We start from the raw sequence: 72,089 nt of genomic DNA, 5'->3' as shown, positions 1-72,089 counted from the left end.
GAAAATTAGAAAGCCCAAGGAAAAAAGATCAAAATTTGATCTTTTGTTTACAGTAAGAATTCCAACTTAAAAATATCCTACATGTCATTTCAGAACACCAGTGCAACTAAAGTTATTCATAAATACATATATATGTATTTAATGTGTTCATATTTATGTGCATATTATCATGTACATATATTAATGAAACATAGCAGAGAGCAAACAACTACAATTTGATTCATTTTCAGATATTGCCACTAAACCATTGTTTTTTATATAAAATTGGTAAGATCTCATTTTTAAACTTTATCATTATGAAATTTAACAATATCTAATAATTAATATTTGGAAAGTTGTCTTGCAGATGAGATGAGTATAAAAGATCGAATTGTTTATGACAAATGATGTTCACATTTGTCCTGGGTATCAGGAGGTTGGGTGACTGGGACCACCCAACCATTACTCACATGCAGTTTGTGAGACAGGAACAGGTGCCAGCAGACCTGATAAAGTTTCAGTGTACCCAAAACATTTTTTAAATGAAAACTGACATTCTTTTAATAGCACCATTTTCAAAAGCATACATTCCTTTTATGAGGATTAAAGTTTGGACATTAACCCATGCCATGGGTCATTCCAGTAAAATTAATTCTAAATCTGTATTTTAAACAGCACAGTATAGTGGAAAGTATAATAACTGATGTGAGAGCCCTAGATTTCTGTACTCTATGATTACGAGACATTAGTAATCTTAACTCCCAAATAAAACAGTGATTAGAGTCTTTCAGATCTCCTGAAAAATCACATATCCTATTAATTTGAAAGAATGGGAGGGCAGATAACAGGTGTCATCTGGCCTTGGTTTTCTATACAGGTCCAAGGAAGATAGTCCCTTCAGTATTTGTATTGTTTCCTTTGACTTTAACGGAATTAAAAAATAATGGCTCTTAGAAAAAACTGAATATATTACTTAATATGACATGAATTTCAAACATTATTTCAAATTATAAATTATATGACATCAAATTTTTAAGTGAAATAAGCCAGCGAGAGAAAGACAATTATCATATGATTTCACTCATATGTGGAATCTAATGAACAAACTGAACTAACAAGCAAAATAGAGGCAGACTCATGGATAGAGAGAGCAGGCTAACAGGCCTGGGTCGGGGGTAGGGTGGTGAAGGGGGAAAAGAGAGAAAGAACTCATGGACACAGACAACAGTCTGGAGATTGCGGGGGGATGACAGTAGAAGTGGGTATGGGGGAAATGGTAATGGAAAAAATACAATTGAAAATTACACAGAAAAAAGAAATTATTCTGTAAGATACAGATTTAACATATCTACTTTGTTTTCTAACATTCGATTATAAATTTAGCTTTTCATTTTTATGGGCAGTTTTGACTTTAACATTGGCTTGATTATGAATATTTTTGTCATTCATTTAGGAAGCTAACTTTTGAACAAGATAAAGTCAAATAGAGAATTGCTAAAAATCAGAGAACTTTTTATAGAGAAAGTCCTCCATTTTTGCACTTTACAAAATCGAATCTCAAAAGATGATATGATTTTCAGAGTCACACAGTATGTAACTAGAATTAACATTTTCTTCTGATCCCTACCTTAGTACATGTAATATTTGAGCACACATTTAATTTCCATGATTCCAACAGGAAATGTTTTCAGAAACCATTCAGTAATCTATATTGAAAAAAAAAACTAATTCTGAATAAAGCTCACATTTTAAAGCCCCAATGCAACTGAATTTTTTGTTGAAATTTTTTATTTATAAATATTTTATTTTACAGAAATTGATTATTGAAACAGAAATAGATTTAAAGCAAAAAGAAAGTCTACTGGGTTTTTTTACAATAGTTTTATTAAGATAAAATTCACGCCCCATAAAATTTAGTGTTTTAAGGTACACATTTTAGTAGTCCTATTGTATTTTGTTAATTACTAGTAAACTGTAATTTTTCATTCTGATTTAATAATGCTACAAATATAAATAGAAATAAGAAAAAATAGAATTCTCTATGATGAATATATCATGTAAGGAGTTTCTCATGTTTGAAAGAAAGTGAAGGGCTTAGCCAAAGAACATATACAAATAACCCTGATGCAATAGTAAAGAAAAATAACTTTGTACAAAGAAATACCCCAATATTATAAATTATTTAAAAAGAGTAATTGAAGCATATGTTTATTAACAAAATGTATCTCTAAGACATGAAAGAATAAATATAAATATAGATATTTTCTTTCTACTTTTCTATATTTTCTACATAGGTCTCATTTTTTTAAAGATTTTATTTACTTTTAGAGAGGGAAGGGAGGGAGAAAGAGACAGAGAGAGAAACATCAGTATGCAGTTGCTGGGGGCCATGGCCTGCAACCCAGGCATGTGCCCTGACTGGGAATCGAACCTGCGATGCTTTGGTTCGCAGCCCATGCTCAATCCACTGAGCTATGCCAGCCAGGGTAGATCTAATTTTTTAATAATAAAATACAGTGATCCCTCACCTATTGTGGGAGTTACATTCCAGAAACCCCCGTGATAGGTAAAAATCCATGAATTAGCAGCATTATATTTATTTTATTTTATATATATATATATCTTTTAAGGCTTTACAAACCCTTCCCACACTCCTATAAACCTTTCCCACTCTCTTATTAACCTTGCCCACACTCTTATAAACACTTCATATGCTCTTAAACACTTTATACCCTCTTAAAACTATGTAATTTTAACAACATATAAAATTCTATATGGGTACTCACCAGTGATGTATACTACAACTTGAATGATGAAGATCATGAATTATGTACCTGTGCAGTGCTGATGGTGATTATCACCTTCTGGTGATAATGGATGAGATGCCAAACTTTTTTTAAAAAAGACAGTACATTAGAATTTTGCCTTGCTCAGAAAACTACCAATACTATACTGCTTATTAAAAAAATAAATAACAGAACAGAGCCTTTAAAATCTGATGCCACTTTCTCTTTGCAAATTTATCTTCCTCCTATTCCTCCGATATTTTAGTTCTTGGCTTCAGCCAATTTTGTAATTGTCCTCTGAACAAAAGAGATAAACACTTTAGTGGAAACATTTATTCAGGAAGCCCTCCCACTTATTATCTGTGAACCATTTATCCATGTACTATCCTCACTTTTGCTTCAAGAACCATTCTCATTTTTCCTCCCTCTCTGATTATGTTCATCTAACATCTCTGAACCTCTAGTATTTGTTTCTGGAACCTCTAGTATTTGTTTTTAGACACTAAATCATGTGTAACTTTGTACTGTTTTTATAGACTCCATGTCCACTGTGCTTGTTATTTTTAGTTACCAAAAGTAACTGAAAAGCTTGAATTCATTCTTTTCATTACTAAAAGGTGCATGTCCGTGTAGAGATGCCTACTTTTAAATGTATCATAGTTGGTACTTAAGGAGAAAAGAGAAAGTCACACCAGGGAAGAAAAGAACCATGTGTCCAGGAAGACTTCAAGAAACAAGTAAATCTTGGGCCTTAGGCCACTAAATAATTACATTTACAAAAATACATACATGACAGTAAGAACTAAATGTAGAAAATCAAAATAAAATTAAAAAGGTAAAATCAGCCACAAGAGTCCAAGCAATGGATTTAAAGTTTGATTGTTTTCCTTGGACTACGTAGGCGTTAAGGAGACAAGGCAGTAACCAAAGTCAAAGCAGAGCTCAACTCCATGCTTTCCTACAAACAGCAGTAAGATAATCAGTTACTAAGGATCAATGAGACCATTAATACAGGTGCTACAAGCATGCTGTGAGAGCTAGGGAGGTTCAGTAATAATTGGTCAGATTCTGGCCCTGACCAGTGTGATTCAGTTGTTTGGGCACTGTCCTGCAAAGCAAACGATCACAGGTTCAATTCCCAGTCAGGGCACATGCCAGTTGGGGCACATACAAGAGGCAACTGATCAATGTTTCTCTCTCACATCAATGTTTCTGTCCCTCTCTTTCTCCCTCCCTTCCCCTCTCTCTAAAAATGAATAAATAATATATATCTTATTACATTATCAGATTCTGAATCACTAAGGGACTTGGGCTGGAGCAAAAGGCTCTCTTACTGAGAACTTGCATGTGATGCAGAAATCCAGTTATGTGGGCCATGGCAGCAAAGTCAGGATACTGAGTAAGAAATTCAATATCTTCAAACTAGAGACAACATTTATTGAAAGGCTGTGCTGGAGCTCAGCCTGCAGTGGGAGACAAATAGAGTTTGTTACCATGATCAGAGTAGACAAATAAACCTACTAGGTGAAGCTTCCTTTTGCCAAATTATATGCAGACAAATCCATCTTTTTGCTATATTCTGTAAAAAAAATGTTTGTTTTTTTTTCTTTGCCTTTACTGCCCCATAGCTGAATCTTCCATACATGGATGCAGTGATAGAAACAAATTAAATGGATTCTTTCTAAGAAAAGTATCCTGAGAGATTTTCCTATAATCTTTCCCCACATCTTGAATATTTCCCAGTTTCTTGTTCTCCTTTAGATTTTTAACTTTTACTGATTCTGTAAGCTAGCTACATCCTTTTAATACATTTGTTTTACATGAAGGTAACTAGAATTGGACAGATATGAACAAATATCACAAACTCACATGTAATCTTTTTTTATCTTTAATACTCATCCAAGAATACGTTTATTGATTTTTATAGAGAGAGGAAGAGAAAAAGAGAGACAGACACTGATCAGTTGCCTCCTATATCCACCCTGATGGGGTATCAAACCCTCATCCCAGGTATATGCCCTGTCTGGAATTGAACCTGCAACTTTTTTGGTGTGTGGGATGATGCTCCAAACAACTGAGCCCCCCAGCCAAGGCTCACGTGTAATCATAATACCCAATGTCAAATAATGTTCATTAATATCCTTGCTTAGAATTGTATGGACTAAAGCATGTATGATCAGAATACACAACTAATTTCATCAAACACCATTTCTAGTTTTGTATGCAAGAAATCAGCAAGTGACTTTATGCTCCAGTTATTCTTCAACAGTTATATATTTCTTTTCATAAAAGCTTCTTTTATATCTGGGAGAAGAAGTCCTTGGCACATAGTGAGACTGTGATAAATGTTTATTGAACTAGTGTGTTTCTTTTAGGGACACTTCATCTTTTCATTGAATCCAATAATGATTTATTGTATTTTGCTATGTATAATTGCACTTTTTTGACAAAATTTTTGAGGGAAAAATAAGGATGTGCATTATACATGGATATAATGATTACATACCATGGGTACAATAATGGGACATAATAATCCGGTGTACAATGCACACAGAAACCTGTGTGCACATTATACACAGCAGAATATGGTGTGATTCTAAGAATGTAAGTAATGCCAGGACTTTTACTTTAAAAATTGCCACCCCTCCACTGAGGAGTTAAAGATATATTATCAAAGCAAAATGTCAATATTTTTAAAAAGGAAACATTTAAGTAAAGTCCTGGAAATACAATAATTTAAAAGTGATTATCAATAAGAATAGACTGACAATTACAAACTTTAACCCAAAAATGTGTGTATATATATATATATATATATATATATACTTCCTCACCTGAAAAGTGCCAAGAAGCACCAGTGGCACAGATCTTAAACACCTGTGTGTGTACTTCCTGCACACACGCTCACTCTCCTGCCTTCAGTCCCTCAGTTTAACAACAGGGAACTGTTAGTGGCAACACTCTGACTGATATTAATTGCCATGCCCAAGGAAAGAGGCAATTTATCAGATAACTGGGTCCCATGCCACACAGGGCCTTAGAGATTAAAATGATCACCTTGAATTGCACTCAGAAGTTAAAAGGCAATCAGTGCTGATGGCAGAGCACAGGTGTATCATGCTTTCTGTAGCCTATCTAGTTAAGCAAGCAGGCCACAGCATTTTCAAGGTCTGAAGCTTCTGAGTGGTCTCTTAAGTGTTGTTCCACAAAAGCTTGGGGCTTGAATTGAATACAAATTTTTCACATGTTTGAGGATTTCTCCTGGAGGAAATGATTTTTAAAGAGAAAACAAAGGAAAAACCCCATGAAATAGGCTCCAGAGAGTTTGCTAAAATCAAAGGGCATCTGCAAAATAAAACGTGCTATTGAAATGATGACCGACAGAGTTTTAAAACGTTATGTTCAACACAGTTAAGTTCTTATAACATCCACACTCCATTCCCAAACTGGAAAACCTCTGGAGACACTAAGTGTGCTGACTATGTTCCCGCTGGAGTTCATCCTCACTTTTTAACGTAGGAAATACTATTTACTATCACAATTGAAGTCAGGGCTAAACAAACTCATTTAATAATGGAAGAGTATGGAAAGGCTTCCACAAGGGCATAGGGTCCTTCTAATATCCAGGGGTCAGTGTAAGCAGCACACTGGATAAACACAAGAGAACGACTCACGGTGTAAGTGCCAGGTTCGACATTTTGAGACTTCTTGGACATTTGGTTTAAATCCCCCGGTGGTTAGTACAGTCTATCAGTGGTAGATAAACTCAGTTTCTGCAATGAACTGTGCTTTTCCTTTTATGGCCTGCTGTTCTCTGCCTCCATGTTCTACTTTGGTGCTACACAAAAGTCCCATATTTACCCGTATCTGTGAGTTAATATCAGCAGTGGGAGGAGATGCTGAGATCCTTATTGATCTACCATCAAATTGAAACTCATAGATCAGAGAAAGTGAGCCACAGGAGAGGTTTCTATTTCTAGAAAATAGAAAGTTTTATTTTAAATATTCAAACCCATTAACACAAAGGATCTCACTGAAATATGACTTGTTTGTGCAGTACTACTTAATATTAAAGTGTATATTGATTTTGAGGAGAAGCTCCTGATTATTTCCAGGAAGTTTAAACTGCAGTTTCAGATGTAATTAATGAAAGCAAGAGCAAGCAACAGCAAAGTACCTATTATTAGAGGAGGCTTTTTTTCACACATTCCTTAATCAGAAGTTGCAAAACAAAGGAGAAAGATACAAAACTAGCTGGCTAACACAGAAAGTACTGGTGGCCTAAGCATGTATGTCTTTGCCAAGAAAACGTGCTTAAAGTAATTATTACCACTTCTGAAAGAAACTGTCATTATGAAACATTACACTTGGAGCCACAGATGTCTGCCAAATTATCATCACACATAATAATATCCAACTTATTCAGAAATGACTATGGAAGATTCTTTTTTTGAATCATCTTTCTCAATAACAATTGTTTACATGGTTCTCCACCATATTCAAATTTCACAGCTTGATTAATTTAACCCAATAATTAGAATTCTTCAAGAATAGTTTACACCAAAACAAAGTCACTGAATGCCTGTTCACTTTCTTTTATTGTGGTATTGGGCTGCTCTTTGATTTCTTACCAGCTTTACAGCCAAGTGTTCTCCTTCCTTATATTTGTCTCGATGATTCATCTATTTGTCTAGAAGACTTAAACTATTTTATAATGCTTTATTGACAAATGCTAAAACTTAGAAAAAAATTCACATAGGCTTTTTTTCTCATTAACTAATCAGAGCCAGCAAAAATAAATAAAAATATTAAGGCCTCTGCCTTTTTCAATAATCTTTAGTGAGAAATAAAATTTGTGCATACAAAGAAACTACATTTTTCCTAGAATACATAGTTTTATAGAGTTTTGTAGCTATTTAGTCACTTAATGTCAACTTGCAGAAATACAACGATATGTGGATGAATACACCAAAATTGATAAGAGGGAATATTTTTAATGGACTGATTATCAGTGTGTTGGCACCTGTATTAAGATTATGGTGAAGCCCTAGTGGCAATACATATGTATATGTTATCTTAAAGCTTCTTAGAACTTCTTAGCCATGTGTTTTGCCCTATTTCTCTTGAGAATTTCAGGGAGATTAAGCCCAGCCACCTCTTCCTTACCTACCTATGTGTAGGATGGAATAGTCAGATAACATAAATAAAGTCTAGAGCAGTGTTTTACTGCAATGCCAAAATGTTCTACCATCTCTGTTATCCAATATGGTAGCCATGAGTCACATGTGACTATTGAGTGCTTGGAATACAGCTAGTGAGAGTGAGGAACTAAGCTTTTCTTTTTATTTAATTGTATTTTACTTCAATTTAAATTATAAAAGTCCCATCTTGCTCAAGGCTTGCTTATGTAAATAACATTTTTTATTAAAACATAGTTATTCCCATTTGTTTACATACTGTCTATACCTGCATTTGTGCTAAACAGCAGAGTCGGATAACTTTTATAGGGACTATATGACCCACAGAATCAAGAATATTTTTTATCTGATCCTTTACAGAAAAATTTTTCTTGCAGGAATGTCCAACCCGCAGCCCACAGGCTGCACACGGCCCAGGATGGCTATGAATGTGGCCCAACACACAGTCGTAAATTTACTTAAAACATTATGAGAGTTTTTTGTGATTACGTGTCACAGTTTATTTACTGTGTGGCCCAAGACAACTCTTCTTCTTCCAGTGTGGCCCAGAGATGCCAAAATGTTGGACACCCCTGGTAGAGGATTGTTTTGGGGTTGGAGTGGGCAGGTGTTTCCTGGTACCCCACTAAGATGTGAGCTTTCTGAAATGGTACAGAACCTCTAGCACAATCCTGCCTAATTTCAGAGTTTGATTACAGTGGCTTATATTTCTTGATACTGCTTAGATATTAGATACATATGTTCTAGGCCTATTTTGCCTCTCATTATCTGTGATGCACATCAACCCTGAGGTTTTCCCGGAGAATTGGAAAGGCTTAGATGATTGGAGACCACTGATTTATTAAGAAAAGGAAATATATCTCTTACCCAGCTATACATCCCCACTCAGCACATAGGAGGTGCTCTAGAACTATTTGTTGAATGAATGAATGAATGAATGAACAAATGAATGAATGAATGAATGAGTGAGTGAGTGAAGGAGTGAACTGTATGAATGAATCAAATAAATGACTCCTTACCTTCAAAAATGTTAATAGGTCTATACTTGTGCTTTTTACTGCTGCTGGACTATTTCTGTCACATTCTGAGAGGTCAGAAATCATGAGTTACATGTAACCACCACATTATCAAAAATAGATTCAGATCTTTTTAAATAATAATTTGCAATAATGAAATATAAAACTCTGAAAAAATTATATTGCTCACATCTATAATTGTTCTATACGAAATTATTTTTCTTATTAAATAAATTTGGGTAATAGCTGCTGTTATAATGCCATTTTGAAAAATCTGTCTTCTTTCTCTACTGAATTTTGATTGGACTATCCTCCTACTGCATACAAAACAATTTCACACATTTTATTGTCTTTGTTTCTTCCAGGAAAAGTTAGTATATTATATACTTGAAAATGTGATTTTAATAATATAGAGAAATTTTTTAAAGTAATAAATAGTTAAAAGAAACAGGCCTTGACAGCTTTCTTAAACAAACCAGCTTGCTTCTTATATATGCATGCCTAAATCCCAACAATAATATTAATTGGTAATTAGTGCAAACTAAATGTTCTACTTGAAAAAAGTTCTGTGTCAAGCTTATGATATTATCACCTGATATAAGAAAGAATATTTTGAGAGGACTTTAACTCTTATTCCCTCCACAGTGTGTCCTGCTCTGCACCCTTTTCAGATTTGACTCATTTTCTCCCATGTATTGGGTACACTCTTTCCCTTCCCTTTATCTGACAAACTCCTAACCATGCTTTAAGATTGAATTAGGTATCAGTTTCTTTAAGAAATTTGAGGCTAGACCAAGTGCACATTCTAAGCACTCCCACAGCAACTAGCATGTACATCAATCACCAGATTTACTTTATTATTTCATTAAAATTATCTCTTCATGTGTCTCTCTCTCCAACTAGATTTAAAGCTTCATGAAATTTCCTTGAAAGCAAAGATTCAATTCTAGTGGGTATGTTAATATTTACTTTAAATATTAAACAAAATCTCTTCAACATGGACAGAAATCTGTTAAAAATCACTTAGTACCCATCAGTAAATGAGTGGATCAAAAATCTGTGGTACATTTACACAATGGAATACTATACAATGGAATGGAAAGAAGGAACTTCTACCCTTTGTGACAGCATGGGTGGAACTGGAGAGCATTCTGCTAAGTGAAATAAGCCAGGTGGTGAAAGGCAAATACCATATGATCTCACCTATAAGTGGAACCTAATCAACAAAACAAGCAAGCAAAATACAACCAGAGACATTGAAATAAAGAACAAACCAACAGTAACCAGAGAGAAAGTGGGAGAAGGATAGTAGGAGATAATAAGGGAAGGGCTATCCAGGAACATGTATAAAGGATACATGGACAAAGCCAAAGTGGGTAGGTTCAATGGTGGGAGGCAGGGATGGGTGGGGTAGGGGGTGTGGTGGGGTGAAAATGAGACAACTGTACTAGAATCAATTAATTAATTAATTAATGTTTAAAACATCACTGAATGATTATGTAAATCAGTTTTTAGTAGGCAGGACTCCCAATTTGCCTCCATAACTAAAAATCACGGGAATGATAAAGAAAGGCAGATGTGACATATATCTGGAAATACAGCTTCTCAACTCACTTTCTACTTAGACATCCCTTTTAATTATTTAACTTTTCAATTGCAGTTGACTTACCATATTTTATTAGTTTTAAGTGTACAACAAATTGATTAGACATTTACATAACTTATGAAGTATCAGCTCAATAAGTCTGGTATGCATCTGACACCATACAGTTATATTATTGACTATATCCCCTATGTTGTACTTAACATTCCTGTGATTATTGTTATAAATGAAAATTTGTACTTCTTAATCCTTTCACCTTTTCTTCCCAGCCATCCAAACCCCCACCCATATGGCAACCATCATTTTGTTCTCCGTATCTTTGAGTTTGTTTCTGTTTTGCTTGTTCATTTATTTTGATTTTTAGGTTCTACATGTAAGAGAAATCATATAGTATTTGTCTTTTTCTCTCTGATATATTTCACTTAGTATAACACCCTGTAGGTCCATCCATATTGTCACAAATAGCAAGATTGTATTTTTGTGACTGAATAATGTCCCATTGTATATCTGTATCATATTTTCTTTATCCATGCATCTATTGATAAACACTTAGGTTATTTATATATCTTGACTATTGTAAATAATTATCAATGAATATAGGGATATGTAAACTTTTCAAATTATTGTTTTGGATTTGTACAGATAAATAGCCAGAAGTGAAATTGCTCTATAATAAAGTAGTTCTATTTTTACTTTTTTTGAGAAAACGCAACACTGTTGTCCATAGTGGCTGCACCAATTTACAATACCACCAACAGGGCATAAGACATCCTCACCACATTCTCACCAACATCTTCACATCCTCACCAACACTTGTTCTTTGTTGATTTCTTGATGATAAACATTATGAGAGTTATGAGATCATATCTCACTGGGGTTTTAAATTGCATTTCTGTAATTATTAGTGATGTTGAGCATCTTTTCATAGTCTATTGACCATCTGTATGCCCTCTTTGAGGAAATGTTTATTCAGGTCCTTTCCCATGTTTTAATCAGATTATTTGGTTTTGTTTGTGTTTTAAGTTCTATAAATTTTTTATACACTTTGGACATTAATCCCTTATCAATCTATCATTGGGTAATATCTTTGTCCATTAAGTAGAGGTTTTTTTCCATTTTGTTGAAGTTTCCTTTGCTTGTGTAAAACTTTTTTAGTTTGATGTAGTTGAATTTGTTTATTTATTTATTTTTTGGTTTCCCTTGACTGAGAGACATGAAAAAATAATACTAAGAGCAATATCAAAGAGTTTATTGCCTATCTTTTCTTCTAGGAATATTATGGGTTGGGGTCTTACATTTAAGTCTTTAATCCATCTTTAGTTTATTCTTATATATATTATAAGAAAATAATCCAGTTTAATTTTTTTTGCATTGGCCTGTTCAATTTTCCCGACACCATTTATTGAAGAGACTGCTTTTATCCCAGGTGTAGTTTTTCCTCCATTACTCATAGATTAATTGACCACAGAGGTGTGAGTTTATTTCTGGGGTTTTCAATATGTTCCATTGACCTATGTTTCTGTTTTCATGATAGTGTCATGTCATTGTTATTACTATAGCTTTGTGATGTAGTTTGATATTGGCTAGGGCAATACCCCAATTTTGTCCTTCATTCTCATGATTGCTTTGTCTATTCAGGTCTTTTGTGGTTCCATGTAAATTTATAATTATTTTTTCTAGTTCTGTGAAAATGCCACTGGTGTTTTGATAGGGACAGTATAAAATTTTTAGGTCACTTCGAGTAGTATGGCCATTTTAACGACGTTAATTCTTCTCATCCATGCACATGGGATATGCTTCCACTTACTTATATCTTCTTCAGTTTCCTTCTTCAATATCTTATCGTTTTCTGAGTATAGGTCTTTTACTCCCTTGATTAAACTTATTCCAAGTATTTTATTCTTTTTAATGGAATAATAAGTGAGATTTTTTTTTCCTCACACAAGAACTTTTTTTTCATTGCTACTAGAGACAGAGGAAGAGAGAAAGGAAGAGGGAGAGAGAAGAAACATCAATGTGAGAGAAAAACATTGAATAGTTGCCTCCCATATGCACTCTGACCAAGGATTGGATGCACCCTAGGTATATGCCCCAACAAGGATCAAATCTACAACACTTTGGCTATGGAACAATGCTCCAACCAACTGAGCCCCACCAGTAAGAATGAGATTGATTTTTAATTTTTTAATAATACATTATTGGTGGATAAAATGCAACTGATTGCTGAATATTAATTTTGTATGTATCCTGCTATATTGTTGAATTTATTTTTTAGTTCTAAAAGATTTTTTGGTAGATTCCTTGGGGTTCTCTCTCTACAATATCATGTCATCTGCAAATAATGACAGTTTTACTTCTTCCTTTCAAATTCAGATGCCTTTTTTGGTCTGATTGCTGTGGCTAAGACCAACATAGAAGGCTAAGGCCATAGCCTTCTATGTTGAATAAAAGTGAAGAATGTGGACATCCTTGTCTTGTTTTTCTTCTTTAAAAGAGCTTTCAGTTTTTCACCATTCAATATGATGTTAGCTGTGGGTTTAACAGATATGACTTTTAGTATGTTGAGTTATCCTCTCTATCCCCACTTTGCTAATAATTTTTGTCATATGTGGATGTTAGATTTTTCAAATGTTTTTCTACATCTATTGATATGATCATATGATTTCATCTGTGAATTTGTTTATGTGGTATCATTTTAACTGATTTGTGTACATTGTACAAAACTTGTATCACAGGAATAAATTCCACTTGATCATAGCATATGAACTTTATAATGTATTGCTAAATTTGTTTTGCTAGTACTTTGTTGAGGATTTTTGCATCAATGTTCATCACAGATGTGGGCTTATAAATTTTGCTTGTAGTGTCTTTGTCTGGTTTTGGTATCAGGGTAATGCTGGCCTCATATAATAATTATGGAAGTCTTCTCTACTTTTTAATTTTGGGGAATAGTGTGAGGATAGGTATTAACTCCTTTTTTAATGTTTGGTTAAATTCACCTGTTAAGTGATTTAGTCCAGGGTTTTTGTTTGTTGGGAGTTATTTTATTACTAATTTGATTTCATTGGTAGTTATCAGTCTGTTCAGAATTTTTGTTCTTCCAGATTAAACCTTACAAGATTGTATGTTTCCAGAAATTTATCAGTTTTTTCCAGGTTGCCTAATTTGTTGGCATATAATTGTTTGTAGTATTTCCTGCTCATTCTTTGTATTAGTGTAGTGTTGATTGCCACTTCTTTTTCATTTCTTATTTTATTTATTTGGGACCTCTCTTTTTTATTGATGAGTCTGGCTTAAGATTTTTTATTTTATTTTTTTAAAAGGTAAAGCTCTTGGTTTTATTGATCATTTTTATTGTTATTTTAGATGCACTTGAAAAGAATGTACATTCAGCTGCTTTTGGGTGAATGTCCTAAAAATATCAAGTAAGTCCATCTGGTCTAATGTGCCATTTAAGTCCAGTTTCCTTGTTCATTATTTGTTTGAATGATCTATCCATTGACGTCAAGGAGGTGTTAAAGTCCTTTTCTGTGACTGTATTACTGTCATTCTTTCCCTTTATATCTGTCAATATTTGCATTACATATTTTGTTTCTCTAGTTTGGTTCATAGATGTCTATAGGAATTATGTCTTCTGGCTGAATTGATCCTTTTATCATTATGAAAGTGCCCTTCTCTCTTGTTACAGCTCTTGTTTTCATGTCTGTTTTGTCCGATGAAGTATTGCTACCCCAGCTTTTTTTAAATTAGAAAATTTAATTCATTTAGAAAAAATATTTTTCCATCCTTTTACTTTTAGTCTATGTATGTCTTTCCATTGGAAGTAGGTCTCTTACAGGCATTGTATATACAGGCCTTGTTTTTTTAATCCATTCAACTCCCATGTCTTTGTTTGGAGCATTTAGTCCATTTACATTTAAAACAATTATTGATAGATATGTAGTTATTGACATTTTATTCATTGTTTTCTGACTGAATTTGTAGTTCCTTTCTGATTCTTTCTTGCTCTCTTCTCTTGTACATAAACGACTTTGTATAATGTTTTGTTTAGATTCCTTTCTTTTTTGTGTATATCTTGTAGATTTTTGGTTTGTGGTTACAATGTGCTTCTTATATACCAGGCTATGTTTATAACAGTCTATTTTAAGTTCATGGTCATTAGAGTTCAAATAAAATTATAAAATCACTACAATTTTCACTCACACCCTAGATATTTATGTTTTTATCATTTTTATTTTTTGTATGTGTGTGCATCTGTGTGCATTCCTTAATTTATTATTGCAATTACACATGATCTTCCTAATTTTTGCCTTTTAAGCTTTGTACTAGCTTTATAGTTGTTTGATCCAAGCTTTTACTATTCGCTTTTGTCACTAACAAATTTTTCTTTTCTATATTTTATTATTATATTTTTTATTTTTACTTTTCTACTTGCAGAAGTTCATTTGGAAAAAAGGAAGCTCACTGGATGACCTTATCATAAATTCCTAAATGAGTAAATCATGGTGGATAGTTACAGCCTTAGTGTATAAATTCTTCAGTTAAATGATTTAAGCCAGCCCTATACATTGTTCTTGTGCACCTACGTTAGCAAACCTTTTAAATGCCAAGAGCAATACCCCTTAAACAGGTATTTAACCCTCAAGAGAGAATGTAACTTTGTTAAGTATCCTGTAATCCAATCTCTGCCTTGCTTTCTCCTACCTCCATGTACATTCCCTCCTTAACTTTGAATGCATAAAAGAAGCTGCTAAACAGTTATTCTCCAGAGTATTTGAGATCATTCTCATGGGCTCAAATATGTTAAAAATGTTTTGATAAATTTCCTTTAACATTCTTCATGACTGGGTTTAGCGATAATGAACTTTGTTTACTTTTTTCTTGCCTGGATAATTTTTTATCTCGTTTTTTATTCTAAATGATACTCTACTGGGTTGAGTAATCTTGGTTGTATTCTTTGCTTTCCTCACTTTGAATATTTTGTGCCAATCTCTTCTGTTCTGCAAAGTTTCTGTTGAGAAATCAGCCAGCTAACAGTCTTATGGTAGCCTCCTTGTATTTAACTAACTGCTTTTCTCTTGCTGTTTTTAAGAGTCTCTCTTTGTCTTTCACTTTTCACATTTTAATTATGATGTGCCATTGCATGAGCCTCTTTGGATTCATCTTGTTTGATATTCTCTGTGGTTTTCTTATTGTTTATTCTATTATAGTTGTCCCCATTTTTTCCCTTTTAACCCTCTCCATCCAGCCCACCCCTCTAGCCCACAGTCAATCCCCTCTCTGTTGTTCACATCCACAGTCATTCATACATGTTCTTTTGACTAGTCCTTTCTGCTTCCTTCCACCATTCCCCCCTCATTCTACCCCTCCTTCAGCTATCAGTGTATTCCATACTTTTATGTCCTTGGTTCTATGTTTCTCATGAGTTTATTTTGTTCATTAGATTCCAGTTATATGTGAGGTCATAGGGTATTTGTCTTTCACCAACTGGCTTATTTCACTTAGCATAGTAGTCTCCACTTCCATCTATGCTGTCACAAAAGATAGGACTCTTTCTTTCCTTCTTTCTTCTGCATAATATTCCATTGTGTAAATGAGCCACAATTTTTTAATCCACTTATCTACTGATGGGCACTTGGACTGTTTCCAGCACTCAGCTATTGTAAATAATGTTGTTTTGAACATCGGGGTGCATAAGTTCTTTTGAATTGGTGTTTCAGGATTCTTAGGGTATATTCCCAGCAGTCATAAGACAGTTCCATTTTTAATTTTTTGAGGAAATTAAGTTTCCTACTGTGGTCACACCAGTCTGCATTTCTACCAACACTGCACTAGAGTTCTCTTTTCTCCACGTCCTCACCAGAACTTGTTATTTCTTGATTTATTAATGATAGCCATTCTGACAGGTGTGAGGTGATATCTCATTGAGGTTTTAATTTGCATCTCTCTTATGGCAAGTGGTGTTGAACATTTTTTCATATGTCTCTGGGCCCTCTGTATCTCCTCCTTTGGGAAGTATCTGTTGAAGTCCTTTGCCCATTTTTTAATTGGATTTTTTGTTTTCCTGGTATGGAGTCACATGAGTTCTTTATATATCTTGGAGATTAAATCCTTGTCCAATGTATCATTGGAAAATATGTTAATGGCATACTTCACAGATCTAGAAAACTATTCCAAAAATTTATATAGAAACAAAAAAGAACCCAAAGAGCCTCAGCAATCCTGAGAATGAAAAACAAAGTGGCAGCGATCACAATACCTTATATTAAACTATATTACAAGGCCTCTGTAATCAAGACAGCCTGGTACTGGCATAAGAATAGATACATAGACCAATGGAACAGAATAGAGAGCCCAGAAATAAACCCATGTCTCTATGGTCAATTAGTATTCGACAAAGGGGACACAAGCATACAATGGAGTAGAAACAGTCTCTTCAATAAATGTTGAGAGAACTGGGCTGATACATGCAAAAAAAAATGAAACTAGACCATCAACTTACACCAGAAACCAGAATAAACTCAAAATGGATAAAGGACTTAAATATAAGTTGTGATACCATAAAAGTCCTAATGGAAAACATAGGCAGTAAAATTTCAGATATCCCATATAGCAATATTTTTGTGATATATCTCCTAGGGCAAGGGAAATAAAGGAAAAATGAACAAATGGTTCTACATCTAATTAAAAAGTTTATGCACAACTAAAGAAACCATCATCAAAATGAAAAGAGAACTGACTGCATGGGAGAACATATTTGTCTCTGTGCTGCCTCAACTTGGATGCTAATTTCCTTCAGCATATAGGGAAGTTTTTAGTCATTGTCCAAATGGGTTTTCAATCCCTTACTCTCTCTTTTCATTTCCTAGTACACCTATGATATAAAACATTGGTAGGCTTGCTGTTGTCCCAGAAGACCCTTAAACTATCCTCATTTTTTAATTCTTTTTTTTTTTTTTGCTCTTCATATTGGGTGTTTTTCTCTACCTAGTCTTCTAGATCACTGAATAAATTCTCTGCTATATTTAACCTACCAATTTCCAAAAAAATTCACATTCTCTGTATATTTACTCAAATTCAGTCCCAATCACCTTTATAATTGTTTGCAAGGCATCCCCACTAAGTTTTACTGCCAATAGCTAAAACGCAACAAGACCTAAACCACACCTATCATCTACTCATTAACCTTCCTTTCCCAACCTTACTGCAAAGTTCCTTTCATCTTAAATTTAATGGTTTTGTTAATTTGTACAATAAGTTTGAGCCTTTGTCATTTATAGCAACACACAGAGTAAGTATTTAAATTGACTCCATCTTACATGCAAGAGAACAGAGGCTTGCCGAGGTCACACAGCAGAGTTAATATCCAATATTTTGTACTTCTAACATGTATAGATGACAGCATTCACTATTCAGGGGTGGAGAGAGACATTTGCCCACTTTTCATGGGCTTACAAACTCATGGGAAAGAGAGATGTGATTATATCCATGGGATGTTAGCTTTTCAGTGAGATGGGGGCAGAAGGAGCCTGGAAAAGTCTCAGATCTTGGGCTGCAGTCTGGCTACTTTTCCTTGGTGAGAGCCTTGAAAAGATGCTAAATTAGCCAGGAGGCTGGGGCAGCAGCATTATGCTTGCTTCCTTTATGTGTTAATACCTATCTTGTCCATCCTCATGCAGAGAAAACCAGAGCCACTATTCAGCCCTGTCACCCTGGAGGAGCTCCAAATAAGGGCTGGAGGTATGCGTTGGTGGCCCTCTCTTTATGTCAGTGGAGATACCAGGAGGGCTGCAGCCAAGTCACCCTGTGTTTCACCAGGGCAGAGGACCGCTGAACCACCATCATTCCAATTGCCACTTCTCATGACTGCTCTTCATTCTGCTGACCAGAGTTTTACCTTTTCAGATACAAGGTATATGCTGAATTTTACTTAATTGTCTCCTTACATACATGTATGTGCACACGTTGTTTGGGTACAAGGACACAGGTGACTTGTCCAGCCTGACAATTTGCTCCTGGGGTGTGTTAGCAAAAGGAAGGCTTTGTCAACTTCTTCAGAGGCCACTCTATAAGACATAAATATCACTTTGAACTAATTCTCTTATTCCAGTCTTATCCTAATGTTTGCTAATCACCAAACATGCCCAAGTGTTAATCTATGTTTGTACATCACCTCATTTCATCTCTCATTCCTGAAATATTTTCCATTCCACATATATCTGGATAAATTCCATCTATTCTTTGAGATTTATCTCAAAAATCATTTCCTCTTATGAATCTTATTCAACTTTCATCTATAGCACTTGTGAAGCTATTGCATAACTCAGTATTTTCTGCCTTTATTTGTGGTTATTTGTATCCATGTCTAATCTTCCCTAACAAATCACACATTTCCTGAGGAAATTTCATATGGTGCAAAGATTCTGAGGAAAAATTGCCAGTTAAATTCCATGAAATCACAGCTTTGAAGCAATGTACAACTATTATCTTTCTGAAATACAATGATATAGTGCTGTAGTTTGCATTTGATTAAGATAGCACTTTGGATGTTCTACGGAAGGATTTTTCCCAATCTGGGAAAAACTGAAAAAAAAATTATTGTTTTGGCTCTGCTTTCTTTCTAATCCACTGTCTGCCCCTGTTTCCCATCACCCATCTTCTCTATTTCTTATCCCTTGTGTTCATGGTGTACAATTTAAGATGGAAAGATTAATTGCAATACAGTTTTGGAGACACACTACAGAAACATAGACATAAACTTATTAACCACTTGAATTGCATTACCAAGAAAATAAAATGATTTTGCTTCAACCTAAACATTCATCGACCATGATTATAAAGTGCTACTTTATACGAATAGAACAAGGCAAAGTCTGTAGCATACTTTCAGAGTTCCTATGAATTCCACTTGAAAATGGAATATTCAGAGTGCCTCAAATGCATTTTAGATGAATTTAGTGGTAGAGCTGCCTTTCTCAAGTTTAACAGAAATACCAATTTCTATTGAATTTGAGGATGCCAGAGTTCTCAGGTGGCTTTTCTATGTAATGTAGCAGGATGCATCACAATTGTCAAGTAACTTTGCAATTTGTCTATTAGTGAGGTTCAGCTCTAAGAAAGAGCCTTAAGATTACTTTTTCAAATAATTCTAATAAAACAGTCATAGAAATTTTTGAACAGAAAAATAATAGGCTGGCAAAATACTTTAGATATTTAACACTACCTTTTCAATGTAAATAAACCACAGTGGAAGAGACAAAAAAAAAGAATAGAAATTCATTTTAACTACTATACATATTTGGAATTTGAGTTTTAAGTTTGTATGCTGTTTGTGCACATTAGGTACAAGAATTGAGTTCAGACAGGCCTAAGTTCAAACTCAGACTCAGCCAATTCTTTGGCAGATAACCTTAAACAATTTCCTTAAATTCTTGAATTTCAGTTTCCTTACCTGTAAAATAAAGATAATAACCAATAATAGGATGGAGTATGATAATATATGCACAGTGCTTAAATCAGTATTTGGTACTGATCATTCTTTTATAAATGGAGATATTAATCAAATATCACCTCTTTTTTAAAGAATGCAGGTTATTTATTTCAAGTTATCTTAGAATATCTGTGGTATATGTTACTTCGGTGAAGTAATTTATAATCCTTTAGTATAAAATTTAGCATGTAACCTCAAAGAGTTATTATTCCACTGCTTTGCAAAAGTATTAAACCTGATTCTTATATATTATAATCAGCACTATGACTACCTGCTGAGTACAGTTATTGCTATGATAACATGATAACATAATTTTACTGAAAGCTGAATAACATAAAACTAGCTTAAATTAAGTAACCCAACAGAAAAGACAAGAGCTTATGTTTCTCTGTATAGCACATCATAGCATGGGCCCATGTTTTTATAAAGCAGCTTTTGTGCAGAATATTTTATCAGTAGAAAACAGCCATTGCTGTAAAATCTATCTGGAAAGTTAAAACAGAACACATATGAAAGCCAAAAACAGCAACAGCAACAACACAAAAGTCAACCTGGCTCATGGCTTACATAGTAGGGAAAGTTGAGGAGATATATAGGTGAAGTTTTCACTAGAAATAGTTATATGTGAAATTTTGATAATTAATTGGAACCAACAGAGGAAAAATGGAAATAAGTTAAAAGATCACATGAAAGATCAAGTCAAGATTTTTTCTAAAGAACATCAATATTTGTGGATCAGGAAGATTGCTCAACCTGAGCTGTGAGCAAAATTTTCCCCCTGGTATGTATTTTTCTTTTAGGATCATATTAAATAATGTGGATCAAATCAGAATTTAAGAATTCCAAAGAGAAACTGCTTTTGATATATCAGATTGTCCAGCTTTTCATGGTAGTGCACTCCCTCTACAAAGGTACGGTACAAATAGACAGAAGAGATAAAGGATTTAATTAGATATTCACAAATTTTAGGATGTAACTTAGAGTGAGAAAAACGTAATAAAAGGTGTAATTTGTAGCAGATAAATTCAAGAGAGAGATAGGAGGAAAGAAAGGAAGCCAGTGATAAGGACAGAGAGAGAATAGATAATAAATGGTTATGTGGGAAGTATTTGCTAGTATTCATAAATTACATACCTGGATATTGTACAAGGTATTTTAACTTTTCCTGGGTGAAAAAAGTTTAAACAGGACTGATTTGAAAAACTATTGAATAAAACTCTAACAGAATACTATATCATAACTAAAAACTGTACTGTGAAGTTGAATAAAAAATGTTAAAGATTTTCATATAATGTTAAGACAGATACTATGTATTTAAAACAGGAACTAGTTTTGTTAAATATTGAGTCAGTCCAACATGTAAGCAAACAAAAATGTGTTGGGACTAAATACAGCCAAAAAATATATATTTTTCTTTCCTTTTTTATTATGAGAAAATAAAGAATGCTAAAATAATTTGAATGAAACTAGACAGATACTTCACTTAGTGAAAATCTGGGAATAAAAGCAACATGCATGTAAACTAACCAGATGTTTATGATTAGTTCCTACTTAACATCACCCAGCTGGCAAAGGATGATTTTCACGGAGGAGGAGCATTATAGAATGCCACATGTTTATATAAATCATGAGCACGGCAGTCGTGATCCTGGAGCAAAAGAGCTCCGCATACTATTTTGGGTAACCTTTTCAATCACACCATATAACATAAGAACAGCCACTACTCCCCAACACAGTATCTGTTTCCAGTTTTCTCCAACATTTTGATGGGTGTCATTACGTGTCAGCCTGCATTCTGTTTTCTTATGTTGAGCATATTGTACGGGTTCTGTACCAGGTGAAGTCTATTACAATATTTTGCATTAGTATCACTCAGTTGGAAAAGCATACATGACAGTTACTTTACATTAAATATTTTTTTAGGAATAGGTTGCTGAATTATTATTTAGGTATTTGTAACCAAGGTCTATATTTCAAATTAATTTAAAAAACCAAGCTTAAGTAAATGTAATTTAACTAGAACTTTACTTTTTCATCCCATTCAAAAGATGAAAAGGCATATTCATGCAGCAAATATTTAAAGAGAAAGAATTTAAAAAAGAGAAAGAAAAAGAAAAGAAACAAAAGAGAAGGAAAAAGAAAAGAGGGAAAAAGAAATGAGAAAAGTTGCAAAGGAAGAGGCAAAGAGGCAGAGAAAGGAAGACAGAGAAAAAATACCATTTTTAATTAAAAATATTAAAGGTATATTCAATTATGCTTTAACTAATGATAACCATGTTGAGTTTTCCATTAACATTGCATCACAAGCATTTTAGTCTCTTGTTCAAAACCATTTAAGATCATTTTCATGTCTGTAAATTATTTCATCTTATAAAGTGGCAAAAAACTAAAGAAATCTAAATAAATTATACACTTTAAGTATATTTTTGACACAAATGTATCATAATAATGTAAGATATTAGCAGTAGGGGAAACTGAGTGTAGGTTTTATAGGAACTCTGTACTATCTTCCCAACTTCTCTGTACATTTCGAATGACTTTAAGTGAAAATGTTCAAAAATTATTTAACTATTTGTAAACTAGGCATTTAATTTTATTCTTAAAACATCAATATGAACATGTAATTTTTTATTTTTTATTATTTTATTGGACTATTTCTTGTACAATTGTTATATCAAAGTATGAATATTAAAAATACATCTGCAGTACATTTTTGGAAGTTGTATAAATTTATATTCTAAGCAACAGTATATAACATTTCCTTTACACTCTATTTTCCCCAATAATTTAATATGTAAATTTCAAACATAAAACAAAAACATTTTAGAGTGAACACCATATGTCTGTCCACTACCCAGTTTTTCCCATTTTATTGCACATGTTATGGCCATCCCACTACCATTCTATTAATCCATCTTATTTTAATGCATTTTAAATAAATTGCAAACTTTTGTTTACTTGCTGATAAATAATGCAGCATGTGTATCATTACTCAGAGTTTAATATTTGTCTAAACTATTCTTTTTATAAAATTTACAATGAAATGCACAACTCTTAGTCATGTGCCTTTGACAAATGTGTACACTTGGTTAAACAAAACCCCTCTCAAGTTATAGAGAATTGTCACCACTCAAAAAAATCCCTGTACCCCTTCCTAGTCTATCCCCACTTCAACCCTCACCCTGAGGCAAGTACTGTTCTGATTTTTTCACCACAGTTTTGCTGGCTCTGGATTGTAGTGTTAATAAGTGATTTCATACAATATGTACACTTTGTGTAACACTTCTTTCACTCTGCATAATTATTTTTAGTTCAATTTATTCTGTTACTTATCATTTTGTTCCTTTTTATTGATGAATGATATTCCATTACATAAATTTATCCCAGTGTGTTTATTTATTTTTCCCTTTGATGAACATCTAGGCTATTTCCATTTTGGACTATTATTAAAAAAGCCATTATTTGTATTCTTTATAATTATTTTGTGAATGTAGGATTTTAAAATCATTTTGTGAAAATAGGGTTTATCTTTCTTGGAGTAAAATTTCTGAGTTAAAATTTAGGTGTAAATTTAATTTTATAGCCAGAGCTTTGTCTTATATGGTTGTATCATTTTACATTCACATTAATCATGCATAAGACTTCAACCAGTTGTTCCATATACTCACAAATATTTTTTGTATTATTAGGTTTTGAATTATAGTCACTCTAGTTGAACATGTAAAAGTATCTCAATGTGGTACCAATTTGCATTTTCCTGATGACTAATGATGCTGAACATATTTTCATGTCTTTTTAACCATTAATAAATCTATTTTGTGAATACCCGTTCAAATATTTTATCTATTTTGAGTTTTCAACATTTTAATTTTTGGACACTAGTCCTATGTCAGATATAGTACAAATTTTGATACACTGAATTTTTCTTATTATTCTCTTATAATAGTTTCTTATTTATCTTATAATATCTTTTTGATCCTTGGATGTTTAGAAGTGTATTCTTTAATTTCCAAACATATTGGGTTTTCTACCTATCTTATTGTTATTAATTTGTAATTTTTTTCATTATGATCAGATACTATACTCTGTATAATTTTATTGAAAAACTTACTGAGATTTGTTTTATGGCCTATGTATAGTCTAACTTGCTTGATGTTCAATGTGCAATATAAAAGAATGTACATTTTAAGTGAAGTTATCTATAAATATAAACAGTGATTGATAGCTTTTTTATTTTCTATGTGTTCCCTAAATTATTTTCTACTCTCCTCTCATTTGCTGAGAGAGAGGTGTTAAAAAATCTTCAACTATGATTATGGAACTGTCTATTTTTGCTCTTCTGTCAATTTTTAATTCATATATTTTGAATCTCTATTATTGGGTGCATTAATTTTTGTCTCTTCCTAATTATTTAACAGAGTTGTCATTATGAAATATCCCTATTTATGGCAATACTTTTATTTTGAAGTGTATATTGATATGACCTCTCCAATCTTCTTATGTTTACTCTTTGTGTATCTTTTCCATCAATTTTATTTAGATTATTGTCTTTAGATTTAAAGTTCATATTTGTAGATAGCCTAGAGTTAGATCTTATCTTTTTAATTCATTCTAACAACCTTTGCATTTTATTGGCATATTTATTCTGTTAACAATTTGCATTATTGTTGACATCATTGAATTTAGGGTTACTATTATATTTTACTTCTCTGTTTACTACCTCTACCTCAGTTTTTGTTCTTTTGTTTATCCTTTCAGGCACTTTCTTGAAGATATTTTTATTTATTTATTTTTACAGAGAGAGAGGAAGGGAGAAAGAGAGGGAGAGAAACATCACTGTATGGTTGCCTCTCAGGCACCCCCAACCAGAGACCTGACCTGCAACCTAGGCATGTGCCCTGACTGGGCATCAAACCAGCAACCCTTTGCTTCAATCCAGCACTCAATCCACTGAGCCACACCAGCCAGGGCTCCTTTCAGCCATTTTTTTTGAGTACTTAAATTTATCTTTAGACTTTTCTAATTTATCTTTAGGCTTTTTAGCTACCTGTTTACATTACTTTTCTTGTTTTGTTCATACTCTGAGAAGTTTCTTGCATTTAGTAGGACTGGAGGAGAGAGAAAAACTACAACAAAAACTAACCTTGAATAAATAAAATATTTCAATCCCAAAATATTCAATTTTATCCTTTCAAAAAATAATTATTTTTATTAGATTCCTTACCTTTACTAGTTGCTATAGGATCTCAATGGTGCATGTCATTTTTTTGTTTGTTTTGAGTGTTGACAAATAGTATATTTATAAAAATATGTCAGCAAATATTTCCTTCTAGTTTTTTCAGTTAGAAATATCTAAACTTTTTTTTCCAGGATGCAAACAACAGTTATATTGAAAGATAGAGATTGGGGGCGGGGGGGTATTTAAAAATATGTATTATTTTTTCAATGTTAAGATTATATATCTCTTCTGGGAGAGTACTGCTTAGATATTTTAAACATTAAATTATAAAATGTTATCCTATTCTCTGTGTAACACAAGGAATGAATATGATAATGCTAACAGCAGAACATAGCAAAACCAAGTAAGAGAAAAATTGATTTAGATATTGTCTGAAGAAATAGCCCTAAATTTCTGAGGCAAAGAAAGTGCCTATATTCTCAGTAATTACCTAAAAAAAGATGATCAATTTATTTATGGAGCATCCCTAAAATAAGTCTCAATACTAGTACTAATGAATATACCAATATGTATATGATGGTTCCAAAAACTCCCTCGGAAGAAATGAGTCAATTTGAGTCTTCGGGAGAAGAGGTCAAAAACTCTTAAATACATGTGAGAGTTTGGAGATTTTGAACCAAAGAATGGACAAAATTGTTTCTCAAGAGTAATTATAAAGTGAATAATATATTAAGAGTATTCAGAATAGTATAATGCAATTATAGCATGAAAACAAAAAATGAAAGAGAATGCCATTGGCACTGCAAAAAAGCAGTGAATGGGAAAGGAAGCCTAATTCTTAATCAGAACAATTTCATGTATTTTCCAAAGAAGGAGATCTAACATCTCAAAATGAGGTCACTAGGATTTGAAATGTCTTATACTCCTCTTTAGTGGTGTCTGATGCTTAAATGAAAAAAACTGCAGAATCATGGTGATGTAGTTCTCCCACTAAAAATGAGCTCTTGGTACTTTTACACAATGGAATTCTATGCAGGAGAAAGAAAGGAGCTCCTACCCTTTTGCAACAGCATAGATGGAACTAGAGAGCATTATGCTAAGTGAAATAAACTAGAGGGTAAAAGACAAATACCATATGACCTCACCTATAAGTGGAACCTGATAAACAAAACACACAAGCAAGTAAAATATAACCAGAAACATTGAAATAAAGAACAAATTAACAGTGACCAGAGGGGGAGAAGTGTGGGGGATAATGGAAGAAAGAAGGGGAAGAGGCAAGACAAGGAACATGAACAGAGGATTCATGGGCACAGACAATGTAGGGTGGTTGACTGTGTAAGTGAGGGTGATGGGGCTGGGGTGAGCAAGGGGGAAAAGGCAGGACAACTGTAACCAAACAACAATAATTTTTTAAATAATCAAGTTTAGAAAGTTTCTAAGGCCACAGTATAAATCTCATTAAGCTAAACAAAAAATTAGGATACAAGCCTCCGTGGCTTTATATCTCATTTTCACCAAAAGATGAATTAAAAACAAAACACTGAAAGGAAATATAGGTAGGGAAAAGTGAACTCTTGGAAAATGACCTGTAATTTATGAAACTAGTGCCAGTGCACTAGTTGAAATCAATTTCTTCCAACACTCTTTGCTATTATTGTTATTTAACTTTCTTTTCTATTGCATCAGCACTATTCTCATTCCTCTGTATGACTTCAGACTCTTTCTTAAAGCCTACTATACAGCATGATCTAAACCAGACCCACTGCTCAATAAAGACCACTTGTCACTTTTCCTAAAGAAAGAACCGAAGGGCTAATTTTATGTTAAGTAACTGCTGTTCTTCTTGAATTTCAAATGGGACAATTGTCTTTTATGAGAGAATAGTACAATTACAGGCATAGCATTGATTTAAAATTGAAACTCTTACGCCTAAATAGTATTCCATTACTGCTATTTGTGAGAACATGGATGGATCTTGAGAATATCATGCTAAGCAAAATAAGTGACACAGAAAAACACAAGAACCATATGATTTCACTCATATGTGGGATATAAAACTGAAAGAATCAAATGAACAAACAAGAAAAACTAGCAAACACAAACTCATAGACACAGACACTGGTATGCTTGTTACCAGACGAAACAGGTATGAGGAGGGAGATAAAGAGGAGGTTAAATATATGGTAAGGGAAGAAGATTTGACTTTGGGTGGTCAACACACAATGCAATATACAGATGATGTATCAGAGAATTATACACTTGAAATCTATATAATCTTATTAACCAATGTCATCCCAATAAATTTAATTTTTTAAAAGAAATAAAGGCTAAATTCAGAATAATAAAATTTTTAAAAATGAAACTTCTATCAAACTCTAAATTGCTAAATTTGGGTACATTTTTATACTATGATAAATTAAAAGGGATTAGAACAATCTGTAATATAGTAAAAGAAAACATTGTGTTTTGACTCCTTCAGATTTAGAATGCAGTCAAAATTTATTTACCTGCCAACCCATTTATCATATTAATAAAAATGTTTATCCCTTGAGTCATAAACCTATTTCTGAGTATCATCCAAATAGCAATTAAATGATTTACTGATAAAGGTTTCATCTTTTCATCAAAAAGTGTCAAGGTAACTATGTAGATGATTTAAGTCAATAAAAATCCAGTCCTTGCTTCATATGGTTCCAAATTTCATGAATTTCTCTTACTACAGTGTAGCTAAATAGTATCCATTCCTCTACAATACAGTTCAAATTTCAGTTACCATGGTGTATTAACTGTGTGTAATTGCAAAAAGTATACACTTCACTGCTAGCTCTTCAGTTCACAAATCACTATGTAATAACAGATGTCCATCATAATCAGTGACCAAGCATGTCAGTTTGTTTAATGTCTGTGAGGGATTGGCCACTATGCATCTGTTACCCAGTTCATACTCAAACAGCAAAGTGTGTGGCTGTGTTCCCTCCTTGTCTCCTAGTGACAAACCCATGTGCCATTTTACCAAAAAAAAAAAAAAGAAAAAGAAAAGAAAAAAGTTTAATCAAAAGAAGAAACTGGTTAATGAAGGTGAAACTACAACAAAGAAACAAAAACTTATAATACTGTAAATGAAATTTATATCAAATATAAAATGATTAATAGAATAAATAGCTGGCTGCATGCCTGTTGACATTGCTGCCATTCAGAAAACTCTAGATGTGCAGACAGAGGAACTTGGGGAAAGCAAACATACTAACACAAATAGGAATAGTGGTTGTAATGAAAATAATGACAACATTGCAGAGGAAGTGATGCTGGCAAAAAGTGTCACATCAGTGGAATTCTCAGAGATATTTTATGGCATTAAAAGTGCAAAGGACAAAATATTGGATGCTGATAAACTTAGAAAGTAATGTGACAGTTCACCGAGGCATAGGAAAGTAGCTACTCTGTATCTTAAGCTATATAAGGCACAATGTTCATTGTACTCTTTTTTAAATATTTTGAAAATTAATTTTTATTACAGTTGACCTACAACATGCAATATTATATTGTTTTAGGTGTGCCACATAGTGATTCAATGTTTTCATGCCTTACAAATGGTCCCCACAATGTCTAGTAACCACCTGTCACTGTACATGGTTATGATGTTATTGACTCTATTCCCTGTGCTCTACATTACATCCCCATGACTTATTTTATAACTGGAAGTTTGTACTTCTTAATCCCCTTCGATTTTTCACGCAAACTCCACCCCTCTTCCTTCTGGCAACCACCAGTCTGTTCTCTGTATCTATGATTTTGTTTCTGTTTTATTTTGTTTGTTTGTTTGTTTGTTTTAGAGTCCAAGTCCACATGTAAGTGAAATCATGTGGTATTTGTCTTTCCCTGTCTGACTTATTTCACTTACTGAAATACTCTCTAGGTCCATACATGTCTTAAATGGCAAGATTTCCTTCTTTTTATGGCTGAATAATGCTCCATGTTATTTATGTACCACCTCTTCTTTATTCATTCATCTGTCACTGGATGTAGTTGTTTTCATATCTTAGCTAATGTAAACAATGCTGCAGTGAACATAGGGGTGCATATATCTTTGCAAATTATTATTGTTTTCTTCAGGAAAACATCCAAAAATGGAATTGTGGGATCATAAGACCATTCTATTTTTAGTTTTTTGAGGCACTTCCATACATTTTTCTGCAGTGGCTACACCGATTTGCATTCCCACCAAAGAAAAACAAGTGTTCCCCTTTCTCCACATCCTTGCCAATAATTGTTGTTTGTTGCTTTATTGATAATGGCCATTCTAACAGGTGTGAGGAGATACCTCATTGTGGTTTTAAGTTACTACATTTCTCAGATGATTAGTAATGTTGAGCATCTTTTCTTTTATTTATTGACTATCTCTACAGTTTTGTTTTGTTTTTTTGAGAAGTGTCTGTTCAGGTCCTCTGACCATTTTTCCATTGTATTGTTTGTTTTTCTGGTGTTGAATTGTACAAGTTCTTTATAAATTGTGGATATTTACTCCTTATCAGATGTGTCATTAATGAATGTCTTCTCCCATTCAGTAAATCATCCTTCTGTTTTGTTGATGGTTTCCTTTGTGAAAAAAATTTCTATTGATGTAGTTTGATTGTTTTTTTCTTTTGTTTCTGTTGCCCAAAGAGATATATAAAAATGTATTTCTAATACAAATATCAAAGAGTTATTACCTATATTTCTACCAGGACTTTTATGATTTCAGGTTTTAAGTTTTAATCTTTATTCCTTTTTTCATTTATTCTTGGATATGGTATAAGAAAGTGGTCTAGTTTCTCCTTTATTTTTTTGCATGTATCCAATTTTCCCACCATTTATTGAATAGCCTGTGTATAGCCCATTGTATGTTCTTGCCTCCTTTGTCATCTATTAACTGACAATATAGGTGTGGTTTTATATCTGGGCTCTCTATTGTCTTCCATTGATCTATGTGTCTATATTTATGCCAGTAATATGCTGTTTCCAACACTATAGACTTGTCGTGTAGCTTGATATTCAGTAGCATGATACCAGAAACTTTTTTCTTCTTTTCAAGATTCCTGTGGCTATTCAAAGTCTTGTGTGGTTCCATGCAAATATTTGGATTATTTGTTCTAGCCTGTTAAAAATTCCACTGTTATTTTAATAAGGATCACATTAATCTATATATGGCATTGAGTAGAAAAACATTTTAACTGTCAATTCTTCCTATAAATGAGCACAATATATGGTTTTATGTATTTGAAACTTCTTTAATTTCTTTCTTTAGTATGATAATTTTCTTAGTAAACATCTTCTACCACTTTGTTTCAATTTATTCCTATATATTTTTGTGTAATTATAAATGAGATTTTTAAGTATATTTTATTGATGATGTTACTACAGTTATCCCATTTTTTTCTTCCCTTTATTCCTCTCCATGCTGCAGCACCCCCACCCTCCAGCACGGCCCCCATTTAATTCATGTCCATGCATCGTACATAAAAGTTCTTTGGCTTCTCCACTTCCTATACTATTCTTAACCTCCCACCATCTATTTTGTGCCTACCAGTTATGCTTCTTATTCCCTGTAACTTATCCCCCATTCTCCCCAGTTTTCTTTCCCGCTGATAACTCTCCATGTGATCTCCATTTCTGTGATTCTCTTCCTGTTCTAGTAATTTGCTTAGTTTTTGTTTTTTGTTTGTTTGTTTGCTTTTTAGGTTCAGTTGTTGATAATTGTGACTTAGTTGTCATTTTACTGTTCATAGTTTTAATCATCTTTTTCTTAAATAAGACCCAAGGAGGAACACACCAAGACACATCATAATTAAATTACCTAACATTAAAAATAAAGAAACAAAAAAATAAAAAATAAAGAAACAATCTTAGAAGCAGCAAGAGAAAAGGAAAGAGTCACCTACAATGGAGTTCCCATAAGACTATCAGCTGATTTCTCAAAAAAAAAAAAAAAAAAAACTTACCAGCAAGAAGGGGCTGGAAAGAAGTATTCCAAGTCATGAAAGACAAGGACCTACATCCAAGATTATCCAGCAAAGCTATCATTTAGAATAGAAGGGCAGATTAAGTTTTTCCCAGACAAGGTAAAGCTGAAGGAGTTCATCATCACCAAGCCCTTATTACATGAAATGTAATTGAGATTTTTTAAAATGTTCTTTCCGATAGTTCATTACTGTATAAAAATGCAACAGATTTTTGAATACTTATTTTTTCCTACTTCTTTACTGAATTCATTTATCAGTTCTAGTATTTTTGGGTGAAATCTTTAGGGTTATTTATATATGTAATCATGTCATCTGAAAACTGCAAATCATGACAGTTTTACTTGTTCTTTTCCAGTTTAGATGCCTTTTAGTTCCTCTTCTTGTCTGATTATTGTGGCTAGGACCTCCAGTATTATGTTGAATAAGTGACTTGTGTCTTGTGGACATCTGTGTCTTGTTGCTAATCTTAAGAAAAATGTCTTTACTTTTTCCCCTTTTAGTATTATATTGGCCATCGGTTTGTCATATAAGGTCATTGTTGTGTTAAGATATGTTCTTTCTACTCCCATTCAGCTGAGAGTTTTTATAATAAATTGGTGCTACATTTTAGTAAATCCAAGTTCTCCATCTATTGATATGATCATGTGATCTTCCCCTTCATTTTGTTTGTGTGGTGCATCATGTTAATTGATTTGCAGATATTGAAATAGTCTTGCATCTCAGAAATAAGTCACACTTAATTGTGGTATGTCATTTTAATGTATTACTGGAATTGATTTGCTAATATCTTGTTGAAGATTTTGTATGTATGTTTATTGGGAATATTGACCTATAACTTTCTTTTTTTATGTCTTTCTCTTGTCTTATAATCAGGATAATGCTGGCCTCATAATATGAACTTAGGAGTCTTCTAGAAATTTTTGGAACTGTTTGAGAAAGATAGGTGTTAATTCCTCTTTGAATGTTTGGTAAAATTTAACTGTGAAGCCAGTCATAAATTTTTGTTGGAAGTTCTTTTTAATTACCTCTTTGATTTCATTAGTTGAGATCTATAAAAGCAGAGTTTCCATTTCTTCTTGATTCAGTTTTGTGAGATTGTATGTTTCTATAAATTTATCTATTTCTTTTTGATTATCCAATTTATTGGCATATGATTGTTCATAATGTTTTCTTATAATATTCTGTATTTCTGTGGCATCACTTGTCACTTCTCTTTCATTTCTGTTTTTATTTATTTGGGTCTTCTCTCTTTTATAAAAGGTATCTGGTTAAAGGTTTATCAATATTAGTTATCTTCTCACAAAAGTAGCTCTTGTTTTCATTGATCTTTTTTGGAGCTGATTTTTAATTTTTTTTTATTGCTTTTATTTTTATTTTTTAAATTTTTATTGTATTTTCCATTACCATTTAGTCCCCTTATACTCCCCTCTCCCCGACTCACTGATCTTTTGTTATTTTTTTTAGACTCTGTTTTGTTTATATCAGCTCTCATCTTCATGATTTCATTTTCCTGTTCACTCTGAGCTTTGCTGTTCTTTTTCTAGTTCTTTTATGCATGAGTTTAAATTGTTTATTTGACATTTTTGTTATGTCTTCATGTAGTTCTCTATTGCTGTGAATAGAACTCTCTTAGGATACCTTGTGTCTCCCTTAGAACAGCTTTTGTTGTATCCCATAGATTTGGCTTGTCATGTTCTCATTTTCATTAGTCTCAAGGTAGTTTTGATTTCTTCCTTAATCTCCTTATTGATCCAATCATTGTGTAGTAGCATGTTATTTAGCCTGCATGTGTCCATGTGTTTTTTTTCATTTTTTTATAGTTGAATTCCAGTTTCATACCTTGTGGTCAAAGAAGATGCTTAATACTGTTTCAACCTTCTTAAATGTATTGAGACTTGTTTATTTGCCTTACATGAGGTCTATCCTAAAAAATCATCCATGTACAATTGAAAAAAATATATATATTCTGCTGCTTTAGGGTAAAATTCTCTAAAGATATTAATTAATGCATCTAGCCTAACATGCCACTTAAGGCCACCGTTTCATTGTTGACTTTCTGTCTGGAAGATCTACCCATTGATGTCAGGGGATGATAATTCCCCAAGATGACTTATTACTGACAATCTGTCTCTTTATGTTTGTCAAGATTTGCTCTATTTACATGCTTCCATATTGGTTGCATAAATGTTGAAAAAACATTTTTCTTATTGAATAGATCTCTTTATCACTTTGTATGTCTTTCTTAGTCTCTTATAGCCTTTGTTTTAAACTCTATTTTGTCTCATACAAGTACTGCTACCCCAGCTAATTTTTTTATTCCATTTGCATGAAATATTTTTCCATCCCTTTATGTTCAGTTTGTGTATGTCTTTAGATCTGAAGTATCTTTTAGACAGCATATATATGAATTTTGCTTTCTTATCTACTCTGTCCCTATTTAATTGGAGTATTCAATCCATTTACATTTAGTGATTATTTAATAGGTCCATAGTTATTGCTATTTTATTATTCATATTTATGTTTAATTTTGTTCCTTCTTCTTGTAGAGGAAGGAACTTCTTCCTTAACATGTCTTTTAATAGTGGTTTGGTGTGATGAGCTCCTTTTGCTATTTTTTGTCTAGGAGTTCTTTATTTTGCCCTTAATTTTAAATGATAGCCTTAATTCCAGTTTTGGTGGTACATCCTTATTTTCATCATTTTGAATGTTTTGTGCCAATTCCTTCTGGCTTGAAATGTTTCTGTTGAGAAATCAGCTGACAGTCTTATCGGAGCCCCATTGAAGGTAACTGTTCTTTTGCTACTTTTAGGATTTTCCTTTTGTCTTTACTCTTGCCATTTTAATTTTAATGTGTCTTGCTGTAGCCTCTTTGGGTTCATCTCATTTTGGACTCTCTGTACTTCCTGGACTTTTATGTCTTTTTTTTAACCCAGTTAGGCAAGTGTTCAGACATTATTATTCAAATACATTTTCAATCCCTTGTTGTCTCTTTACTACTTCTGGTACCTCTATTATACATGTTGTCATGTTTGATTTTGTCCCAGAGGTTCCTTAAACTGTCTTACTTTTTGGATTTTTTTCCTTTCAGTTGTTCTGAATGGGTGTTTTTTGTGACCTTGTCTTCCAATTCACTGAGTCAATCCTCTGGTTCTATAACCTGCTGTTGATTCCTTATGGTGTATTATTCTTTGCAGTTACTGTATTCTTCATTTCTGACTGTTTCTTTTTCATGGTTTCTATGTTTTTTTATGCTGATGAAGTTCTCGCTAAGTTTCATAAGCACCCTTATAAGCATCATTTTGAACTCTGTAGCAGGTAGCCTGCTGCCTCCATTTCATATAGTATTTTCCCTGAAGATTTTTCCCATTCTTTCATTTGAAACATGTTTTCTTGTCTCCCCATTTTGGCTGCCTCTCTGTCCTCATTTCTTTTTTTTTTTTTTAATTTTATTTTAATCATTGTTCAAGTACAGTTTTCTCCCTTTTACTCCCAATCCAGGCCACCGTCCGAACCCTCCTATCTTCCCTCCCGTTACCACTCTCCCCCTAGTTTTTGTCCATGTGTCCTTTAAATTTGTTCCCATGAACCCTTCCCATTGTCCCCTGAAATTCCCTCTTCTCTCCCCTCTGGTCACTGTCAGCCTGTCCTCTATTTCAGTGTCTTTGGTTATATTTTGCTTGTTTCTTTGTTTTGTTATTTAGGTTCCTGTTAAAGGTGAGATCATATGGTATTTGTCTTTCACTGCCTGGCTTGTTTCACTTAGCATAATGCTTTCCAGTTGCATCCATGCTGTTGCAAAGGGTAGGAGCTCCTTCTTTCTTTCTGCTGCATAGAATTCCATTGTGTAAATGTACCATAGTTTTTTGATCCATTCATTTACTGATGGGTATCTTGGTTGCTTCCAGCATCTAGCTATTGTAAATTGTGCTGCTATGAACACTGGGATGCATAGGTTCTTTTGGATCGGAGTTTTAGTATACTTAGGATAGAGTCCCAGCAGTGGAATTGCTGGGTCAAAAGGCAGATCCATTTTTAGTTTTCTGAGGAAGTTCCATACTGCTTTCCATAGTGGTTATACCAATCTGCAGTCCCACCAACAGTGCACTAGGAACCCCTTTTCTCCACAACCTCTCCAACACTTGTTGTTTGTTGCTTTCTTTATGATGGCCATTCTGACTGGTGTGAAGTGGTATCTCATTGTGGTTTTAATTTGCACCTCTCTGATAGCTAGCAATATTGAACATCATTTCATGTGTTTTTGGATTTTCTGTATGTCCTCCTTGGAGAAGTGTCTGTTCAAGTCCTCTGCCCATTTTTTAATTGGATTCCTTGTCTTCTTAGAGTGCAGTCGTGTAAGTTCTTTATATATTTTGGAGATTAAACCCTTGTCTGAGGTATCACTGGCAAATATGTTTTCCCATACAGTTGGTTCTCTTTTAATTTTGATACTGTTTTCTTTAGCTGTGCAGAAGCATTTAATTTTGATGAGGTCCCATTTGTTTATTCTTTCCTTTCTGTCCCTTGCTCTAAGGGATAAGTCAGTAAAAAAGTTTCTGTGTGAAATATCTGAGATTTTCCTACCTACATTCTCCTCTAGGACTTTAATGGTGTCACATTTTATATTTAAGTCTTTTATCCACCTTGAATTTATTTTTGTATATGGTGTAAGTTGGTGCTCGAGTTTCATTCTTTTGCATGTGGCTGTCCAGTTCTCCCAACACCATTTGTTGAAGAGGCTATTTTTAGTCCATTTTATGTTGCTGCCTCCTTTGTCAAATATTAATTGACCATAAAGACTTGGGTTTACTCCTGGGCTCTCTGTTCTGTTCTATTGGTCTATTTGCCTGTTTTTATGCTAGTACCAAGCTGTTTTGATTACAGTGGCCTTGTAGTATAGTTTAGTGTCAGGTATTGTGATCTCTCCTACTTTACTCTTCTTTCTCAAAATTGCAGCAGCTATTCGGGGTCGTTTATGATTTCATATAAATTTTTGAAGTGTTTGTTCTATGTCTGTGAAATAAGCCATTGGTACTTTAATAGGTCTTGCATTGAATGTGTAAATTGCTTTGGGTAGTATAGACATTTTGATGACATTAATTCTTCCAATCCATGAACACAGCATATGTTTCCATTTGTTTGTGTCCTCCTTGATTTCTTTCCTGAGCATTATGTAGTTTTCTAAATACAGATCTTTTACCTCTTTGGTTAGGTTTATTCCTAGATATTTTATTTTTCTTTTTGCTATTTCAAATGGGATTTTTTCCTTGATTTCTGCTTCTGCTGTTTCATTGTTGGTGTACAGAAATGCCTTTGATTTCTGGATATTGACTTTGTATCCTGCTGTTCTGCCAAATTCATTTATTAGGTCAAGCAGTCTTTTGCCCGAGTCTGTAGGATTTTCTATGTACACTATCATGTCATCTGCAAACAGTGACAGTTTTGTTTCCTCCTTTCCAATTTGGATACCTTTTATTTCTTTTTCTTGTCTGATCACTGTGGTTAAAACTTCCAGTACTATATTGAATAGAAATGGTGAAAGTGGACAGCCTTGTCTTGTTCCTGATCTTAGTGGAAAAGATTTTAATTTTTGCCCATTGAGAATGATGTTGGCTGTAGGTCTCTCATATATGGCCTTTATTATGTTGAGGAATGCTCCCTCTATTCCCACTTTGCCGAGTGTTTTTATCATAAACAGGTGCTGTACCTTATCAAATGCTTTTTCTGCATCTATTGATATGATCATGTAGTTTTTGTCTTTGCTTTTGTTTATGTGATGTATTACATTTACTGATTTGTGCATATTGTACCATCCTTGCATCCCTGAAATGAATCCCACTGGATCATGGTGTATGATCTTTTTAATATATTGTTGGATGCAGTTTGCCAGTATTTTGTTGAGGATTTTAAAGTCAATGTTCATCAGTGATATTGGCCTGAAGTTTTCTTTCTTTGTTATGTCTGGTTTTGGAATTAGGATGATGTTGGCCTCATAAAAAGAGTTTGGGAGTCTCCCATCTTTTTGGATTTTTTGGAATAGTCTGTGAAGGATAGGGATTAGCTCTTCCTTAAATGCTTTGTAGAATTCTCCTGTGAAACCATCTGGCCCAGGGCTTTTGTGTGTTGGGAGTTTTTTGATTACTGCTTCAATTTCTTTTGTTGTTATTGGTCTGTTCAGGCTTTCTGCTTCTTTTTCATTGAGTTTTGAAAGATTATATTTTTCTAGAAAGTTGTCCATTTCACCTAGGTTTTCAAATTTCTTGGCATACGGTTCTTTGTAGTAATTTCTTACAATCCTTTGTATTTCTGTGGTATCTGTTGTAATCTCTCCTCTTTCATTTCTGATTGTGTTTATTGGGGTCTTCTCTCTTTTTTTCTTGATGAGTCTGCTTAAAGGCTTGTCGATTTTCTTTATCTTTTCAAAGAACCAGCTCTTGGATTCATTTATCCTTAGAATTGTGCTTTTAGTCTCTATGTCATTTAATTCTGCTCTGATCTTGGTTATTTCCTTCGTTCTGCTTGCTCTGGGTTGTCTTTGTTGTTGTTCCTTGAGTTCTTGTAGACATAGGGTTAGGTTGTTTGTTTGGAATGTTTCTAACTTTTTTAGGTGGTCCTGTATCGCTATGAACTTCCCTCTCAGGACTGCCTTGGCTGTGTCCCATAAGTTTGGGGTTGTTATGAGTTCATTTTCATTTGTTTCCAGAAACCTTTTGATTTCTTCCCTAATATCATTCTTGACCCATTCATTGTTTAATAGCATGCTATTTAATCTCCATGATTTTGAGTGTTTGGGTTTTTTTCCTTGGGGTTGATTTCTAGCTTCAGTCCCTTGTGGTCCGAGAAAATGCATGGTATGATTTCAATTTTCTTGAAATTCTTGAGGCTTGTTTTGTGTCCTATCATGTGGTCAATCTTTGAAAATGTTCCGTGTACATTTGAAAAGAATGTATATTTAGCTTCTTTTGGATGGAGGGCTCTGTATATATCAGTAAAGTCCATTTTATCAAGGGTATTGTTCAATGCCACAATATCTTTGTTGATATTTTGTTTGGAAGATCTGTCCATTTTTGATAGTGGGGTGTTAAAATCCCCCACTATAATTGTGTTGTTGTTCATATCTTTCTTGAAGTCCTCTAAGATTTTCTTTATGTATTTGGGTGCTCCTATTTTGGGTACATATATATTTACAATATTTATGTCTTCTTGGTGGATTCTTCCCTTGAGTATTATGAAGTGACATTCTGGGTCTCTCTTTATGGACCTTTTTTGGATGTCTATTTTGTCTGATATGAGTACTGCTACCCCAGCTTTTTTTTCCCTGTCCATTTGCTTGGACGATTTGTTTCCATCCCTTCACTTTCAGCCTGTGCAGATCTTTTATCCTGAGGTGGGTCTCTTGTAGGCAGCATATATGTGGGTCATTTTTTCTTATCCATTCAGCTATTCTGTTTCTTTTGATTGGAGCATTTAATCCATTTACATTTAAGGTTATTATTGATAGGTACTTATTCATTGTCTTTTATGTATGAGTGTTCCCCTCTCTCTCTCTCTCTCTTCCTTCCTTTCCTTAAAGCAGTCCCTTTAGAATCTCTTGCAGAGCTGGTTTGGTAGAGGTGTATTCTTTTAGACTTCTTTTGTCTGGGAAGCTTCTTATTTGGCCTTCTATCTTGACTGAGAGACTTGCTGGATAAAGTAGCCTTGGTTGCAGACCTCTGGTTCTCATTACTTGGAGTATTTCTTGACATTCTCTTCTGGCTTGAAGTGTTTCCATTGAGAAGTCAGCTGTTACCCTTATTGGAGCTTTCTTGTATGTTACGTCCTGTTTCTCCCTTGCTGCCTTTAAGATTCTCTGTTTGTCTTGAAATTTTGCCATTTTAATTATGATGTGTCTTGAGGTGGGCCTCCTTGGGTTCCTCTTGATTGGGACTCTCTGTGTTTCCTGGATTTGGGTGGCTTTTTCTCTCATCAAATTAGGGAAGTTTTCATTCATTATTTTTTCAACTAGGTTTTGGATCCCTTGCTCTTCTTCTTCTCCTTCTGGTATTCCTATTATATGGATATTATTACTTTTCATATTGTCTTGCATTTCTCTTAATCCCTCTTCATTCTTTCTGAGCCTCTTTTCCTTTTCTTGCTCTTTCTGGGTGTTGTTTTCTACTTTGTCCTCTAGCTCGCTGATCCGATCTTTTGCTTCATCAGTTCTGCTTTTCATTCCTTCTACTGTGTTCTTCAATTGAGAAATGGCATTCTTCATTTCCTCTTGACCCTTGTTGAGAGTTTCTATTTCCTTTTTCATGATTATATAGTTTGCAGTGAGATGGTTGTAGCTTCCCTCTAGTTTCTGATAGTTGATTGTGAATTCATTGTGAGTTCAGTGAACTTCCTGATAATCATTGTTTTGAACTCACTAGCTGATAGTTGAATTGCCTCTATTTCATTTAGCATTTTTCCTGAGGCTTCCTCCTTTCCCTTCAATTGGGGATTGTTTCTTTGTTTTCTCATCGTTTGTGGGTTTCTTCTTGTTAGCCTCTGTTTTTTAAATTGATCTGTTCTGGTTTCCTGTAATTATGGTGTGAACTTCTGTGGTAGAATACTTGTGAGATTCAGTGGTGCAGTCTCTTTTGTTTGTTCTGGTGTTCACAACTTCCCCCTACTCTTTTTTGTGATCAGTTGGAGGAGTAAGGCAAAATGGTTTAAGACCGCAAGACAGTATACTATGATATTTAGATTAGCAGCCAGTAGAGAAGAGATGGGTTATCCTTTGGCTCCTCATAGGGTTAACCATGATCCTCCACCCCACTATCCACGTTTTAGAAAGGATGGAAAGAAGGTAAGACCCTTACTGGGGATGAATGGATTGTTAGTTGGAACTAGCAAGCTGTGAGGCTGTGGGAGGTCAGATTCTAAGGTAGGGTTGGAATAAAGATTAGTAAATAGGAGTAGTGTGTAAAAGAATAGAGACAACCCCCACAATAGTATAGTTCAGGAAATTGTAAAGTGGGCTGAGATCAGGTAGGGGTGTTGAGTAGTATTTACAATTGTATGAACTAGGTCTTATTAACAGTGATAGTAAAGCAACAGTCTTGTGGCAGAATTGATGAGATCTAAATAACAGGAATAAGGAGTATAGAACTTTGAGAGGTGTATTAATGGAACACAAATGAAGGATAGTAAATTATCAACACACTGTGATTGAGATACCAGGGGGAACCTATCAAATGACAGTATAACCAGCCAAAGAAGATTACACAGAAAGAAAAAGAATAGCAAAATACTATTAAAATAAAAAATGTCAGAAAAGTGAGAAAAAGATAATACAAATTTACAGTAACTTGCAAGATAAAAAAAAGGGAAAAAAGCAGAAGATGGAGTGCAGGAGAGATAAATTTGGAGTGGAAAGAATAATACTAGGATGAATGGAAGAGAAACAAGAGATTGAGAGATATAAAAATAATAAGAATTAAAAAAATAAAATGTCACTTAAAACACAAGATAAATTCAATCAACCAACAACAGCCATGAAAACAAAACAAAACAAAAAAACCTCTTGTTGGTTTCTAACTGGCCAGACCAGTTTTTCTGATCTTGCTGGCTTCAGCTGGCTGAGGGACGTTTGAAATGCTTATCACTCTTCCCAGCCAAATCTCAGTAAGTCTCTCAGGTACTATCCCCAGGACCAATCTGACTTTCCCCTACAGGACCCTGGGCACTCCCGAGCATGCTGGCTCTCTGGAGCTCACTGCCGCGTTCTCCCCTGCTCCAGGGTCCCCACAGGGTTCCTGCGACTTTTCGGTTTCAGGATGCAAGCTCCCGGAATTGCAAGGAGACTTACCCATCCCCCAAATTACACAACAGTGAGCTCTGTGATCTCAGAAAGCACCCACACATTTTGGGATTCACTGTGCCATCTCTGGGGGTCATAAAAGGTGAGCCCATGCACCAAATTTTTTAGTTTTGGGCTCTAGGAATGCTCTAAGCATTGAGTCCCTTCCGGGTTCACAGCTCGAGAGTCAGAATTCCACAGTTCGGCACTGCAGGCTCCAGAAACCTGAGAACACCCGCGCCCTTTCCTGGCTCTGGGTTTTCCATTGATCCACACACTCCCACCAGGCTAAGGGGTACAGGCGCTCTTTCAGGTCATGCCGGCAGGAGGCACTCACTTCTCCCAGGGCTCTGGGTGGGTGTTCACAGTCCCTGGGTGATTTTTTCCCCCAGTCCAACTGGCCTCTCTGTGAATTCAAGCAACAAGGTCAACCCCCATATTCCAGGGAGGGAGCAGTGACTCCCCTCTCCCGGGAGCCCTGAGGCAGACCTGGGAGCACTGGGCCTGGGGACTGCAACCCCCCTGGTCCCCACACTGATCCCTGGGTCCCTTTTGTCCTGAAGCAGTCTCTTTACTGTCTGGTTTTTCAATGATCGCAATACTTTTTAATATCCTGTTTTCAAAAATGTTTCAGTAACCTAGGCCACTTGCTCTGTTCCTCCACCGATCCACGAGTTTTCCTCCTCTTCACAGAAGCCAAGAATCACACTGCCTAGAGTAAAGCTGCCATCTTTCCCTCCCTCCTCATTTCTATATATTAGATAGATCCATTATGTCTCCCAGGCTTGGTAAGATGACTTTATATAATGGGTGATATGTGAGGTCCAGTAGCACAGACTCCCTGATCCCTGGGGTCAGGTGCTCCGGGAGTGTCCCTTTTGCAATTTATGTTTGCATATTTTATATTATATTACATATAATATGTATGTATAATGTATGTATGTATTATATAGTATATACATTGTGTATAATATATACATTAATATATAATATAATATAAAATTATATGCCATGTATCATGTATATGTGCATTGATGTATATATTAATTAATATATACATTATATATGGCATGTGATTATATGTTATGTAATATAATAGTGTATGTATTATAATATATTATATATAATGTCTTTTCTTTTGGAGGCTTTCCTAAGTATCTCAGGATTTTGGCTCTCCATTTATAATTAAGAGTGAGGCCTTCTAAAATTCTCTGTAGTGGAGAAAATAGAGTTATTGATCCATGTCCTTCTCTGAATGTTTGATAGCTAGCTCTATAGAGGTGTTCCCCATGTCAGACTGTCTAGTTATGTCTCTGACATACTCCATTTCTTTTTTATTTATTATTATTTTTTATTGTTTTTCAATATACCCCCAACCCCTTCCCCCCACCCACCCCCCACCTCTCACCTTCAGTCCTACCTGCTTTTGGCTTTCTCCATGGGTCCTTTATAAATGTCCCTTGATGACTCTTTCCCTTCTTTCCCCTGTTATCTCCCTCCCTCCATCCCTCTGGTTACTGTCAGTTTGTTCTTTATTTCAATGTCTCTGGTTATATTTTGCTTGCTCATTTATTTTGTTGATCAGATTCCACTTATAGGTGAGATCATATGGTATTTGTCTTTCACCACCTGGCTTATTTCACTTAGCATAATGCTCTCCAGTACAATCCATGCTATCTCGAAGGGCGAGAGCTCCTTCTTTCTTTCAGCTGCATAGTGTTCCATTGTGTAAATGTACCACAGTTTTTTGATCCACTCATTTGCTGATGGGCATTTAGGTTGTTCCCCATACTTGGCTGTTATAAATTGTGCTGCTATGAACACTGGGGTGCATAGGGTTTTTTGAAGCAGCATTTCAGGATTCTTAGGGTATAGTCCCTGCAGTGGAATTGCTGGGTCAAAAGACAGCTCCATTTTCAGTTTACTGAGGAAATTCCATGTTGCTTTCAACAGTGGCTGCACTAGTCAGCATTCCCACCAACAGTGTACTAGGATTCCCTTTTCTCCACAACCTCTCCACGACTTGTTGTTTGTTGAGTTGTTTATGATGGCCATTCTGACTGGTGTGAAGTAGTATCTCCTTGCGGTTTCAATTTGCATCTCTCTGATGGTTAATGATATTAAGCATCCTTTCATATGTCTCTGGGCCTTCTATATGGCCTTCAGAATATTCTTATTTCTGGCCTCATGGAATATATGCCTTGTTACTGTTCTTAGAACAAGGCAGGGAGAAAGCAGACTGGAGTTTGGACTTGTCAGGATTCAAGCATTTATCTAATCCCTGTTTTGTCAGCCCTGTGCCTTACCCCTGCCTTCAGCTATACCTGTGTCCTAGTTTTCAGATAATAAAAACTTGACCTGATATGCCCAGGTTTGTGAGTAAGTCAGTATGGCGGGTAGAAGCCTGCCTTAGCAGAATGGAGAAGTAGAACTGCCCTTTCTATAGATTTTAACCTAACTGTCTATTCTAGTCCCATGAATCCCTGGTTCCTCCCAGTGCCAGGCATTTCAAGGGTTCCAAGCAAATTGCCCTAGTTTCACAGATATCAGCCTTCTGTAAACAATTAGATTAAAATTTCCTTTGCTCTCATGTAATTGTGACTCAAATTTACCCTTTACAACAGTATGGATGGACCTTGAGAACATTATACTAAGTGAAATAAGCCAGTCAGAGAAAGACAAATACCATATGATTTCACTTATATGTGGAATCTAATGAAAAAACTGAACTAAGAAGCAAAATAGACACACACTCATAGAGAGCAGAATTACAGCTAAGTGAGGGGGATGTAAGTGATAGGGGGGCTCAAGCAAAAAAAAATAAAGGACTCTTGGACATGGACAACAGTGTGGTGATGCTGCAGGGTAGGTATATGAGGGGACTAAATGGTAATGTAAAAAACATACAATAATAAAATAATAAACTAGAATAAAATAAATTTTATACTATATTCTCCCATTATATTTTTCTTTTTTTCTTTTTTCTTTTTTGTCTTGTGGTGGTGTTCTACGAGGAAGATAAACACATATATTCTATCCATTGTGTTTATAAGGAAATATCACTTAGCACATTTTATAGGGGAAAAATGAAGAAGATGTAATCTGACAAGAATAAAATTCTCTCTGTCCACAGGCCCAAGAGAAGCTGAGAAAATTACAGGTCTAACAATTACATTTAGAAAAATTATATTACAAATCAACTCCTTTTTCACCCTGATTTATTTTCCAACATTTCTCCTTGACTATGAACTGAATTGCCCTAACATTAAATTTGAAAAATGTGGGGATGTTTTGAGCACTAGTCGACATAAAAGAGAATAAGACAAAATTATCCTTTAATTTTACTAATTATGGACAAAGTAAAGTTGTTGATATAAATATTCAGTAATTTAATGCTTTTTATTTTATTAAACTATAAAAATATTAACATTTGATATATAATGAATGTAAAACTGAATTTTATTTAAATCAATATTATATTTATACAGTTATTTTTCAAAATTATAATAATTGAAATTTTTTTGGTATTCAGGTTTAGAACCCAGATAAATCTTTGTGAGTTTCAAGAGTTTACAAGTCTGAATTTTTAGAATTAATGAAAGTCAGTCTTCATATGCTTTAATACTTCAGCAAGAAATGAGGAATTTGACATTTATATCAAATACTAACTTGGTGTGAATCATAGGAATGCTACAGTGTGGATCTGTCAGGGACGTAAGGAAGTCACCTGTCTTACACAGAAGATATAAGTGATCACTGAAGCAATATAATGTTTTATACCTGCTTTACAGGTGAGATAGCTGCTACCCATGATATAGATAGCTTATGCCATTATAACAGCAGGAACACTGTCTGTTGCTCCCCTAGACCACAGCTCTGAAGTTTGAAAGGAAAACATTTTAAAAACAGCTTTTGATTATTATCAATAGAACTAGAGAAAGTACTCCCAACTAACAAGTAAAATTAAGACAGAATTGTTAGAGTCCCCTATAATAAAATAGTCTTGACTTTATTATGACTCAGTCACTGTGAACAATCGGTGATGTTCTCAGTGACTGAATCAGCCTTGCACATCCCCTGATGGGTTAAAACTTCTAGGTTAATCCCTCCTCCTGCACATTAAGCACTTCCTCCCAGGAGCCCTTTCCTTTCTAACTTGTAACTCATACAGGTCATTGTTAATGTGTGATATTTCAATTGCTAGTTTTCAAAGATGTGGGCAAATATTAACTAGCTTAGAACTGAGATACCACAAGCATTCCATCTCTAATTTAAAGCACACTTTAACCTGAAGTACCATGAGGCTAAAGGTTAATGCAGCCAGCTGCTGCCACATGTAGTCCCCTTGCTACGACTGTTGTTTTATGCCCTGACTCGATACAGATTTCAATACACTCTGCAGCTTGTAAGTAAATATGACATTCAGATTTGTTTCCCCAGAGCACTGAAAGCTATAGAAATAGTTTTGTCTCAAATAATTAGATGTTTAGGGATATTTTCCTTTTTGAGGCTTATCTTTTAAAAATTCTTTTTTTCCTTCTTTAATAAAATTAGAGAATGTTGCTTTTGATATATCTAGGTAGGTAGACATTGAGTATGCATCAGTTATGTTTAAGCTTTTTGTTTATTATATTGTTTATTATATTATTTAAGTATTTACATATCCTGGAGAAAAATATTTTACTGTGATAATAAGTGGATATGTGTTTGATGAGGTGGAAAAGTGACTGAAATAAAAGAACCTCAGGAATGGAAATTATACATTCAGCCTTTATGTAATTTTAGTATATGGTGCAGAATATGATTTTACATGTCCATTTAACATAATTACATATTCTGAATCTTAATTGTGCTCTTGCTCTCAGATATTTTATTTATTGTTTTTCATATTCATTTGCCTATACTTAACATATTTACTCAGAAATTTAAGTCTTGTTATAACCAGTAATATTTCATACTTGGAAAACCAAAATAGGAAGAAAATACTAATTAAAATAACACCAGTGTAGTTTCTGGTGAAATAACATTAAACAAATGCAAACAGTGTGACTTCATTTGCTAATTGACTAGTTCAATCCACACTCATGGGAGTGGTTTACCAAAATATGTAAACTGCCAAGTGATATTTGTACCACAATAATGCCATCATCCCAATTCTTTCAGGTTGATGGGAAAACTAGGGGCTACATTTCCTTCCCAGGGTGTGGCAAACTGTGACTTTTTATGGTGATTAAAAAAGAAAAACATCTGTTTTAAATCTAGGGGTTTTATCTTCAGCAAGCAGGGAGCTAGCTAATACTTTTCCATAGTGGGACAAGCTTGGAAGTGAGAAAACAGGAGGTTTTTAACACTGCTATTGCCTTCCTACTTCATGCTGTTTCTGTTATTGATTGATCTTTATTGCTAAACTTTAAATTTCAGTGTTGTCTTAGTTTTCCTCTTTAATTTTTTAAAAATCAGTACATGGTAGCAAATGATCCAAGTCATAATATTCACTCTTTTTTTGTTTTAGTTTTAACCTCATGAGAAAAGTGGAGCATCCAGAACATCTCTACCCTGAGCATGTTCTCTCAAGCATTATGCAGAATCATTTTTCAAATTCTGAGAGAGAATGGGGCTAGCTATCTGAAAAAATAGTCTCTATGGTATGCAATACCTTAATTTAAGAATTTCCCACGAGATATTTGTAACTTTTTAAGAATAATAAAATATCATCAAGCTACTTATCAAATAATAACAAAGGGAGACATAAAATAAAGTGGAACTATTCAGAAAGAATAAGAATATGAAAAGAAGCAACTAAAAGAAGGCACATTTCTATGGAATAATTACTTTCATGTGGTAAGAATTTTGGTGACACAAACAGATAAAAATAAGCTATACAAAAAATTCTAAGTAAACTTCTGAAGAGAGTGAGATAGAGACTACTATTATGCAAGAGTAAAATATCTATTCATTTAACCATTTATGTATTTCCCACCTTGTTTTGCAAATTATTCAGAAAGATATACTTAGAGCTGGGTATCAAAAACTTTATCCAAAGACATAGGTTTTTGTTTTCTTTTTTCTCATCACTGCATGTGAATGGTTTTGAGATATCAGTCAATATTTCAATATCAATAGCAGGATGTGTTTCACCAATATCTTAAATCTCTCACCGAATGCCACTACTGAACAGGAAATGAGTGCTTTGGTTGAGCAGGTCCAGAGGAAAATAGTATAAATTACACACTTGCACATCAATTAAGAGCAGTTAGAGGTTATTTGTGTAAATGGCTTCCATACCACTAGGTTCTGAATAAGGGGGTTGTTTTGATTTATCAATGATTCTCAGTCACCTGCCCCTTAATTATAGACTACTCTCCAAACCTATAGTTAGGAGTATTAGAGTGAATGTTCCTGACATCCGAATCATGGTGTGGAGTTGTTTGAGTCACCAGGTTAAAAGAGAATTCATTGTATAGACTTAGAGGCTAACGTGGTGATCACTTTCTCAATATACTACTGTTATGCTGAATAAATCAAAACATACCTGCATAGCTTTTCATGGAAGTGCTAAAGTTAATTTAAGTATTCCCTTTTAATGGTGAAGGCAAAGCTTACCTTATTACTCTTGGTCTTTCCTGGATCAGTTTGCCAAATTCATATTATTAAGGTGTGTGATCACTTGGGTAACACATCTGGAATAAAGCAACTCCATTTATCATGATAGCTTTTGAAAGGTTTTATTAATCCAAAGACAGCACACAAAACAGTTCTTATTTTTCAAGACTTGGACACATAAAATATGTCACACTGCTGAGGAAAATTCTTGTGTAGGATTTCTAAGACTTATCTACAGAACTTACAGAAGAGAAAATATGTAATAGTAAGCTAATACAGAAATGTAAAATGATTTGGAAAACTTGTCTCAATGTGTAGAAAAATCCATTACCATATAGAATGCAAACCAAAACATCCCCATCCTGTGCCTGTTCCCAAAGATGATGGAAACTGTGGATCGTGCTCTTTAAAAAAAATGGTAAATTAGCCAGAATATACATATATAGTGTGTATGTATATATACATATATATATATCCTTGAAACATCATATAGCATCTTTAACTTAATAATATTTTGATTCCTATGATTTTGTTTTTCATGCAGATGAAATCAATGTGTGATATAAATAAGGCATGCATCAAGAAAATTTTTGAAGAGGAAATAAATTTAACTAGTGATCTCATGTCTTTATTCTTGCTACTACTTCAAATGCTTTAAATTTCTATTCATAAATACAAGTTCAAAATTAGAGTATGTCATACATATATTTTATACCAAAATTATACATTTATTTGTTGTGTAATACTATGGATTTATTGTTTCTAAATCTGTTTCACATTACAAGTCCTATGGAAATTGCACTTCAAAGGATACACCAGGAACTCACAGCAGGATAGTATCAAAATGAAAATTTTCATGATGAAAACTGAATAAAACTGTTCATGTAAAAAAGTTCTATGATAGCAAGAAGAAATAAGAAGGCTACATTGCAACTGCATTTGAATGCAAATTCAAATGCAATGGTTATCTCAAAGAAATCATTCAGAAAATTATTATCTTAATTTTTAATTTGTAATTCTGAAAATTTAGAACCATTAAGTGCAATGGAATAGCCGATTGACTCTTAAAGTTTTACCCACTTACTTTTTATAATTTATTTACATGAAAGAAGATTTGACTTTGGGTGGTGGGCACATCAGTGCAATATGCAGATGTTGTATCATAGAACTGTACACTTGAAACATAATTTTATTAACCTATGTCACCCAATAAATTTAACTTTAAAATATAAAATTAGATCAATGCTTTCTAAAATAATTTCCATGTAACAACTACTCAAATAAAATATACCATTGGGAACAGCAAAGTAGCAAAATAGATCTCAGATTAAAGTTTTTTCTCACATTTTACAGCATACAAGGTAAAGAAGAAGTTTTCACAAAGTGTTAAAAATAAGAGAAAATATATTAAGAAACTTTAATAAATATTATACATAATTTTTTCAAGATTAAAAATCTGTTTGATATGCTCCATTAAATTTTTCTCTCCCACCAGCATATTTACATGTTAATTACATCCAATTCAATGACATATTTTTGATCAGAAGGAAAATTTTCTGTTGGAAATTTCAGGTGATAATGAAGTGAATAACTTTCAAAAAAATTTCTCTCAGGTATTCCCAATTCCCAGTTCAGTGCCTTCCATAATTTTTTTGTTAGTTGCATGCTGTTTAAGCAATAAGCATTTAAGAATTCCCCAAATACATAACTTCAGCATCAGAATAAAATAATACAAATGTTAAGTAATATATACTTTTCATTTTTTTCCATTTTTGGTTTGTGGTGAGTACAGTTACTTTCTATTAATATCTCATTCAAGGATTCTTTTCATAGGTTCAGCCTTAAAATTCTTAAAATTTTTTTAGATATAAAATACCTTTAGGTATGGTTCAAACTTTATGGAAAAATTGGTTTACTAATATTGTAATTAAATACTGGTTTTCTCAGGCACACATATTTCATAGAGAGAATATATAAACTTCTGTGAAATAATAGTTCATATGTATCTATGTCTGTGTCTGTGAGCTTTTGTTTCTTTTTCTTTGTTCATTTCTTGCTTTTAGTTTCATACTCCACATGTGAGTGAAATAATGTAATATGGTTCTTAAAGTTTTTTGTCTGACTCATTTCACTTAGCATGATGTTCTGAACCTTCATCTCGATGTTGTCACATATGGCAATATTTTGTTTTTCCTTATAGCTCTGTTCTAAACGTGGGCCACACCTATCTTAGCCAATCTCCATCATAGGACACTTCCATTGTTTCCGTGTCTTGGCGACCATGAGTAAAGTTGCAATGAACATAAGAGTTCTAAAATATAAAGCTTTCATGAATAAGAAAATATTTATTTCAAATAAACTACTGAACTATAAGGATACATTGGGGAAAATATCTCTATCTGTTTAGTTACAGCTAAATATTTTCAAAATGTCTCTCAGTCCTGAGTTAGAACATTATGCCTGTGAGAGCATAATTTCTTCCATTTTAATTTAATTTTTAAAATTAAACTGATGGGAGGGAATTGGGGAGGGGTGAGAAGGGGGACTGGATTGGGAGTAAAAAGGAGAAAACTGTATTTGAACAATGATTAAAATAAAAAAAATTAAACAAACTGAAAATTTGGGGGAAGAGGTCTTTAATATTTAGCAAGCATATTTTTAAAATAGGATAAAAAGTGTATATTCTAAAAGTATGCTATAACAATAACTCTATTTACAATATTTTCAGGCCATAAGACATACCTAGGTTTTAGAGGAAAATAGGAAAAATACTTTGAAGCAAAACATGTGGTAAATTATTTAATAACATAAAAACATAATATTTCACCAATGTAAATGTAAATGGAACCCAACAGCAGCATTAACAACCATTATTCCTCCCAAATTTGGGGGTGGGGGAGTGCATCTTATAGTCCAAAAAAATACAGTCATTGGTAATTGTCTTTCTACTCTGATTCTACGTTGACTCTACCAATCTTTAAAATGTTAGTTCCATTTTCCAAAGTATAACTTCAAATTGTTTCCTAATTTATTATTGATCTTGGCACTCCAGCAGTTCTGTCAGACTCTAATGTCCGTTCCTTCTTCTCCCCTCATATCCTCAGATTTTTTTCTATGTTGGAGATCAAATAATAGCACTTAATGTCCTATGACATTAAGATATTTAAAATATTTATTCTGGAAAGTAGCATGTATATCCTTTCTTGAATTAAAAAAAAAAAAATAGATCCAGCATGAAGTGTGGCATGAGAGAGAGAACAGAAGTATGATAACCAGTAATTATTAACTATACTCTGTGGCATCCTAATTTATCTGGAGTCTTATAAATTTGTCTCTGTGGTTACCAAGGAGAGTTAATGAAAACAAAGACAGCTTGAACCCACAATTCATTTCAAGGATTATTTGGCATGTATAAACACATAAGAATTGTTAAAGTAGCTCCAATTACTTATTTATGAAAGAGTACAATAAAAAAGAAATTTACAGAAATTGTCTTAAGAAACCCTCCATTCAATGTTGAACTATAAATGCTTGGTTTTTGTCTTTATTGTAAGTGAATGGAACAAAAACAAATAATAAAATACTTGGGAACTTACCTTTTATATTAATGTATACAAAACTTGACAGCAGAGAAATAAGTTTTACAGAGCTTTTAAAGAGGTTTTACCTAAATGCTTTCAAATTCCAGAATACTAAAATACCTCAAAATAATCAGCATAAAAATAGGGCAATATTAAGAAAGCTCATTTAGTTTTAGTGTAGTAAATTAACATCATTACAAAACTCAACACCAAAAAAAAAAAAACAATTAAAAAATAGGCAAAGGACTTGAACAGGCACTTCTGCAAGGAAGACTTACAGATGGCCAATAGACCTATGAAACATGCTCAACATCACTAATCAGGGAAATGCAAATTAAAACCACCATGAGATACCTATCTCACACCTGTCAGAAAGGTCATCATCAATAAATCAACAAACAACAAGTGCTGGTGAGGATGTGGTGAAAGGTAAACCTTTTTGCACTGCTGCTAGGAGTGCAGACTGATGCAGTCACTGTAGAAAGCAGTATGGAAATAGTCCAAAAAACTTAAAAATTGGACCTGCCTTTATACCCAGTGATTCCACTTCTACGAATATGTCCAGAGGAACCCAAAACACTAAATGGAAAGAACGTAAGCACCCCTATGTTCATTGCAGCATTATTTACAATCATCAAGACATGGAAGCAGCTCAAGTGTCCACTAATAGATGAGTGGATAAAACAACTATGGAACATTTACACAATGGAATACTACTTGACCACAAAAAGAAGATGTTTTTACTCTGCAACTGTATAGGTGGACCTGGAGAACATTATGCTAAATGAAATAAGCCTGTCAGAGACAGACAAATACCATAGGATTTCACTCTTATGTGGAATCTAACAAACAAACTGAACTAACAAGGACATTGTGGACAGACTCATAAATGGAGACCAGGATGATACCTGGGAGTGTCGGGAAGATTAAGTGATAGAGGGATTGATCAAAAACAAAAAGGGATTCATGGACATGGACAACAGTGTAGTGATTGCTGGGGGGAGGTAGGTATAAGGGGACTAAATGATAATGGAAAATACAATAAAGTTTTGATCAAAAAATAAAATTAAAATTTTAAAAATTAGTATCTTTAATTGGTACCTGTTTTATTTCAATTAATAATCTGTTGAAAATAAAAGAGAAAAATGCATGTTTTATTCTTAGAAATTTAATATTTATTTGATTAAGTAACTCACATGCCCATGAAGAAGCCTAAGACACAATTAGGAGGAAAAATATAAATAGTATAAAATGCTTCTCCCTACTCATTAAGGAACAACTATGTATATGATCAAAGATTCACATATTTCATATGAGTCTCACTTTTCAGGTGTGTTTTAAAAATACTTGTATAAATTTAATGTATCTAAGTTGAATATTATTTTAAAAGGGGAAGATGAGATTGGCATCTAAAACCTTTAAAGTATTCTTTCTAAAATGTAAAAATCCTTTACAAAGGAAATAATTATCTATAAATTACATGTTTTGTAAATTTGGATTTTTATCAGTTTCTTATTATGTAGCTGATTAAAGATAAGTAGGTTTTATACAAGGTCTGTCCAGAAGGTATCCAGCCATGTAATATAAAAAATAGACATTTATTGAAGAAGATACAAGAAACATTGTACACAGACATTAACACCTCAGTCCCCTTCAAAGTAGGCACTTTGGGACCTCATATACTTCTCTGAATTGCCATCAGCTGCCCCCTAGTATTTTCCTGAATCTCCTTCACAGTCTGAAATCTCTTCCTGTTCAAAAGTGATTTTAGTTTTTGTAAAAGCCTGAAGTTATAGGGCACCAAATCTGGGCTGTAAAGAGGCTGAGTCACCTGGGTGATTTGATGTTTTACAAAAATTCTCCATGAAACATGATGCATGAGTGGGTGCTTGATACAGCTGCCAATCACCAGTTTCCCACAGCTGCAGCCTTCTGAATCATCCCAATAGTTTCCATGGAGGAAGGTTCAAGCTTAATGCAAAATTTGATGCAGACTCGTTGTTGTACTCGCTCAGTCATTTTGAATGCCACAGCCACACAGTACACATGCTCACTCAATGGCATCTACTGCCTCCACTGGCTAGTACAGTGAAGTTACCATTATTCGCACATGTGCATTCCAGTCCACTTTCCTTGGCTGCCCAGTTACATCAATGTTGCACAAACCATTCTGGTTATATTAAAAATGGCTGGACTTTTTCTGAACAGACTTTGTATTTTATCTACATGTCATTATTTCCATAGCTTTGAATTGGATTTTATTTGTTAGATCTTTACTTAAGTTTGGAGTTACTCAGGAGCTTAAAAAGGCAACAGCATTAAAGATATTAAGAATGAGAAAAGGAAAAAGGATTCATGGATATGGACAACAGTATGGCAATTGCAGAGAAGAGGAGGGTAGTAGGGGTTAAATGATGATGGAAAAAAAATAAAGTAATTTTTTAAAAGAATGAGAAGTAAATCAATCCTCACAACATAGTACTAGGACTAGCAATTTTTTTATATTTTCTTAAAGTGGGAAACCTAATTAATTGATGTTTTTCATTCTGAGTTGTGTTTATTCTGCAAAATGAACCCTCATAGCTGATATTTCAAATGGGCACACTAAGATTATCTAAGTGGGAGAGGCAGTGGGATGGGAGGAGGAGGGCAAAGGGGGGAAAACTGGGACATCTGTAACAGAAAAACAATAAACAATGATTAAAATTTAAAAATAAATATACAATTGTCATTCAGTCTTAAAATACCTAAAAATAAATAGAGAAAGAAAGAGGAAGGAAGGAAGGAAGGAAGGAAGGAAGGAAGGAAGGAAGGAAGGAAGGAAGGAAGGAAGGAAGGAAGGAAAGAAAGAAAGAAAGAAAGAAAGAAAGAAAGAAAGAAAGAAAGAAAGAATTAGCATTTACATTTCAGGAATGTGTTTTGAAAGATTTGTTTTAATCACTGACTCCTTTTACTATTTACTTTTGATCATACAAGTTATATGATACCATCACATTGAATTGGGAGTAAATATTGGCTAATTTTTCTATAGCATCATAAAGCTAGGTCTTATATTCTTTTAATCCATGCTCCAGGAATACAAAAGGTATTTGTCATTTAAGAAAATATTCAAGCAACTTCAAAACAAATGCAATTATCTTTACAAATACATGACTTTTAAATAACAAGATAAACCTGTTGTTCTTAGTGCTTAAGAGATAAATATTAAACTATATAATGCCATAACATATTTTGTTTTGTTTTTGTATCCAAAGAAGTATTATATAATAATAATAGCAAATAATTTAAATAATTTGTTGAGCACTTGCTATATACTAAGTGCTGTGTTTGGATAATGCTCACATCAACCCCATGAGAGGATACAATTCATATCCTCACTAAGCAGTCAGCAGTAACCAACCCAACATCTCTAGCTAGTGAGCGAAGCAGCAAGATAAGCCCACATTGTACCCCTCTTAAGCATTAGAAGTTCATTTACACTATGTTTGAGGAGTAATGATTGCATCTGAGGTAGTACAGTCTATTCCATAGCCTTGTGATTGGTTGGTTATGTACTCCACTGGGGTTTAGATAGAAGATACGCTGTGAAGTAGAGGATGGTGGTAGGTGAGTCATGCATAACTGATTAGTATCTCCTGTGTCTTCGTGGTTTTCTTTCACTTTATTCTCTGGATATTTTTTTCTCTTAATACTATCCTGTGATTCATGCACTTAAAGGAACCTATGTTGTCTTCCTTTTGAAATGGATTGTTTCCCCATTTTCCTTTCCCCCAACCTCCACCCCTGCCTTAGATGTGTATTGGATTTGGAAGGTTAGAAAAACTCTGCTCCAGAATTCAGAATCATTTTCTGTCTTTCACTTATTGCTTTCCCCTCCCAATACATACATTCAAGTCCTACCATGCCTCAAGACATTTGCAATTATCCCCTCTGCCAACAATTATCTTATTTTAAGTTTCCCTTTCCCGGATGGCTCCTCCTCAGGGTTAATGTCTGTTTATCACTTTCTTCTCTCCAGCTGTCATTCTCTAGTATCTTTTTTTTACAGTGTATATGACTGTCTAAAATATACAATAGTTTTCTTTTTATGTGTCTTTCTTCCCTACTGGGAGCTCTTGTTTACTGCTGTATTCCCATGGGATTAGCCAAGTATTACTCTTCAGTAATTGGAAGAAAAATGGATGAGTCACAATCACTGTTAACTCATATGCTATTGGTGGTAAGGGAGAAATATCAAAGGTGAGGGGAAGTGGACTGTACGTAGCACTTTCAGAACTAGCATAGTATTTGATTCATAATAGATATTCATAAATTCTCAACCTACTTGATACTCAGTGAATATTTGTTGGAACCAGCTGAGTTAAGGAAGTATCAGATGAGCCTGGACAGACTAGAGAGCTATAACAGAGGACTAATATATAGAAATATAAGCTGTAATAAGATTCAATGGGACCTGAAATGTTAAGCTAAGAAGTTTGTAATACAGTAATGGTTTAAAAAATGACAAAAGGGTTTTGATCAGTAGGGTATTAAGGTAAAAGTAATTTTAAGAATAAAAGAACATTGGGAATTTGAGTCATGTAGTATGGTTTACCTTAGGGAAAGAGAAACCAAAAAGAAGGAAACCATTTGGGAAGCTATTGCAATAAACCAAACATATGATGATAGATTGCTCTAGAATATTAGAAAGGAATCAACACATACAGAACTGACAGGATTTTTAACATAACTTACTATGGTAAACAGAGAAGACTGAATCAGGAATGGTATAGGATCTGAGCTTTAATGATAGCAGAGCTAAAGTAGTAGAAAAACAGAAAACAAAAGGAACAGCAGGTTTCCAGAGAAAATAATGATATGCATCAGAAATGACTATTAGGCAGATGAGCTGTATAACTGGACATAAGGTTTTAGGTTAGAGTGGGAAACATAGACTAACATTTTCCAAAGTGTGTTCCATAGGATCTTATAAGGTGCTGAGCAAGATATATAGAGAAAAAAAATTTATGGCCAAAAAGTGTAAATTTGAGAAGCATTGAGTCAAAAATTTGCTTACTACAGAATGTCTGAGTCTTTAGCTTTTATGTGCATTATAAATATCATTACTATTATTACAGTGGGTTAACACCTATAAATCCCCAAACTTATTTGAATCATTTGTTTATTACAAAACATCTGTCAGAACTCCAATTCCACAGAAAAATGAAAGTAAAGAAGACATAGATCACTGTTTAGTTTGCAAGGGCAGCCATAATAAAGAATGCTATATATTGGATGGCTTAAACAAACGGAATTTATTTTGTCACAGTTCTGGCAGCTAGACATTCAACATCAAAGTGTCAGCAAGTTAGATGTCCTCTAAAGCCTCTCTCCTTGGCTTGCAGCTGGGGCTTGCAGATGTGTCATCCTATGGTCTTTTCTCTGTGCACGTACATCACTTTTGTCAATGTGTCAGTCTAAATTTCCTCCTTTCTATGGACACAAGTCAGATTGAATTAACACTTTTATACTAATGGAGGCCCTATTTTCAAATACAGTCACATTCTGAGGCACTGGTGGCTGGGGTTCAACATGAGTTTTGAGAGACAGGAGGTGGCCCATAAAAGTCATCAACACAAGTATAGGTGGAAGTCTCAAAAGAAAAACGATTAAGCAGGGAGAAACTGGGCCCAAAGACTAACCTGGAGATCAACACTTAAAATAAAATCAGAAGAGGAGCTATGGGGGGAGATAAAAAAGAGAGGTCAGAAAGGAGGAAGAAATACAGGGTTATGAAAATATCAGAAGATTAAGAGCACTCTAAGCAAGAGCAGTGTGTTCAGTGCAGAAAGAAGAAAAAGAAAGAGAATTCAGAAGAGGTAATAAATTTGTGAATTCAGTAGTGTTGATAGCTTTTGGGATACAGGTGAAGTAGATTTGAGATAAAAGAGATTAGGAATTAATATATTTAATTGTTAGAAACTAAAAACCTTGTTTGAGAAATCTGGCATTAAGGAAGGGCACAGCCTGTAGGAGAATGTTGTCAAATTTAAATTGAATCATGAAATTGTCATGTTTGTAGTTCAAAATAGAGTCATTTATCAGCAATTTTGCATGATTCAAACTCAAAAATGATCTGTTTATTTTTAGAGAGGATCTGGCATAAGTAAGACAGGAGGAAGAAATATTGGAAAGAAGATACTGAAGGTGCTAAGAGTGGATAATTGAACAGTGGATAATTGAAGATTGAGGAGGAACTGGAAAGATACCGGCAAAAAATATGGATGAAGAATTTTTATAAAGAAAACATTTTTAAACAAGAGTAACATTTTAAAAGGGTGATGGAAAAGCCATGAGCAGATGAGCTCAGTTTTTAAACTGCCAATAGAATATTTAAGATGGAATTCTCTGTGTCTATACATTTTTCAAGTGTTATGACATGTTTCTACAAATATTTCTTTAGTTGAACTGTAATTATTGAAATAATATTTTATTATTTTGAGAGCTGGTATTTAATCTCATGCTGTCTTATTTGGTAGGATATAGCCTATAGTTTAAGGAGATTAAACAGATAAAATATTTCAACTCCATTATGTTTTCTTTATAAAGATAGTGATAATATTGTAGTATTAGAAATACAAAACATTGTCAAAATCCCCCATTATGTAGAGCCTATGCAATTAGCCAATCAACTCTTCTCTATCCATGTGCATATCTCAGCAGGATTCACATGTTCATGCAATAATTATGATCTCACCTAGTGTAGAGGAGAAGACATGAAATAATACTGCTCCAGCTAGTATAAAAGGGACAATAAGACAAATAACTGTGCAACTAGCTAAAATTTTTGCTATCAGTCATTAAATATGTATGAAATTCTACTGATACAGCAAACAAACAGTAGCTGCACAAGGTTTAAAGTGAAAAGCTCTAGGTTTTTACCGCCTTTGCCCAAGAGAAGGAAAGTGAGTATTTGTAATACATTTTCACTACTACTTTTTCCAGCCCAGATGAGACATACCAAGTGTGGTCACAAGAATAATAATGGCATGTCCTTAAGCACAAATTTAATTGGAAAGTTTTGGAGGAAATAATACCTCAATTAAAACAAAAATATATTTTGAGTATAATGCAAAATGTGCATAAACTTTAATGATAAAAACATAAACTATTTACATGCATCTGACTGCATCTGACTATGCCTTCAGAACCCACCTCCACAGGAAGTAGAACAGGTGTCCCCAAATCTGTTCTCTGTTATTGGGCTGTCCTTCTTGGAACAATTTGAAAACTTACAAGTGAAAAATTGTTTGTTGTCTATCTAGATATTCAACTTTCTGCCACAGGGAGATATTGGCACTAAGTGGAAGGCTGTTATTCAGGCACAAGAAAGTGTGTCATTTAAAATGTTGTTCATATGAACAGATTACTAACTTTGGTTATATAACATAAAACTTCTGTAGCCAGACATGTGTGGACATGAGTTTTATAAAATAAGCCTTTAATGTTTGCAGAATGAACTGCTCACAAAAATACAGAATCAGTCACACCCACTTTTCTAGAAAAAATGAAATTATAGTACTTGACATTAAAACTTGTAATCAGTGAAAGCTGGAGAACCAGCTATGGGTGAAGTGGCAGATAAACTAACCACCCAGGTAGCCCAATCCAAAATTTTTGTAGGAGAAACCATAATTTAAACTTAAATCAGTGAAAAAGAACAAATTTGTTTACTTTTTAAATTACTCCCCTTAATAAGGTTTTGTTCTTTTCCATTCTCATGGAGCCCTTCTTCCAACATACTTAGAGAGTACCTTAGAATGGAAACTTCTTTCAGTGTACTTGAAAAAAAACATGCAAGTAAAAGGGTTTTAAAAACCATCTCTATTTTATAGATGGAGTGATTATATTCATGTGATTTGAAATTAAAATTAGATTTCTTTTTCCCAATTAAATTAAGGAAATATATATCAGGTTTTATATCAAGTTGTAAATGTATTGGTTATAAATTAGATTTCGCATGAATATCCTAAATGATAAATTACATGCAGAAAATATAAAAACTAAACTCTTTTTCTATGTATTTACCTGATGAGAACATTTTGGAAAGAATATATAGTAGAGACTTCTCATTAAATGGCAGATACAAAATATTTGTGTTCAGCAGAGAAATTTAGATGCAAAGAGCCAGACTACACTTTTGAGCCTGCCTTGAACTTAGTCATAGCCACTTGTGCAAATGTTGTATATAGCTCCTCCCTCTGGAGTCCTCTGATCCTGTATGAGCCCTCTTTTCCTAATATGTAGAGGACCCAGGAGGCTGCCAAGGCATTGTAAGGATGGTGCAGCATTAAGTTGACAGGGGGTTGGACTCACAATTGACCACAGGGTGAAAAATACCTCTTTGCACTTCACCACCCTGCCCCCATTAGACTAATGAATTTACCTTTGTGAAAGGTAGTAGCAAACTTTGTTAAGCCCATGAGATCTGGAGTTTATTATAATATATAGACCACTCTATGGAGAAAAATTATGTTTCTATTCTACTTCCTCCATAAAATATATTGAAATAATAGTAAATTTAAAGAAAAATACCTAAACCAAAAGAATAAAAAAGTGAGAGAGGTGATTATAAGCAGACAAATGTTTGACCTATTATTCTGAAGTTAGAAAGTGGACCCAGGAGAGGCAACTTACATAGCAGACAAAGCTAAAACAAAAGGGGATAACAAAGAGAAATTGTGAAAATCTGCATTGAACTCACAAAAGACTTAGTTCTTAGAGCAACCAAAAAACATAAAAGGCAATAGATAGGTAGGAGTTCAAAAGAGGAGGTTGTTTGAAAGTCTTAATTAGGAGGACTATTATATACAATAACAGATCTCTGTCCCCAGTTGTTATTAATGCTCTTAAATCTCAGGAAATACCATAACTTTACTTTCTGGAAAAAATTGAACTAGAGACATATTATATACAATGAAGGGAAGGAGTGAGGGGTGACAGAAAACAATGGGATTAATTAAAGACTGCATATGAATAATGAAGACTCCCAGCCACCTTCCTCCACACTACTCCTGGACACTGCTGTCTAAGCATACATTTCTAATATGAGAGAGTGGTAGGTTCTTCTTTAGAGAAACTGATGACAAGTCCCTGGCATAATTCTGTAAAATTTGCCTCCAGAATCAAATGCACCATCACCACCACCACCGCCACACACATGCACAAATTATTTTCATCATCTTTTTAGCTCACCCTTTTGAGGGTAAAAGATTATTGGGGATTTGGGAAAGATCTTCAGGGTCAAGTAGAGAGACTAAAGCAAATGAAAAAGAAAATAACTTAAATGAAATAAAGATAATGCAGGTAGCATAAAAATTAATGCTGTCAATAAATAAGAAAACATATTGAATCTATGATCCAAAAATAGAACTCTACAAACAAAACTAGTAATAGGACAAATTTTAATTCCTGCATGTTAAAAATAGGTTTAATAAAAATATAAAATAAAGTTGAGAAAATTTAGAAAGCTGAGCAAAATAACAAAAAGATAGATAACTGGAGGAGGAAGATATAAGAATTAGATCAAGTTTAAAAAGCTATTCTATAGCCAAAAGAAAGAAATGTTAGAAATTAGGCAAAGAGAAAGCCAAAAACACAAATGGCAAAAAAAAGAGATAAAACTGAAAATCATTAGTTTCCAGATTAAATATTCCCATTGAGTAGCTTCAAATTCTGTAAAAAGGAAAATGATCTTTAAATTGAGAATTTTATATTGGCTCTGAGGGTTTTAAAACCTTGAATTCACTGATGCTGTAAGGAAGTCCAGCCTCAGGAAGAAGTCACACACCATCACATGCTGGGTGTGACCACAACCTCAGCTAAATTCAGTCTAGTGGGCACTAGAAGGCAACCTGGGAATGAAGAAGCTCCCAATGATTTCAACACAGACATTTGACATTTTCCCAGCTATTTAAATCTTCCCAGCTCAAGCCCTAGACAATGTGGAGCTGAGACAGGTCATTCCCACTGTGCATTGCCCAAATTCCTGACCCATGAAATTTCTGAGCATAATAAAATGGTCATGACTTTTGGCCAACAGGGGGGCATAAGCAATACACTGTGCTGCCTCATACAACCAGAAGAAGGACAACAACAAATTTAAAAACAAAATACAACCAGAACTGACAGAAAATCAAACTGTATGGAAGTCTGACAATGAAGAAGTTAAAGAAAAAATATTCATCCAGACCTGTAGGAGGGGTAGAGACAGGCAGCTGGGGCAGAGAGGACTCCAGGCAAGGCAGGAGCTGGCCGACCAGGCAGGCAGCTGCTGGTGAAGCAGGAGGTCCCACATTTGTGTGCAGATAAACTGGGAGGAACAACTGGGGAGCGAGACAGACTGCTCAATCCAGGGTTCCAGTAAAATCAAATAAAGCCTCAAAACCTCTGACTGAAAAAACCTGTGGGGGTTGAGGCAGCAGAAGAAACTCCCAGCCTCACAAGAGAGTTCATTGGAGAGACCCACAGGGTCCTAGAAGATACACAAAACCACCCACCTCAGAATCAGCACCAGGAGAGCCCAATTTGCTTCTGGGTAGTGAAGGAAGTGACTGAAAGTCGGCAAAGCGCTGAACAAGAGGCATTATTCCTTCTTGGACCTATCCCCAACATACAGTGCCACAATGCAGCGAGGTGGGTTGTCCTGCCCTGGTGAACACCTAAGGCTCTGCCCCTTACTACTGACCAGTCCCACCAAGACAAAAAATGGCCTGAATAAAAGAACAGATCAAAGTTCAAAAAAAAAACAACTAAGCAATAAAGAGGTAGGCAACCTATCAGACACACAGTTCAAAACACTGGTAATCAGGATGCTCACACAATTGTTTGAGTATGGTTGCAAAATAGAAGAAAAAGTGAAGGCTATGAAAAGTGAAATAAGGGGAACATGTACAGGAACCAACAGTGACAGGAAGGAAACTGGCACTCAAAGCAACAATTTGGGCCAGAAGGAATAAATATTCAACCAGAACAGGATGAAGAAACAAGAATTCAAAAAAATGAGGAAAGGCTTAGGAACCTCCAGGACTACTTTAAATGTTCCAACATCTGAGTCATAGAGGTGCCAGAAGAAGAGGAAGAGCAAGAAATTGGAAACTTATTCAAAAAAATAATGAAGGAGAACTTCCCCAATCTGGCACAGGAAATAGACTTCCAGGAAGTCCAGGAAGCTCAAAGAGTTCCAAAGAAGTTGGACCTGAGAAATCACATACCAAGGCACATCATAAATACATTACCCAAGATGAAAGATAAGGAGGGAATCTTAAAAGCAGCAAGAGAGAAGGAGACACTTACCTACAAAGGAGTTCCCATTAAGACTATAAGCTGATTTCTCAAAAGAAACCTTACAGGCAAGAAGGGGCTGGAAAGAAGTATTCCAAGTCATGAAAGTCAAGGACCTACATCCAAGATGACTCTATCCAGCAAAGCTATCATTTAGAATGGACAGGCAGATAAAGTGCTTCCCAGATAAGGTAAAGTTAAAGGAGTTCATCATCACCAAGCCCTTATTATATGAAATATTAAAGGGACTTATCTAAGAAAAATAAGATCATCAAAAACATAAACTGTAAAATGACAGTGATCTCACAATCATCTAGAACTGAACCAAAAAAAGAACTAAAACAAACTAAGCAAACAACTAGAACAGGAACAGAATCACAGAAATGGAGATCACATGGAGGGTTATCAGCAGGGAGCAGGAGTGGGGAGAATGGGGGAAAGGGTACAGGGAATAAGCAGCAGAAATTGTAGATACAAAATAGATGGGGGGAGGTTAAAAATAGTATAGGAAATGGAGAAGCCAAAGAACTTCTATGTCCAAACCATGGACATGAACTAAGGGGGAGGAGAATGCTGTTGGAAGGGGGGTGTAGGGTGGAGGGGAATAAATGGGAGGGGAAAATGGGACAACTGTAATAGCATAACCAATAAAGTATATTTTTTAAATGATCAAATAAATAAATAATTATAAATAAAATGATTGTTATGCCACTACGTTTCAAGGTGATATGTTATACAAAAATGTGTAACTACACACCACACCGAATGTTGACATTTCAGACACACATTGATTCTGAATATGAGCCTCCCAAAATCATTTCTTTGGTAACTACTGTAAGTTATATTTTAGCAACATGACGGGTCAGCCAAGAAAGAGAGAAATAGAAGATCCAGAAAACAGGGAATCCAGCACTGCAAAGAGGGAGAGAAGGCCCTAGGATTATAAACTGCACAAGAACTTGGCAGAAAATGATCAAGCTTGACAACATGAAGGGCCATGTAAGCTAAGCAAATTAGATTAACATGGTAATTATTATCCTCAGGAGCTACAAGTAATAAAATTTCCTGGTACATTTTTAGTTCTGTTCAGATAGCAAGTAATCACATTCCAAAGGCACAAAATATTCCAGGAATCCCCATCAGGCCATGTGAGTAAATAAATTTGGTGTGGTAAATACAGACGTGGTTTTCCTGTCAAACAGACATGGTTTATATTCAGCTCTCCCACTTACTACTTTAATTAGATTATTTAGTTAGCATTTCTTAGCCTCAGTTTTCCTGTGACCAAAAGGATATGTTCTTTGTAGTGTTGCCATAAATGATTGAGATAACAATTGTGAAGCAGCTATCATATAGCAAAGTCCTAGTGTCAGTGAGCTCATTTCCTCCCTACCTTTAGTGAGTGGAGTTATCTAAGTACATAAATATCTTGTACTTGTTAAGAATGTTCATCAAAATTAAGTGTACAATATAAATACCTGGGATCCACAAAGCCAAAGCTAAAATACATACAATTTCAAGAATTTGACATTAAACCCATCCAGTTAAGACAAATGTCTAATATATTAAAATAGACCCTGACATTCATATGAGATTTATAATACATATCATGAATCAGCCAGAAACTAGGAAGTTTGCTTTTATTCTCAAAACTTCCACTGAATGGGTCGCCCAAATCACCTAACTTTCTCACATTCAAAAGTCCTCTCCTCATTGGATAAAACAGGAACGATGATGCTGATTACCTAGTTGGAGCTGTAAAAATGAATTATCTGTATGAAGTGCATTGGCTTCTTAGAATACAGTGTTGCAACACAAAGTGTTTTCCAATCCACTGGGAGGCTTTGTGTTGTATGCTCTGTTTGTACAGGCTGGCCTGGCTCTTCCTTCCCAGAGGAGACCTCTCACCTCTCCTTTTCCAAGGGTGAGTACTCTCTTAAATTAAAGAACACTAGGGAAAAAAGCTTCTTCTTCTCAAATACAATACTTTTATTGAGTAGAGTACTTTATTTATTTTTAAATTGTTATTATTAAATAACAAAGTTCATCCCTAAGAAACTACACCTGAAGAGCTAATATGAGACATGACAACTAGGGTCAAGACATTCCTCAGTTCAGTCAGCAATCCTCAAACTTTAAACAGCTCAAGAATCACCTGGAGATCTTGTCAACATGCAGATTTGGGTTCAGTAGGTCTTGGATAGGACCTGATAATCTTCATATATCAATTTGATTGGTCCTCAAACCACATTTTGAATACAAAGATTAAAAGACATGCCACCATGCTGATGTGGTGTGGGCTATGTAGATCGATACTACTCCTTGTGCTAAACATTAACCACTTTCCAATGTCAATGCTGGAAATTACACTCGTGTTCCCTGATTTGAAGAAAGCTGGTGCCTCCTGGATTGAAACAACAGGCAGAGGGTGAGCTGAGATGGAATCATCTGCTCCGTTTATTCAGTGCCTTACTGAGTTCCATCAGGCTTTCTTCATCTCCCATTACCTTCATTAGTCCTTTTAGGTTAGTGCTTGGTGTAGATCTGTATCTTGGTCAAGACAATTGTTGCTGATTAACTATAATTACTAGTAATGGGCCAGCTTTCTTTTCAGAGACTAATGCCCTCAGCTCATCTGTGCATTGTTCTGCCGTGAAAGGTCCCAAACTGCTAGTCCCTTACTTATTCTTTGAACCAACAGCAATTGCTTTGTGTGTGGGCTTTTAAATACTGCCCACTATATCTAAATGCCCTGAGTACACCTGTTTCCTTACCTTTTCTTTGTCTTCCTGTCCTTTTCTTATTTTAAATTTTAGAATAGGAAACTGACAAGTCATAAAAAATGTAGCTAGTGCTTACATAAAATACTAGAAGCAACCAAAAACAAAAATATCATTAAGATATATTAAAAATTACTTCATGTTTTAAAAGATTGCAAAATTTTGCATCTTAAAGATAATACATAAATAAATTAATCTGCTGACGCTATGGACTACCTAAAAACAAATTCTTAAATTGAATGGCATTTATTTTATTAACCTTGTATCACATGGATATGATTCTTTATTTTTTAGATTTTGAAGTTTGCCTTTGTAATGAACGCATTGTATTAACCCCTGGACATACAATGTCATCGATACTTTTTAGAAGCAATTCTAAATAATAAGCACACAACACTATTTATAAAATGCTATAATGCTAATTCCTTTCTAACTTTATTTTTTATTAACACTGGGCATGAACCTTTGTCATTAGCAACAGAAATCCAGTGAATGTTTAAATATACTTTTGACAGTGATGTTATTTGGGAAAATAGTGTGGCAACTTTCTAAATGAAAATATAATATTCCTCACAATTGTAGTAGAATCTAATATAGAGCAGGAAAATTTTAGAAGATATCTAAGATGATCTACTTATAATATAGTAAAAAGTTTTTAACATAAGGCATTTTCACATATGAGATAATTCTTAAAACAAGTAAAATCCAGGCATGATTTCAATGGACCATTAGGAGAAGCACCAGAGACTGGTATTTGAAAAGACTCTCAATAAACAACTTTTGTATCTCAACATTTTTATCTATATATAAATGAAGAAATGGATCAAAATCCTACCTCCTTTAAATAGTTCTAAGAATTTAATAAAAATATATGTGAGAACACTTAGAAAAACTTTGATAGTGTATTATGAGCTTTGTAATTAAAGTTAAATCATCTCCTGAAAGTTCTGGCTTGGTTAAAACTAGTATAAAAACCTTTGGTGTTTCACAGGCCCTGGGAATCTTCATTCCCCTCTGACTGGAAATAAGATCCTCTTTGTAGCATGACATTTAATACCTGACACTACTGAGTCAGTCTAATCTTATTCTCTTTTTTAAAATATATTTTATTGATTACGCTATTACATTTGTCCCAATTTTTTCACCTTTGCCCTCCTCTACCTACTCCCCTTCATTCTTTCCCTTAATCATCCCCCTTAGTTTACTCCACGGCTAATGCATGTAAGTTCTTTAGCTATTCCATTTCCTATACAGTTCTTAATATCCCCCAGTCTATTCTGAACCTACCAATTTGTACTTAATTCCTGAAACTTTCCCCCCATTCTCTTTCTTCCCCCTCCCAACTGATAACCCTCCAAATGATCTTCATATTTCTGATTCTGTTTCTGTTCTGGTTGTTCACCTAGTTTGTTTGTTTGTTTGTTTTTCATTTAATTTGATGATAGTCGTGAAATTATTGTCATTTTAATGTTCATAGTTTTGATCTTCTTCTTTTTCTTAAATAAATTTCTTTAACACTTCATATACTAATGGCTTGGTGATATGAACTCCTTTAGCTTTACCTTGTCTGGGTGGCACTTGATCTCCCCTTCCTCTCTAAATGATAGTTTTGCAGGATAGAGTAATCTAGTTTGTAGGTCTTTGCTTTTCATCATTTTGAATACTTCTTGTGAGCTCCTTCTAGCCTGCAAAGTTTCTTTTGAGAAATCATCTGACAGTTCTAAGGGAGCTCCCTTGTAGTTAACCAATTGCTCTTCTCTTGCTGCTTTTTAAGATTGTTTATCTTTAACCTTTGGCATTTGAATTATGGTGTGTCTTGGTGTGGTCTCCTTGATTCCACCTTGTTTGGGATTCTCTGTGCTTCCTGGACATGTATGCCCATTTCCTCCATCAGATTAGGAATGTTTTCTTTCACTATTTTTCAAATAAGTTTTCAATTTCTTGCTCTTTTTCTTCTCCTTCCAGGACATGTATGACTCAAATGTTGGTACATTTGAAATTGTCCCAGAGGCTCCTTACCCTATCTTCAATTTTTTATTCTATTTCCTTCTCATCAATTGGATTGAACATTTTTCTCTTCCTTATGTTTCAAATCATTAATTTGATTCTCAGCTTCATCCATTCCACTGTTGATTCCCTATAAATTTTTTTTTTATTTCACTTGAGATAACCTTCATTTCTGCCTGTGTCTTTTTTATGCTATTGAAGTATCCAATGAGTTTTCTGAGCACCCTGATAACCAGTGATTTGAACTTGGTATCTGACAAATTGCTTATCTACACTTTGTCTAGTTCTTTTTTTTTGGAGTTTTGTTCTGTTCTTTCATTTGGGCCATATCTTTTGCCTCTTCATTTTGGCAGCCTCCCTATGTTTGTTTCTATGTATCAGGTAGAGCTGTTTTGACTCCCTGTCTTAGTAGTGTGGCCTATTGTAGAAAAGCTCACTGGTAAGTTGAATGGGGGGGAGCCTTAGGTAATTGCCAGAGTGGGGCAACCCATGTGAACCAGATTGATGAAGTCTCAGACATGGTGTTGCCACTCTGCGGCTCTGTGTGGGGACAGCTCAGAAAAGGGACAATGGCCCCTGTCTTTCCTCTGGAACTTTTTCTGGGAGGAAGCTGATCCCCCAGCACTTGTTCTAATGCCACACACTTCAGTTTTTCTCTGTATGCCACTGGTGCTCTTCCACCTGCTGTCCCAGTGCTGGAGCTCAGAGAGACTGAGTCTGCATAAGTCACATTGTTGCAGACCCTTTAAGAGGGGATGCCTGAGAGTCCCACCATTTCTTCTGCCACCCAACCCCCACTTGTTTTTACAGCCAGAAGTTATGGGGACTTATCTTCCTGGCACTGGAACCCAGGACTGGGTGGTCTGGTGCGTGACTGGGTTCCTTCAATCCTGAGATATCCTTCCCCTATTTTTATCCACCACATGTGGATGTTGGAATGCCCATTCCACATCTCCATGTCTCTGTCTCTGTCCCACAACCCATGTGGATGAATGTGACTTCTTTAATTCCTTGGGTGACAGACTTCCATACAGCTCAACTTCCTGATGACTCTGGGCAATGGTTGTTTTGTAATGTAGTTGTAGTTTTGGCAATGGTTGTGCAAGGAGGCTAGATGCGTTTACCTACATACACTTATATCTTTCTAATCTTATTCTCAATACACATAGTCATCTGGTTCATTCAAATTAGTTACAACCAAGTTTGTTGAAAATTATTTATCTGATGTAACAAATACAGAAATGTTCTTTTCAATAAAATATTCAAACATATGCTTGTTAAATTTATTTATAACATTTTTGTACTGTGGGAGAGCCCAGCAATTATTCTGCCTGTGCCTTTACTACTGTTGATCAATGGGTTTTATTATCAGTGTTTTAACCTGTGCTTTTTAAATCCTCCACCTCTACTACTTAGGTTTTATAGAAGTTTTTTTAGCATTTTTGTTTCACTGAGTCTGATTATAACCTTTCCCTTAACCTTCTATGCCTATGTGTGTGTGTGTGTGTGTGTGTGTATTTCACTGTAGTCTCTACTCTGTTGTTGGTTATGTAATATAGCTCTTATATTCTGAAAAGTGCTTAGCACAGACAGTTTTATATATGAATGAATTATCAAAACAGCAAAATATAGACAAAATTATATAAAGTAAGGAAAATATTAGTAATAATTTTTAAATTAAAAAGACAAAATTCCTAAATTATGAAATATGTAAGTCCTATTAAAAAATACCTTCCAGCCCTGGCTGGTGTAGCTCAGTGGATTCAGAGCGGGCTGTGAACCAAAGTGTCGCAGGTTTGATTCCTAGTCAGGGCACATGCCTGGGTTGCAGGCCACAGCCCCGAGCAACCAAACATTGATGTCTGTCTGTCTGTCTCTCTCTCTCTCTCTCTCTCTCTTTCTCTCTCTCTCTCTCCCTTCCATGTCTAAAAATAAATAAATAAAATCTTTAAAAAAAAATAAGAGGAATTCAAAATTTAAAAAAAAATACCTTCCAAATCTAAAAACATATACATGATAATTAAGATACAGGAAATTTTAAAACAATTTTCTAATATACAAAAACATTTAAAACACATACAAAATTACTAGAATATATTATATTATAAATTATCTTACTATTACATGATGATGATGATGATGATGATGATAATGATGCCACATATTGGAACATGCTAATTCTTATAAATACATGTGTGTGCACATGTGTGTGTATATAGTCTGTCCAGGAAAAGTCCAGCCATTTGTTAATATAACAAGAACTGTTTGCACTACATTGATGTAATCTGGCAGCCAAGGAGTGGAGTGGAATGTGCATGCATGAACAATGATGACTTCTTAGTACTAATCAGTGGGGGTAGTATAAACTGTTGAGTGAGCATGTGTACTGTATGCCTATCACATTCAAAATGACTGAGCAAATAGAGCAATGAATCTATATCAGATTTAGTGTAAAGCTTGAACATTCCTCCATGGAAACTATTCAGATGATTCAGAAGGCTGCAGCTATGGGAAACTGGTGATTGGCAGCTTCATCATGACAACATGTCTACTCAGGCATTAGGTCTCATTTTGTGAAACATCAAATAACCCAGATGACTCAGCACCTCTATAGCCCAGATTTGGTGGCCTGCTACTTCTGGATTTTCCAAACACTAAAGTCACCTTTGAACAGGAAGAGATTTCAGATTGTCGATGAGATTCAGGAAAATACAATGGAGCAGCTGATGGTGACTGGGAGAACTGTGTGAGGACCCAAGGTGCCTACTTTGAAGGGGACTGAGGTGTCATTGTCCTGTGTATAATGTTTCTTGTATCTTGTACCTTCTTCAGTAAATGTCTCTATTTTTCATACTACATGTCTGAATACCTTTTAGACAGATATATTACAGACTTTGATTTTTTTTTACTAATTTACTGGTATCTTTTGGCCTACTCATCCTTTACTATAAATCACATGGCAACTTTTCTAGGAATATGTCTGTTACTTCCATAGCACCATGTTAATGTCTTATTTAGTCATCTAACACACTGCACTACGGTCCTATGTTTATTATTCTATTCACTTAGAATAGAAATATGTTTTGGCTTACTCACAGCTGTAGGAGACACAGCTGTATGTGGCACAAGGCAGGTACGCAATAAGTGTATGCTGAATTGATAAATTTATACAAGGATACAATGTCTTTTTCTTCAAATTAATATGAATTGTGACAAACACATGCACACACACATATTTTTTACTGTTTTCTCCCAAGTACTAATGGCATACTTTTACATTTCTCAACTACCAAGATACCATCTTTTATCATTGATATGCCTTCTTCTTCTACCATTCATGATATATAATTTAGGAGTATATAACTTGTGGCAGGAAAACCATATGTACAAATAGGAGCTTTAAGGGGATTTCTGCATTGAGGAGAATATCAAAGAAAATAGAAACTAGAAAATGGAAAAAAGAATAAAAATATTTATTAAGAGCCTACTAGATGGAAGTGTTATTTTATTTATTAATGACCTAAGTACATTTAATATAATTACTATAAGTTATCTGAGAAAATAATTATATTCTGTATTTGAAAGGCATCACAGCCACTGAAAGGCAGAACTGGGCATTGAACTCAGTCAGCCAACACCAGTAGCATTTCCCCACACAGCGCATCTCCTTCTTCAAGCCAGGGTGACCAGTGTGTAGTCATTTGCTATACATTTGTAGTCATTTGTAATCAAATATAAATGAAGTACCTGAACTGAGGCAGTGGCCATGGAAACAAACAGAGAAAAGAGATTCAGGAGACCCGTAGAAAGTAAGCAGACTGGACTTTGTGACTAGTTAGATAAGAGGGTTAGAGAAAGGAGAAATTGAAGATGCTCTTTTTTCATTTTTGGGATTGCCTCGGCCCGCGAGGCAGTCAACGGGGTCCGCCGATATACCTGTAACGGATGAAAAGGGATGGGACAGGAGGCGCGAAAGAACGGCAGCAAGACAAAGAGTTCTGATCAAGCTGCAAATTTTATTTCAAAATGGAGGGAGTTATATAGAGGAAGGCAGAAAGGGGAAGTAGCTTTGATTGGCGGGCTTGGGGCGTGCTCTTAGCTGGGATTGGTTAAGGGACGTGTGATAGGCGCGTGATCAGGGCGCTGATTGGTCAGGCGTTCTCATGGCTTCTGACCGCAGACATCCTGTCTGTGCAGGTGCAATCCTTCTCCATGATTGCATCAGCCTGTTTCAGGCTTGTCCCGGCCCCCAACATGGGATTATCTGAAGATGCTCCAAAAAAGCTGTATGAGAAATTCTGAAAAATATTACTTATTAGAGAAAGAGAATAAGATTTTTTGTAAACCTGTGCACACATACTACATTGTAGTTGTTTTTTTCCCAAATTACCATTTACTCAGTAAAGAAAAATGATTTGTACTCACTTTATAATTGACTTGTGGTGTACATTCACTTGTGGTGTACATTGTGGTGTATATATGACTTGTAAGTTCATTTATGCACTGCATGTTTTTAATGTTTATATTAGTAATTGTTAGGGACTGAATGTATATGTCCCTCCCCAAAATTCATACGTTGAAGCCTTAATCCTTAATGTGACTATATTTGCAGTTAGGGCCTGTGAAGAAGTGATAAGGTTAAATGTGGTCATGAGAGTGGGGTCCTAATCTGACAGGACTGGTGTTTTTATATGAAGAAGAAAAAAAACACCAGACCTCTCTT

Source organism: Phyllostomus discolor, chromosome 1 (genome assembly GCF_004126475.2).
Source record: "Phyllostomus discolor isolate MPI-MPIP mPhyDis1 chromosome 1, mPhyDis1.pri.v3, whole genome shotgun sequence".
Taxonomy (NCBI): domain Eukaryota; kingdom Metazoa; phylum Chordata; class Mammalia; order Chiroptera; family Phyllostomidae; genus Phyllostomus; species Phyllostomus discolor.
Note: the sequence above shows the minus strand (reverse complement) of the source record.